This window comes from Phoenix dactylifera, unplaced genomic scaffold (genome assembly GCF_009389715.1).
Source record: "Phoenix dactylifera cultivar Barhee BC4 unplaced genomic scaffold, palm_55x_up_171113_PBpolish2nd_filt_p 001131F, whole genome shotgun sequence".
NCBI classification, from domain to species: domain Eukaryota; kingdom Viridiplantae; phylum Streptophyta; class Magnoliopsida; order Arecales; family Arecaceae; genus Phoenix; species Phoenix dactylifera.
In genome coordinates, this window is record NW_024068474.1 from 1,909 (window position 1) to 73,997 (window position 72,089).

General features: G+C 40.5%; 1 protein-coding gene across 1 annotated transcript; it reads left to right on the top strand.

Moving 5' to 3' along the window:
* The first annotated feature begins 11,613 nt into the window (after window positions 1-11,613).
* Window positions 11,614-20,998, top strand: LOC103696686 (probable serine/threonine-protein kinase PBL3). Its single transcript, XM_008778375.4, has 6 exons — window positions 11,614-12,134; window positions 18,081-18,424; window positions 18,539-18,674; window positions 19,006-19,142; window positions 19,232-19,355; window positions 20,275-20,998. Exons 1-6 carry the CDS (start codon window positions 12,074-12,076, stop codon window positions 20,616-20,618), a joined length of 1,146 nt encoding a protein of 381 aa, XP_008776597.1. The 5' UTR covers window positions 11,614-12,073; the 3' UTR covers window positions 20,619-20,998.
* Window positions 20,999-72,089: the final 51,091 nt, after the last annotated feature.

A 72,089-nucleotide genomic window follows, 5' to 3' on the forward strand; every position in this document is an offset into this window, starting at 1 on the left:
TAGTGTCGGGCAAGAACGAAGATAAGCTGACGCATTTTAGCGTCGGCCTAGTCTGACACAAACCCACGATTTTAAGCGTCGGTCCAGATTGGCCGACGCCTTTAAGCATCGGGTAACTCTCAGAAGAACGACGCTTTAAACCGTCGGCATACATCCTATTTTGGCCGGCGCTTTTTGGAAGCGTCGGCATAAACTATGCCCACTCCCACCTGCCCAACGTCTTACCCACGCTTTGGGGGGCGTTGGCAAGAAATGTACCGATGCTTAAAAGCGTCGGTAAAGACTAAAAAAAGCATCGGCATATATCCTTTCTTTTGTAGTGTCTGCAGGCGAGGACTCAGACAGAATGATCCTTCCCCACATTTATTCATTCTTGCCATTGATTCTCTTTATAGAATGCTTCACAATACGACACTACCGAAAATTTTTGTAGGATTAGGAAATTCATGGATATATGCTAGAACAAAAATTCTACAATATGAAGATGATACTCTTGTATTTGCAAGGGCTAAGAAGGAGTACATGGCCGCCTTGAAAATAATTTTATACTGTTTTGAGTTGATCATGGGGCTCTCAATAATTTATCAGAAGAGTTAAATTTCTTCCATTGGTTGTAGACCTTCTATGGAGGAAAATTGTGCTACATGGCTTAATTGCTCTTTGACCATATACAGAGGGTTGAGACTAAATTGGCTACTTGAAAAGGAAAATAGTTGTCTGTTGGGGGTAAATTTGTCTTAATCAATTCTGTACTCTCTTCTCTCCCCCTCTATTATATGTACATTTTCAAGCTCCTTGTGTGGGTAATTAAGAAGATTGATAAGGGCAGAAGGTTGTTCCTTTGGATTGGTTCCTCAAGATTCCATGGATTATAATGTAAGGTGAATTAGAAGACGGTAGGTCCTAGAAAAGATGAAGGAGAATTAAGAGTAAAAGATCTAAGTCAGCTTAACCCTTTTGTGAGACCCAATAGTTCCACATCGGAAAGACTTGTTCCAGAGCTTGGGCATATGAGGCGGGTGCCTCCTAATCCTGCAGACGCGTTTTGGGAGGAAAACAAAACCGGAGAGTGGTGAAGGACGCTTGCGTGAAGCCCCGGAACCGGACAATATCTGGCAGGGGAGCCCCGCGGTCCCTCCTCATGTGGCCCCCACGTGGGCACTAGGTGCCTCACGTGCCCCGCACAGGCGGGGGCGTGATATTTGGTATCAGAGCCGAGGACGGCTCTTGTCCGATGGTGGGAAGGGTGTGAGACCCAATAGTCCCACATCGGAAAGACTCGTTCCAGAGCCTGGGCATATGAGGCGGGTTTCTCCTAATCCTGCAGACGCGTTTTGGGAGGAAAACAAAACCGGAGAGGGGTGAAGGATGCTTGCGTGAAGCCCCGGAACCGGACAATATCTGGCAGGGGAGCCCCGCGGTCCCTCCTCATGTGGCCCCCACGTGGGCACTAGGTGCCTCACGTGCCCCGCACAGGCGGGGGCGTGACACCTTTCCTATTTACAAAATGAGGATTGAGGCTTCTTCTTAACAATGACATGGGTGTTTGGAGAAAGAAAGTGCAATTTGCTTATTTTGGAAAAATGAAGCTTTCAATGAGTTGGAAGCCCACGAGGAGATGATACAATCCTTGGCAAAATGTCATTAATGTCTTTCCTGCTTTTTGGAAAAGAATTCACTTCATGATAGGAAATGGTAAAAGAACTCTTTTTTGGAAGGACAGATGGAATTGTGATGTTCCACACTAGGGTCATTGTCTCTCTGCTATACAAGATTAATTACAGGAAATATGAAACAATTCCAGAATTTTTAATATGAGAGAAAGATCATGGAAAATCATATTGCCTCTACAGCACTCTAGAGAGACTCAGTTGCAATTCAATCAATTATCATCACTACTTGCGCTTGTCATGTTAAACCAAGAAGAAGACCGGCTGGTGTGGAACTTAAATGGAAATGGATGCTTTGCAACTGAATCACTCTACTAATTCTTAAATACTAGAGGAATTATGTGAGACCCTGAAAAGCCCAAGGATTTCGGCCTCACGTGCGGCGCACGTGAGGGCGTGTGATGAGGGGGGCAGCCATCCCGAAGAAGCGGGCTCCCCTATTTTTTTTAGGGCTTCCGCTGAAGCCATTTGAAGAGGAGCCCGCTGCCGGCCGAGAGAGAGGGAGAGAGAGAGGGAGAGAGGGAGAGAGGGAGAGAGAGAGAGAGAAAGGTGGGTCTTCTTCGGCACGGGTCTTCCTCTTCCTCCATTGCTGTCGGAGAGAAAGAAAGCCACCGGTCTTCGTCGGGGTTGGGGTAAGAGTCGCTCGCCTTCTTCTCCTCCTCTTTTGATGCTTAGCCACGGTGTAGGGTGGTTTGGAGCTGGCCAAGCGCCGGATTTGGGTCCAAAAGGGGGTTTCGGCCCGTAAGCTCGTCGCCACCGCGTGTTCGTCGCCGCCAGCCGCCGGGGGGTGGTCGGGCTTGCTCCGCCACCACCTGCCGCTATCAAGGCCGGCCACCGTGGCCGCCCTTGGGTTCGATCAAGAGGAAAGAGGAGGGGGCGGCAGGGGGTGACAGATCCCCTGTTTCGCCGAAGGAGAAGAAGGGAGTCGGGAGAGAAAAGAAGAAAGAAGAAAGAGAAAAGAAGAAGAAAAAGAAAAGAAAAGAAAAGAAAAGAAAGAAAAAAAAGAGAAAAGAAAGAGAGAAAGAAAAAAAATAATAAAATAAAAGGAGGGTGATTTACGGGTATGAATCCGGATCTGAGCTTGAACCCGGGGTGCTAGACACTTCGGCAGGGTCGGCCCTGGGAGAATGTTAAAACTTAAGTTTTATATATATTGTGATGAATTTTAAAAGAAAATATGATTTTTGGATATTAGGTTCTGCGAGAAATTTGTAAGATTCATTGGATTTGTTGTGGATCGCGTTCAATGTAAGTAATGAACTACCTTTTCTAGACTCTTCATTTATATAATATTATTTTTGCATCGAATAAATTGTTAAGTGAATTTATATGTGATTTATGAATTTTACGAGATGATGATTTGAATGAAAAATAGATATATGAATTGAAACAATATTTTTCGGACTATGTTATATTTACTGTTATTACATCATATATGCATATTTAGATCGGATTATGATATATCTATTTTGTTACAAAAAGAATTTTGATGTGCATTAGATTTGAAACTCTCAGCCTGACTATGTTCTGGACCCTGTCAATTGGGGGTTATGCATTGGCAATTCTGGCCCCACCACAGGGTATAAGTGTGGTATTCTGGCCCACTCCGTAGGATATAAGTGCGGTATTCTGGCCCACTCTGCAGGGTATAAGTGCGGTTCAGTTTCTGGCCTAGCCATAGGGTATAAGTGTGGTCGTAGCTAAAGGCTGATGAGATGAATGTGATTTGTTTCGAATCAGATTTATGATTATGTATATAGATATTTTGAAAAATACGAATTTTAATGAATTTGTGCTTGAAAAGGAATTGATTATGTTATTACGTTGATTCATCGTAATTTGTATTTATATTTTATGTTATTATATGAATTGACTAGTTAAGGTGTTTATTACTTACTGGGTTGTCTAGCTCATTATACAATTTCTTGTTGTTTTTACAGATTCCGAGAACTAGCCTATCGGGGATTTAAAATGGAAGAGCGACTAGAAGAACTGAAGCACAAGTTATCCTAGATTTAGCTTTATTTAAATTGATGTTTTATCTTTATTATTCCGTTGCATATTTAGAACTGTGAGACTATATAATTTGAGTTAGTCGATGAAATAAGATTGCATTTATTCAGTTAAATTATTTTAGACTTTTATAATTGAGATGTTTGGTTAAGATGCCTTGCATGCTCGTGGAGAGAGTTTCCTACGAGTGTGCGGCGGTTGGCGCGACCCCCGGCTTGCGATCTCGGATCGGGGGCGTGACAACTTTTATGGTATCAGAGCATAATTGGATAAATTATGAGATAAGAAAATCTGACATGACATGAGTGTAGGTGGGTAGACACTAAGGACATTAGGACGTTAGTTTATGATGATTGTAGCAACCATTCTATGTACTTGTAATGAATTGGTAAGCTTATTATTGGCATGCTGCTATCTGATAGACATAGGTCAGGATGCCTCCACGTCGGACGAGAAAGACTACTCGCAGAGCTACTAATAAGGCACCCAACCCGCAAAATGACATCACACCCCAACAAGTTGGTAACACCCCTCAGCAGGAGAGAGTCGTCAATCCTGCTAGTGATACTCAGACACGACAACAAGAACCGGGCCTAGGCCAGGTTATGCAGACCATAGTGGGCCTTATGCAGATGCAACAGCAGTTGCTCCAACAACAAGCGCAGTTGCCCCAGACAACCACAGCAAGGACGAGGGGAACAGTGTGAACAGCGTAGCAGTATAGCTGAATTTAAGAGGCTGGCTCCTCCAGCTTTCAAGGGGACTACAGAGCCATTAGAAGCAAACAATTGGCTTACAGAGATGGAAAAAGCATTTGCTGTCTTGAGATGTCAGGATGATGAAAAGATTTTGTTTGCGTCATACATGATGCAAGGTGAGGTATTTAACTGGTGGCGGATGTTGGAACATAAATATGAGCAGGATAGGAAGCCACTTACTTGGGAAAAATTTCAAGGAGCATTTTATGATAAGTATTTTCCTCGGAGTGTAAGGATGCAAAAAGAGCAAGAGTTTATTCATCTAAAGCAAAGGAATATGATCTGAGCTGGCGAAATTTGTTCCAAAGTTAGTCGAGGATGAGCTAGATCGAGCGCATAAATTTGAGATGGGACTAAAGATTGAAATTAGAAAATAAGTGGTACCTTATGAATTGACTATCTATGCAGCTGTGGTAAATAAGGCTTTGATAATTGAAAGGGAAGTTAATGATGAACGGTTGGAAAGGGAAAGAAATCAAAAGAAGAGGAACATGTCAAATGAATTTCAGGGACAGAGCAATGAAAACATCGAAAGTTCAAACAAGAAATCTACGAGTGACAATCCTAAGCAGATGAATAGCAATAAATGTTCCAGATGTGGTAAGGCTCATGCAGACAAGGATTGCCATTGGAACACCGGTGCCTATTTTAGATGTGGTAAGATAGGTCATAAAATTGCAAACTGCCCACAAAGAAACGAGATTAGACCTACTCAGACAATGGAAGGAAGCCAGGGGTCAAAGACTTAAGGAAGAAAGTGTTTGCACTTACACAGCAAGATGCACAGGCTTCTGATGTGTTGACGGCAGGTATTAATCTAGTCCCAATATTTATTTCTATTTATTATTTTGCCATGCCCACTGCTCTTTGTTAGACAACTCATTATGCTGCTAGAAAAGATTAAATAGTTACATAACATTTTTTTGATTTATTGTCAAAAGAAGAATATAAACTTTTAAATTTTGAAAGTGTTCACACGGATTAAGACATAATAAGAATGTACCAACAAGTAAGTAATTCTAGAAAAAAAAAATCTAGACTTGACACGGGTATGTTGAGGTTTAAATCAGAGTGTGTAGAGGAAGTGTGGTGAATGGAATTGTTATGACATTGATCAGACAAGACGACTTTAATTTGAAGAGTGTTATGACTTGATTTGAAAGAAATATTCTCTACTCTTGAACCTGCATGTATGAAAATTTCATGGACGAAATTTTTTTAAGGGAGGAAGAATGTGAGACCCTGAAACTGGGCCCGGTCCATAGACCGGCCCAGCCCAAGGATTTCAGCCTCACGTGCGGCGCACGTGAGGGCGTGTGATGAGGGGGGGAGCCATCCCGAAGAAGCGGGCTCCCTTGTTTTTTTAGGGCTTCCGCTGAAGCCATTTGAAGAGGAGCCGCTGCCGGCCGAGAGAGAGGGAGAGAGAGAGAAAGGTGGGTCTTCTTCGGCACGGGTCTTCCTCTTCCTCCATTGCCGCCGGAGAGAAAGAAAGCCACCGGTCTTCGTCGGGGTTGGGGTAAGAGTCGCTCGCCTTCTTCTCCTCCTCTTTTGATGCTAGCGACGGTGTAGGGTGGTTTGGAGCTGGCCAAGCGCCGGATTTGGGTCCAAAAGGGGGTTTCGGCCCGTAAGCTCGTCGCCACCGCGTGGTTTCGTCGCCACCAGCCGCCGGGGGGTGGTCGAGCTTGCTCCGCCACCACCTGTCGCTGTCAAGGCCGGCCGCTGCGGCCGCCCTTGGGTTCGATCGAGAGGAAAGAGGAGGGGGCGGCAGGGGGTGACGGATCCCCTGTTTCGCCGAAGGATAAGAAGGGAGTCGGGAGAGAAAAAAAGAAAGAAGAAAGAGAAAAGAAGAAAGAAGAAAGAAGAAAAAGAAAAGAAAAGAAAAGAAAAGAAAAAAAAGAGAAAAAAATAATAATAAAATAAAAGGAGGATGATTTACGGGTATGAACCCGGATCCGAACCTGAACCCGGGGTGCTAGACACTTCGGCAGGGTCGGCCCTGGGAAAATGTTAAAACTTAAGTTTTATATATATTGTGATGAATTTTAAAAGAAAATATGATTTTTGGATATTATGTTCTGCGAGAAATTTGTAAGATTCATTAGATTTGTTGTGGATCGCGTTCAATGTAAGTAATGAACTGCCTTTTCTAGACTCTTCATTTATATAATATTATTTTTGCATCGAATAAATTGTTAAGTGAATTTATATGTGATTTATGAATTTTACGAGATGATGATTTGAATGAAAAATAGATATGCGAATTGAAACAATATTTTTCGGATTATTGTTATATTTACTGTTATTACATCATATATGCATATTTAGATCGGATTATGATATATCTATTTTGTTACAAAAAGAATTTTGATGTGCATTAGATTTGAAACTCTCAGCCTGACTATGTTCTGGACCCTGCCAATTGGGGGTTATGCATTGGCAATTCTGGCCCCACCACAGGGTATAAGTGTGGTATTCTGGCCCACTCCGCAGGGTATAAGTGCGGTTCAGTTTCTGGCCCACTCCGCAGGGTATAAGTGCGGTTCAATTTCTAGCCTAGCCACAGGGTATAAGTGTGGTCGTAGCTAAAGGCTGATGAGATGAATGTATTTGTTTCGAATCAGATTTATGATTATGTATATAGATATTTTAAAAAATACGAATTTTAATGAATTTGTGCTTGAAAAGGAATTGATTATGTTATTACGTTGATTCATCGTAATTTGTATTTATATTTTATGTTATTATATGAATTGACTAGTTATGGTGTTTATTATTACTGGGCTGTCTAGCTCATTATATAATTTCTTATTGTTTTTACAGATTCCGAGAACTAACCTATCGGGGATTTAAAATGGGAGAGCGACTAGAAGAACTGAAGCACAAGTTATCCTAGATTAGGCTTTTTAAATTGATGTTTTATCTTTATTATTCCGCTGCATATTTAGAACTGTGAGACTATATAATTTGAGTTAGTTGATGGAATAAGATTGCATTTATTCAGTTAAATTATTTTAGACTTTTATAATTGAGATGTTTGGTTAAGATGCCTTGCATGCTCGTGGGGAGAGTTTCCTACGAGTGTGCGGCGGTTGGCGCGACCCCCGGCTCGCGATCTCAGGTCGGGGGCGTGACAAATTAAATGCAGTTTCACAAGCTCTTTATGGAAACTCAATGTACCATTGAAGAGTAAGTATTTTATATGGCTATGCTGGAAGACAAAACTTAATACATGAGATGTGCTTGAAAGGAAACTAGGAAAGAATATTTGTGGATGCCCTCTTTGCCAACAAGCCTTGGAGATGGTAGATCACCTTTCCTCAACTTGATCTCTCTTCTCTTCCATATGAAAAATGGTTTCCGCTTCTCTCAGAGTGCTTCATCCTCAGTCTAGTATTGAATTCCTTTGCCTTGAATGGAGAAGGAGAAATTTTCCAAAATCTCTTCAGCCAGTGGTGGTCATGTTGCTCGCAGCCTTGGCATGGGTATGTTGGTAAGAGAGAAATGCAAGAATATTTTTGAACAAGTACTCCTTATCTGCATCTGTGGCTTTCGAAGGCTTTGCAGCTTTTCAACGATTGGTCATCTCTCTGTGATCAGAAACTTCGTCCTCACATTAGGAAAATGTGGTTAAAAATTAAAAACACTCCATGCCTACTCTTAGGCCATTAATTTCCTCAGTTGCAAGGGTAGAATTTGAGTCTCCAAGATACTGTTTAGATGATCACTCCATCTTCTATTTTGTTCTTGTTAGTTTAGCTTCGGTTGATGTAGACGCATGAAGTACTTGAGCTGCTTCTACTGTCTCAATCCGCAATCGCTAGTTTCATTTAATTGGACTGGAATTCCCAAGCGAATTCACATCCTTCCTCTAGTCTCTAGTTTCATTCAGAGAGATCCACTATAATAAATGAGATATCGAGACCAAAAAATAAATCTTTTCTCCTCTATCACTCCAATTTCTCTCATCTTCTCCTTTTCTTCCTCTCTTTTCCTCTTTCTCTTCCTCCTCTTCCTCTCCTCTTCCTGTTCTCTTCCTCCTCTTCCTCTCTTCTTCTTGTTCTCTTCCTCCTCTCTCTCTTCCTCTCCTTCTCTTTTTCTTCCTCTCTTCTCTCGCACTGCTTAAAGGATGCTTATTGTGGCCCCATTTATAACTCGAGAGAACTCACTTATTCATAATAGAAGTTCAAGAGAGTACCACCTCTCTTTTCAATGTAGCCTGAAGGAATAAAGTCATAAGTAGGTTATGTTTCCTTTTTTCTTACTTGGCAAGAGAAGCTAAAAATCCAACACTCTCTATCTTGGCTTCAATTGCCACTACAATCACGAGATCCTGCAGAAGCCTTCTATCAACCATTTCTCAAACAACACCGCTCGAATCTGCTCATTCTGTCACTTAGAACACCACTCTCTGGGAAAGTCCTCAAGAAAGCTACATCTATCACTATGGTAAAAGCAATCTTGGATGATCATCTCTCTGCATCTGCATCATCCCAAGCATCATGTTTCTACCTTGCTATGCACACCAATGGAACTCCACCTACAATCATATGTTCAACAAGTCAATATATGCTACCACACTTGCCCTTCATCAGGACTATGATATCACATGCCACCTTCAAAATTCTACCTTGCATTGGACACCCATAGCCTCTAGAATCTAGTGCACCAAACGAATTCAATTTCTCACGCATCTTCAGGGCATACCACATCTTACTGAGAGAATACACTACTTCATCAAACATCTCGATCTTCACTGCCCCTATATCATTGATCTGACAAATTGAACCATTGGCCAACTGAACAGTGCCTTGCTTTGGCCCAAAGGAATCAAAATCTCTATTGGAACAAATATGGTAAAAAGTTACCAGAATCTAGAGTCCAAACACCATCAGAAATACCCTTATCTTCTTCGAAGATTGTAAGAATGTCTCTTAACATTATTGCTATTAATTAGTATGCTCATAAGTTACTGCTGCATCTGAAGACCCATCAACATTCTTTTGCTTCTGTGTACACTATGGACACACTCATCTAATGTGGCCATAGTTATCATAGTAATAATACTACACATTGCTCTTATCTCTAGACTTGGATCTTGAACATGCATTGCTAGATCCCTTTATTTTTTCAATGAGAAAATGCATGTCCTACATTGTTTCTCTAGTTGTCACACTCTTTAAATCCGGATTTCATATCGACCCAACTAGGAGGTTGGGCTGTTGCTGCAACTATTAGATAAATTGCTTGAGCTAGATTATTTTAGAACACATTTTAATATAAAATATAAAATATATAATATGAGAAAAATATGCATGAGTGTTCATACATTTTTAATTTATAACACTATTAAAATATATAAACCTATAATCTACCCTATTATTTATTTGCAAGATAAATAAAATATAATCAAAGGTCATCTAATTCCCTTAAAGTATCAACAAATTATATATATATTTCTTTCATATATAATACCAAATGATAAATGAATTATATTTCCCGTTTCATTCATTTTCTAACAAAAGAAAAAAGGATTTGTTTTTATATATCTAATAATGGAAATGCCATAATTTGGTTAAAATAATTGCATTTATAATATAACATATTAATTTAATTCAACAAGTTTTGTATTTCTACGGTTGTCTTTGTGGTTGAGTGCTTGTAAGCTATAACTATGGTGAACGTTTCAAACCCAATTTAAAGCAAAATTTCCTACCCATATTTTTTTAATATTTTTCTATTTTCCATCCAAAAAATATATGGGCCCCATTTGACTCGCATCTTTTTTTTTCATCTGACCCTGCCCTCGCATTGCATTCTACCTCGTTTCCATTCTAGGAGGTAGGTCTTTAATTCTCTTTTCTTGCTGGCATCACATCTCCATTATTACATGAGGTCTATTATGGCAGTTTTTCAAGGCACTAATTCCCCTCTGTATTTCAAGATTACCTCCCTAAATAAACCTTATTGTTTCCCTAATCGCAATTGTGTCATGATGATTATTTATTATTAATGAGGCCTAAAGAAATCGAGCCTTCAAAAGAAATTTAAGGTTGGTTTGGGCCGGTAGGTGAGGTAAAGTATGAAAACCTAAGTAGTCAAGGTACAATATTTAATATAAAGTAGTATGACCCTTTAAATATTTTCCTGGCTTTTGTCAATCAACATTGGAGAAACACAATGGGACTCATTTTGCATATCTAAGAACATTTATTTAAATTACCAATTGCCTATCATCCTAAATATAAATAAAATACCTCAATATATGATAAAATTTGGTTAAAATATAACCCACATATAACCGCAAATCACATAGTGTTGCCACAAAGACATTTTCTCGTATTTTCTTATCCTTATACATCTAAGCAGAAGCTATACTCCAGAATATTTTTGTCATTTCACACACTACCTTTATATTTTCCAGCATTTTTTTACCATTCAGTCGTTCTTAGATAGATTATTTATTTTAAAAAAATAAATTTGTCTTATTCTTTAATCTTTAGTTGTCTTAAATATTTTAAAATATCTTTTTGTGAAACGTTTATTTTAAAAGAGTTGTGGCCCTTCGAAAGAGAATGTTAGCTTTCGAAAAGATACAGTATTTTCGAAATATTAAACCACCGTATTTTTTCAGTCTTTTGATAGAGTCTATAACTAATCAAATCTCTTTCTCACTGGTACTATTTTCAAAGAATTTCTTCTATAGACAGAGTTTTTTTATTTTTCAACTTTCTACTTTTTATATTTTTTTATTTTTTCAGGTAACTGAAGGAGTCGAACGGGTCAAGCCTCTCCAACGATTGTACTCGTTAGAGGAGAATCGAACTGAGCCGGATTATTGTACCTTGAGAATAAGATCACTGCAAATCTGCACGTAGGGAGCGAATCAAGTTTTTAGGGCACTAGGGCAGTATATATTACATATCGGCAAGCTCTTTTCAATCTTCTAATTTATTTTAATAAATTATTTTTTATAAAATAAAGATATAATAGTTTTTAGGTAAAATAATTTCTCTAATACACGTCTGTGCTTCTGTCAACTTTTATGTTGATTTCACAAAGGTAGCGTGCCCCGAGTATGCTCCAGGCTAAAAGAGCACCAGCAAATTATCCAAAAAGATGCAGCCAGGCTGCCAAATTATAGTTTCCATCCTCGCGGTGTTCTCCAGTCCACCGCAGCTTTCCCTTTGGTCAACATTGCGGGGCAAAACAAAAGCCGCTGCCGCCATCCAAATCGCAACACCAGCTTCTTTTCCTTCTCAAATAAAAAACTTCACTTCTTCTACCTCAGCGGCCCCTCCCACCAAAATCCAAACGGTCTTTTTCACACGAAGAAAAATCCATCACCCTTGACTTAAATCTTAGATGAGCTAAAAAATTGGGGTGCATCAGCTAAATACGCGGTCTGTTTGAACGGGTCAGGAGCTCGGAAATTTCCTTCTGCGGGCCAGGATTTGATATCACCCGCACCCATCAAATTTTGAGAGTAGTGATGGATCAGGCTTGACCAGACTCTATTCTTTCTCGCTGCAGTCAAAGAAAGGCTTCTCTGTTTGGTATCTTTTCCCACCTTTCTTATACTTGCTTCTTTGGATTGATGGGTTTGAAGGGGTTTTGTGTGGTCTCTCCGCTCCCATGGGGAATTTCTGTGGGAGGCCTGCCAAATGTGCAAATGCTCCTTTTTCGGTTGGATCAAGTGAGGTCTTTTCTTTTTGTGTGTTTATGTTTATTTTTTGCGTTTGCTTGAATTGGTTTCTGCTTTCGTTTCTGTGTTTTTTTGTATGTACGGGTAGAGAAGATGGATAATTTGAGGTAGGCAGGTGTGTATATGATTTTAAGTCTAAGATATCACACTGAGGCTTGAGCGACTGCAAGTCCTTTTATTAGTTAGTTTTGCTCCTCCTCCATTCTGTGTTGCTTTTATTGTAATTCTCTGTTTAATTATTGCTGTTTTATACCGATTTTCTTTAAAAGAAAAAGGGTGAAATCTTTTTATTTTTGGTCATTTGGTTCTCGAGAAATAGGAGCTGCTCTTAATCTTTTATGCCATGAGGATATTGCTCGATTTGACAGTGGGAGAGCATCTAGATTTAGAGGAAATGGGCTACCTTTTCGTTTGTCTTGTGTGTGCTGTTCTCTTTTTATTTTTCCTTTTTTTGTAAACCAAAGTAGGCTTGCAAGAGCCTATATATAATCCTCAAAATCAAGATCAAAATCTTCCCATGATGATCTTTTAGAGAATTTGATTTGACTATGTAAGAGTCTTATAATTAAAGTCGCACTGCAATTCAAGTTATATTGCAAGCTGAGTTGCAGAACTTATAAGGAAGCTCATCTTTTGTGTTTTGGAGGAGAATTTAGAGAAGAAAGGGGCAAAATGGAAAAGATGGAGAGAAGATGGGGTGTGGACGTGGAAGGGAGGAGGTAGAGGCAGAGGGTTCCTAGCGGAGGTGTGAGAAGAGTGGTGTAGGAGGTTTTCTCTAGCACCAGTGAGAGATGGGGTCTGGTCTAAGTTCTGAGGATAGACACAAGGGGGGATCAGGTCGCCTCGGCAACCTAGTGCAACTTCACCGACCCGGACACGTCGATCATGCTCATCCACATTGTTGCCATCCACACACTCTCGCGCCAGCTGAAGCCTTCCGTCGGCCACCTCCAAACACCCCTCTCCATCACTGTCCGCTCCCTGCCCCTCCCTTTCCTCCTCTATGTCGCCTTCACCGGCGGCCAGAATGTCGCCGTCTGCTATTGCATCGAGTCCTCCTAGTCTATGCATGCGCCCACTCTATGGACATCATCGCCCACAATGTCCCTCCATAGCTTGATCAAGGTGGAGGAACGATCCTACTGCCCACACTTGGACCACCCCCATACATGAACGCTCTTACTCCAAGAAACCAACATTCACTGTTGTCCGCTCTCTGCCTCACTGCCATCATCGAGAAGGCCAAGTGGCATTACATCGAGCAGTTCCTCTAAAGCAACATCAAGAGGAGGAAGGTCATCGAGTGGATCTGTAAGTACCTCGATCGTGCCGTTGTAGCTCGAGTCGGTGAGATGTTGATGAGGGAGGCTGGTGAGAGGTCCAGCGAGGCACAACTAGGGAGATTTGGAGGGAGGTGAGGTCAAAATAGGGCACCGGAGAGGAGGGAGATGATGACATGGGGTGAGGTAACAAGGCTTTGATTGAGATGAAATAAAGAGGAAATTCTTTTTTTTTCAATTAAGATACTTATTCAAGTGGTCCTGCGGCCATTTTGGCCGCATGTCGACCTAATGCAAGATTGCCTCAAGTCCAAACAAGTGGGCTCGCTTACAACTTAAGCTGCATATGGCTCCATTTATAGAACACCAAATAGTCCATGAGAACCATTTTAATTAGTTGTCCATCCCATTTAAAATCTCATAATGAAACAAGACTTTTTTCTACATACCACTTCTCTCCAAGCTGACAGTCTAGTAGTCCTCGATCACCAAGTTCTGATCAATGATTATTGAACCTGTTTGTGAGCTTCTTGCATCTAAATTATTTTAGACCTCTTCTGCTGCTTTTGTATTGCCTTTTGATGAAAAACTCTAGCTTCTGTAATCAGCATAATGAAGTAAGAAACCACTGCTTTAGAGTGTCTTCTTAAAAGAATTCATCCCATGCACTAAGACAACCAATGGAGAGAATCTAGATTGTAGTTGCTTGTAACTAACCTGCCACTGTCTTTCCTGTTATATTTCTTCACATGTAGAAGGATATCTCAAAATCTGGAGCTCTTAATCTAGCTGTGCTGACATCATTTCATTGTTTCCCTATAAATAATTTTACAAGTATCCATATTCTGATAATTTACTGTATCCCAAACCATGAAAGCATACTTGGAAAATATCGTGTTGCCTTGCCATTCATAAGAACATAAGCAAAACACAAAATGCATTGGTTTTCATGAAATTTTACTCATGAGCCCTAGTCTATATAGTCATAGAAAACTAGGACAAAGTAACGTTTAAGAAAATGATAACAATAATAGATAACAAGTGTAATCTAACGTTAGGAAGGTGAACCATGATGGTTGTGGCTCATAACAATTAAAAGCATTTGAAGAGGCTTTGACTAAACAAATCTTATAGGACCTCTTTGAAACTTATATAGTACTAGTATTTTAAGGAAAGTATTTTTGTTAAATGTCATTTGTAGAAGATATAATGTCAATTGATAAGATTGATAACCTTGAACAATAAATTGGAACAGTCAAAGAAAGGCTAAGAAATTAAAAATCTGAAAATCAGTAAATATGAGTAGATGGAATTTTTTTGTTGTGGAATTACAAATGAAATGAGGCTCCCACTCAACATTGACGGTCATGAGATATTCCAATGTGATCAAATATAAGAATGGAGGGAAAAAAATCAATGGAGCTAAGATATGTGGGTGAAATACAGTGGTGTTTGTTTCTAGAGTTTTATATGATTGACAAATTCTTGCAAAGCTTAGACAATTGATAGGATAATATAACTTGGAAGCTTGTAAGATGCATTTCATTCATTTGAAATGAATAGTCTTCCTTGAAACAACCAAAAACAAAACCAGTTGTATCACGGTGTATGATTTGCTTTCCTTCATTGTTTCTATTTGATTTTTAGAAGAGAAAACAAGACATGTAAATTGGTGAATTTACACAAATCTGCAAGCCATTCTGAAAGTGGAAGGTAAAGGAGTAGTAATTGACCCGATGAAGGAAACTGCTTTTATTATATTCTTCATAATTTGAATTATTAATTCTATTTAAAACAAGGATCGCCGAACCGGTACCGGTAGGCGTACCGGTCGGCCACCGGACCAGTTCGGTAACGATTCGAACCGGACTGAACCAGTCCAAACCAGTCGCTGCGCGTGCCATGATATGGCAAATTTAGTCGGATTTGGTGCACCGAATCCTGGCCTTCGCTCTTGTACCAGCCCGTTCTGCCCCCTACGGGGCCGGAACTGTTTTTTATGCCCGAACCAACCTGGTTAGAGACCGGACCAGTTCGGTATGGGCTGAACCAGAATTATTTGTTTAATAGTTAAAAAATTCAAGTGAAAATATTTTTGTAAAGCTTGAAGAAGGAAAAAGCTTGGGAGTATTTCTCATAATTCAAAATCATACCTAGGCTGCAAGCATGTCAAGAGGGAATAGATTTTGGCATAATCTAAGCCTTGTGCATATTTGAATTGGATCAAAAAGTTAAATGCAATCTTGATCTTCTTCTGTTTGCCGATATACTCTCTTTTGTAATCAGTTTCACTACAGCACCTGCTGCTCTAGCTAATTGTTTGCCCTTTCCAAGTGTGATTTCTATGTTATGTATGGCCATGCCAAAGGGCATGTCGGTTGAAGTAGATTCTTCTTTTTTATCAATAAAAATTCCTTCTCAAACTTTACAAGCTTTTTTCAATGCATACGGCTTTCTAGATCAGATTTAAGATAAAATGTTTTTGTAAAGCTTGAAAGGGAAAAAAGCTTGGGACTTTTTCTCATAATATAAAATCATACCTATGCTACAAGCAAGTCAAGAGGGATAAAATTTTGGTATAACCTAAGCCTCGTGCATATTTGCATTGGATCAAAAGATTAAGTGCAATTTTTATATTCTTCTATTCGGGTTACGTTTGATCAGGTTTAAGATTTATGGTATTTATCCGTAAGGTTTTGCTAGTCAAACTATAACAATAATAACCCAAACATGGACCATGAAAAATATACAAACGGTGAGCTACTTTATTTTAACCTAAACAATTTATGCTAGGAAGCAACAGTTATAACATGTAACCATTAACAACCTGATTTCCATATCATTCATTGACAATCACATATATTTCTGTAAAGCTTTCCCATTGATAACAGAAGTGTTGATTATGATGAGCTTCTCCTACTTCAGGATTTCACATCCAACCAGCAAGTAGATATCCTTCAAAACAATGTTTGCATCATCTCTTGCAAACTTTTGGGTGTTGATCATAAAGAAAATGAAAAAATAAAAGATAATAACTGAGGCATACTAGATTGAAGGAATTTGTCTATGTTCTGATTTATATTTGGGTTCTTGTAATCAGTTTCAGTACCCTACTTTATTCTAGCAGTTTGATTTTCATAATACAATGGTAATATCCATACATATAACCATGGTACATCGTACAAGTCGATACCTGTGCATGTTGGATGTACTGTACTGTACCAATACCGAACCAATATGCATTATAGGGGGCGTATCAAGTATTGGTATGCTGAACTAAGTCCCATACCAGGCTCACTGATATTGTACTAACATTTTACAGTTAACCTTGCTCATAGCAGTTTCTTGTCCTGTTAGAAGCGGTAATATGCATATATTGCATATTGATAGCATATACAAGCAGCAGGGTTATCTGTCCTGCATCGGTCAATCAGCCTTTAGCTATCATATTTTGCAAATAGTACATAAGTTTAACTTTCATTTGAAAATCAGAATAAAGTACTGATTTCCACTGACACCAAGGGAATGTTATTTCTTCCGGATGAGAGGTGTCCAATAATAAAAGTTTCAACCTTGACATTTGAATGTTGGCATTGAATAGGATCATATGAGAGGCTTCGATGTATATATTAGAGTAAGAAAGAGGAGGGGATGGCCTAGGATCATAAGCATGGACGTTATCAGAAGATGCAATGGTAGGAGATGTAGCTTAAATAAGGAATGAGCAATAAGAATTTAAAATATGAAACCGAATAGTTAGAATGGAGCTTGTTGGTTATGGTGTTGTCACCACCATCTTTAGAAAGCAATAGAAACTAGATTTTCTGAATTGAAGTGTTCATTGTAGGGTTCATTAATGCTTACCTATTATAGATATTACATTTTATACCTAGACTACCAAACCATGCCATCTGACAACCCACCATTCTTTGAAATTTGGATCTTAACAGTTTGAATTTTTCTGGTTTATGATTATGCAAGATTAGAAGTTACTTTTTATAGGTAAAGAATTGTGATTACTGTAATAAATTCACTGCAATATAAATTTCAGAACTACTTAAATTAGAAATTAAATCTGGCGCTGTTTCAACTTTCATGCTCGCTATTGCAATATTCTTTCTGGATCTAAGATCAAGCAATGCACAGCCATACAAAGCTTTGAGAATCATCTGAGCAATCATTTCTAAAAGCTATCTCTTCAATCTTTTACCGCATAAAAGACATTCATAGACCTTGAGAACAGTTTGATTTCCCCTACCGCTCTATCTTCTTTCTTTTATTAATCCATTTTTGGAAAAAAAAACAATCTATCTCCTTGAAAATACATGAAACTAGATTTCATTTACAATGCAATTATAGGCTTCGAAATGTCATCCTATTCAAAGTTCGATGCTATTTGACTCATTTTTGCTCAAGTCACACTTTTTGCTGTTTATTTGTTCTTGTCATTTATGTATTATGCAAAACATATTATGAATTTTTGCTCATTTTTAAGCATGCCTCTGTTTCGAGTTCTTTGGTGTAAGTTTCTAGACGCTGCAGATAAACTTAATCTTTTTGTATTTTCATGGTACTATCCTCGTTCATAGCTTAATTTCTTTTTCAAATATGATTTAGAAAATAATAAACGAATTCTAAATTTGCATATTTTCTCCAGAGAATTCACTGCCTAGCACTGGTGCCTCTAGTTCAATAGATTCAAGTAAAACAACTTCTACTGGGGTGGATAATTCTCTTCCATCATGCAAAACTGAGGCATCACCTGCTGTTAGTTTGAAGTCCTCACTTGCAGTCAATCTGAAGTCCTTTACCCTGAATGATCTCAAGACTGCTACTAAAAATTTCAGCTCCAATTCTTATCTCGGTGAAGGAGGGTTTGGGTGTGTCTTCAAAGGATGGATTGATGAGAATACCTTTTTACCCACAAGACCAGGAGTTGGTATTGTTGTTGCCATCAAGAAACTCAAACGGGAAAGCTTTCAGGGACACAAGGAATGGCTTGTATGTAGCCCAAATACCTAATTTCTCACTTGGTTTTCTTGATATTACTTCTCATTTGACTGGCGAACTTCGTTTCTGAACTTCACCCTGACTAATGATTCATCACTTCTGCAGGCAGAAGTGACCTATTTGGGTCAGCTTCGACATGAAAATCTAGTGAAGCTCATAGGATACTGTTCAGAATCTGATAACAAACTTCTTGTCTATGAGTACATGCAGAGGGGCAGCTTGGAGAACCATTTGTTCAAAAGTATGTTAATACTTCGATCTTTTTTTCTCTCTTTTCCTTCAAATTAATATGTTGAGTATCCTGTGGAAATTTAGGGGTTGCAGGCATATCTACATCAAAAATAAATCATATTTCACTTCATGAGATCGCTTCCATTATATTCCTAAATTGAATCTCTGTTTCAGACATCCTGGTCTTAATTTTCTTCTGTCAATAATAAACATAGAGAAACATAAGCATCGTATTTTCATATTTTATGTAGTTATTATGGTGGCAATCACAGATTCTGTATGTGTATCTTCCTATATTTCTATTCATCTTTGATTGAGATTGTTGATTTTGTCGATCACAGGAGGAGTACAGACTATTTCCTGGGCGATGCGAGTCAACATTGCCATTGGGGTTGCTCGAGGACTATCATTCTTACACAGCTTAGAAACCCCAGTAATATACCGTGATTTAAAAGCTTCCAACGTTCTTCTCGACTCAGTATGATTCTTTAAGGCCAGCCAGCAGACCACTATCTTCCATCAATTTTTTTATGTACAAATGAAACCTAATTTGGATATCAATTACAGGACTTCCATGCAAAACTATCGGATTTTGGCTTAGCAAGAAATGGTCCTACTGGAGATAAAACTCATGTTTCAACTCGGGTGGTTGGAACTCGTGGTTATGCTGCTCCAGAATACATTGCTACAGGTTATATCAGATCCCTATTTGATTTGTTAGTGGACTTTACTAGAGACCTTAAAATGCCTTTTACAACTGTACCATACTATAAAACATAATTTGAGTCTCATTTGTCTTTCCCCACATAAGCATGTTAAGCTGACCCATCATGTAATATCACAAGTTCTTCTGTTGCCTTGGGATCTGCATATTTCTTTTCAATTTCAGGTTGTCCCATCAATTGATATTAAAATATTATTATTTGCAATTCAAATCCTAGGACTCAATTTCGTTCAACCAAACACAGACTAGTGCACATTTATAATAAATCCTAATTTGGCATTAAATCTTATACCTAATAGAATGTTTATTTGATATCTAGCAGTCAACGGTTGAGATTTTTTTTCCCTTTTCTGTAATAACAGGCTTGTATATATGTCTACTAGATTTAGTACTAATTGTCCTATTCATGGTATGCCATACTGGCTTGAACTAGGCGATACAGGGCGTACCTTACTATACCGGTTCGGTATCGATACTTGGTACAGGTGGCATACCGACACTCGGTATGCCAAAAAAAACCCGTACCGTACCATACCGTACTAATACTGTGCTAGTGTGGCACCGGTACAGGGTTCGGTACCCAGATGGTGAACCTTGATCCTATTAGTATCAATGTATTATTCTAAACAAACTATGAAATGAAAGTTGATGTTTCAATTCCAATAGAATCTGATTGAGTATTTTAATCTTTCATATATGTTTTTTTCTTTTCTTCCTGAACATTTTAAATGACTAGCGCAAACTTCTTAATTTTTTAATCAATAATAGATTGCAGAATTCATGAACCAGATTTATGATTCAATCCCTTCATATGTCCTTTTATATGTCCTTAAGTTTAAATTACAATGAATAGGATCATTTTACAAATTAAACTTTGTTGTGCCAGGTCACTTGAGTGTAAAGAACGACGTATACAGCTTTGGGGTTGTGTTGTTAGAACTTTTATCAGGGATGCGAGCACTAAATGAAGACAGATGTTCTGCAGAGGAGACTCTTGTAGATTGGGCAAAACCATTTTTGAATGAAAGAAGGAAAATATCGAGGATCATGGACACAAGGCTGGAGGGTCAGTATGCAAAGAAGGAAGCCCAGGCAATTGCTGCTCTTGCCTTGCAGTGTCTACACACAGATCCCAAAAACCGGCCTATCATGACAGAAGTTCTTGCCACACTAGAACAGCTCAGAGCATCAAAAGAGACAACGGTACCTCGAATCTACTCAAGGAAATAAAGTCAAACTAGGGCCTTGAGGCAATTAAATCTCTTCAATTTAAATGGGCTGTGTTTCATGACAAATACAAGAACAATATGCATGCCGCAATATTCAGGTAGTCCTGCAGGATCCATTGAAGAAACAACTGTCCGGAGTATATGGATGTATAAGCATGATTTCCAGGCAGAGTTTAGTAACAGCGCATTTTGAAACTGAAAAACCTCAGAATGTGGAAAGAGAAAAAAAACAAAAATTGCACATATCTGTAGCAAATGTGTTGAATATTTAAAATTATATTGATTTTTTTTTTCATGGTACATGTTCTTGTTGTATATTTAAAATTATATGATCATTTTTACATGTGTTGAATCTACTCCTGTAGCAAGTATGAGGTTTTATATATATTTGTTGGTTTCTTTATTTATTTTATTTTATTTTATTTATTTAAGTTTGAATGACAGAAAATTATGAAGAAAAGCAGCAGCTAGGCTCAATATTTCTTCAGCAGCTGAATCAAGTTTTCTGCTGAAAATTTAATGCAAAAATTAACAAATCAACAGTACTGAACATTAAGAGTCTATTATCTGTTAACAATCTTACCAGTTGGGATAAAGAATGCAAACTCTGTTTCTTTCAAAGGGGATTTGGTCTGTCTCTGAAGAACGGTAGTGATGGGATGATCCTTTGAGCTGGGAAAAACTCAGAACTTATGTGGGTGAACTCCAAGAAAGTTTATGATCCGTTATGTGAGGAAGTTTTGCCAGCCTCACTGGACCTACATCTGAGCTATTGTTTCTGCTTTGTCAGAGGAATTCCCCATAAAAGATCTTGGTGCATTACGCTATTTCTTGAGTCAATTCATGCACAAGCTGATATTCAATCACATGCCACCAGTGTGAAGAATATGTCACTATCTCAAAGGGACTGCCAATCATGCTTTGCGCTTCTCAAATCATCCTCCTCCGAATTTACTGGTTATGCAAATGCAGATTGTGGAGGCCGTCTGGATAACCGTCACTCAATAAGTGGATATTAGGTTTATGGAGGCTCCAATCTCATTTTATGGAGTGCAAAGGAACAACCCACTATGTCTTGCTCCAATGCTGTAGGAGGTTGAAACCTATTGGATTTGACAAACTTTTGCGATACATTGGCTTTTATTTGAAAATAATATGACTGTCTATTTGTTAGAATTTTTGGATCATTATGCTCAAAATTAAAACACCATAATAAAATAAATTTAATCACATACCGTTTAGTCCAGCCATTTCGATACAGTTTTGTTTTAAGAGCAGTCCTCACGTATAGGAGAAACTCTATGGCCAGCTCTTCCTCTCCCTCTCCTTTAGTTTATGTTGTCATTCAATAGGGCAGACAACCCTCTAACTCATATACATAGTATTAAGTTAGAGTAGGATTTTGGACGGGAGAGGGGACCGGGCCAAAATAAATAAAACAGTTATTGGGCCCTCACATTAAGGTACCCAATTAACTAAGAACCAGGCTCTACACCTCCATACCACATTCCCATATATATATTGTAACAACCCAGGACCTCACCCAAAATGGCTAGCCGGACGGTATTATTTGAGTTCCTTGATCCTGTATAAGTACCCAAGATCTACCCAGCGAATAACCGATGTGGGACTAAACACACGCCCGCACGGATCCTCACATACTCCCCCCGTTCAAGCCCCGACGTCCTCGTCAGGCTAAGAGTTCAAATCTATTCACAAACACTACAATTGGCTCGTGGTCAGCCCCAATGGATCCGTGCTGCAGTGTCCCCTAGTCCACATAGGTTATGGGCCGGGTCCGCTCTGATACCATTTGTAACAACCCAGGACCTCAACCAAAATGGCTAATCGGAAGGTATTATTTGGGTTCCTTGATCCTGTATAAGTACCCAAGATCTACCCAGCGAATAACCGATGTGGGATTAAACACACGCCCGCACGGGTCCTCACGTATATATATACTGAAAAAATACTGAGATGGACCATAGCCCAAAACTTTATGGATCACAACTTTATTTGGGCTTTACTAGTCAATCTATCTAAATCACTTTCAACTCGTTTTTTGCAAATAGTATAAAACAAGCAATCAATGGAAGCCCATATTTTAAATAAAATCTTACATTCTCCCACTTGGGCAACATTGATTGCTGGAGTTTTCTTAAAAAAGAGTGTTATACTTATTTTAGAAAAATGACCCTCGGGTTGAACAACTTTGTGGCCACATAAACATGATTCAGAAGAGAGCATCTCAGTACAAGACCCGGTCCAATGAAAATATCAATATAGAACTATGGCAGTAATTGTGTTATTCATCAACACAAGACCTTCCATAATTACAAATATCAATACTTCATCGACAAGGATCCCTGAATGTGGTAAAGTGTAGTGTGACATTTGTGCACAAGTGATCCACAAATACATAACATGCCAATTCCACATCTGGTCCACTTTATAGTCTCATAAAGACCCTATTGAATTTTCTTTCCTTTGATCTTCCTAAAGAAGACAACATGTCTCTAAATCGAAGCATTAGACTTTATGTATCCTTTATGCATCTAAATAGAAGCCTTTACACTTCTAAACCGAAGTGTGAAACTTTACATCTTGAGATTCAAAAAAAAAGAAAAAACCAATCCATCAATGTTTTAAATCAAACATATATTTTATATCAAGCAATGCCAGCTGTGCACACATATATAACTATAAATAACAAGTATTTAAAGAACAATCACTTCAAACTTCAATATTTCAAGTATAGAAAATAACAACATGGTCTTAAGCATATATATATATATATATATATATATATATATATATATATATATATATATATATATAACTTCCACTAATGAAACACATCAAATGACATCAGCAAGCTCATGTGCTCAACAAGTTTAGCAAAATCAATAGGTCTAAGCCCCTTGGGTAATGGATCAGCAAGCATATCTTCTATGGCAATATGCTCATAGTAAATGTCACCGTTATCAACCCATTCTCTAATTTTAAAATACTTGAGATCTATGTATTTAGCACCACCAAAGTTCTTAGTATTCTTCGTAAAAAATATTGCAGCCATGTTATCACAATAAATTGTTATAGGTCTTGAGATGGAATCAACAACCCTAAGCCTTGAGATAAAGTTTTTTAACCATATGGCATGAGCCCCCACTTCAAAACATGCAATTACTTTTGTTTGCATGGTGGAAGACGCAACAAGAGACTGTTTGAAACTCTTCCAAGATATAGCTCCTCCAGCAAGCATGACAATATATCCTATAGTAGACTTCATATCATCTGAGCAACCAGCAATATCTGCATTTGCATAACCACTGACTTTAAGGTCATCAACTCTTTTATAAACAAGCATATATCCCTTAGTTTTCTTCAAGTATCTCAACACCTTTTTAGCTCCTACCCAATGATCATGACCAAGATTAGAAGAATATCTACCAAACAGACTAGCTGCATAGGCGATGTCTGGTCTAGTGCACACCCCAGCATACATCAAGCTACTACAACACTAGAATATGGCACATTTTTCATAGATTCCTTTTCAACATCACTCTTTGGACATTGGGTTTTATTTAACTTGTCCCCTTTACAAACATGCACAAGACCAGGCTTGCAGTTTTCCATATTGAATCTACTAAGAGCACGGTCAATGTAGGCCTTTTGTGACAAACCTATAAGTTGCTTGGATCTATCTCTGTGTATCTTAATACCAAGCACATATGCTGTTTCTCTAAGATCTTTTATATCAAAATTCTTAGATAGCACCTTCTTGACATCATGCAATAATCCTAAGTCACTACTAGCAAATAAATATCATCAACATACAGAACCATGAAAATAAACTTGCTCCCACTGACCTTGAGATATATGCAAGAATCAACTGTATTCTCAATAAAACCAAGAGATAAAACAACCTGATGAAACTTTAGATACTATTATCTAGAGGCTTGCTTCAGACCATAAATAGACTTTTTCAACTTACAAACCAAATTCTCTCTCCCTGATTCTTCAAAACCTTCAGGTTGCACCATATAAACTTCTTTATAAAGATCTTCATTTAAAAAGGCTGTCTTAATATCTATTTGATGGAGCTCTAAATCAATATGTGCTGTCAAGGCCATGATAATTCTGAAAGAATCTTTTGCAGAAACAAGAGAAAATGTTTCAGTATAGTTTATATCCTCTCTTTGAGTGTACCGTTTTGCCACCAATCGAGCCTTAAATCTTTCAATATTTTTTTTTGAGTCTTTCTTGGTTTTAAACACCCATTTACAACCAATAGGTTTAAAACCTTCTGGAAGCTCAACAAGCTCCCATACTCCATTTCGTGCCATAGATTGCATCTCCTCCCTCATTGCATCCATCCACTTATCGGATTGTGAACTTGTAATAGCTTGACTGTATGTGTCTATATCAATCACTTCATCAATACCATGCTCTTGTTGCCCCAAAAAGATAACATAATCATAAGAAATTACCGGCCTTCTTTCTCTTTGTAAGCATCTAGGAGGTTGAACAGGTTGAGTAGGTTCAACTGGTTGAGGTGTAGGCAAAGGTTGATTTGGTGTTCCTTGTTCTTGTTCTATACATAATTCCACCCTTCAAATAGGTTGAGAAAAGAACCTATCTAATCCAACGGGTAGAGATACAGTAGTATAGTCACCTTCTGAAGCATCATGCTGTCTTGTAGCACACACATAATCACCAACACATGCTCTAAAAATCTTGCATTATTTGCCCCTACAATCCTTGTGCCATGACCAGGATAGTAAAACCTATAAGCCTTCTGGATAGCCTACAAAATATTAACGAGTGATTCTTCGCCCTAATTTGGTTTCCATTGGATTATAGATTTTTACTTCAGCCGGACAACCCCAAACCCGAAAATGGTTCAAACTAGGCCTTCTACCCATCCACAATTCAAAAGGTGTTTTGGAAAAAGATTTGCTGGGTATTGTATTTAGGATATACATGGCAGTCAAAAGTGCTTCACCCCAAAGAGACTTAGTTAATTTGGACTCATTCAACATGAATCTATCTATTTCTTTTAGTGTGCGATTACGACGCTCAGCCACACCATTTTGCTCAGCGGTCCCAGGCATTGTGTATTGTGTATTAATGGCACAACTTTGGAAAAATTCAGCAAAAGGCCCCATATATTGACCAACATCACCATGCTATAATATTTACCTCCACGGTCAAACCTAACAATTTTAATTACTTTGCCGGTTTGTTTTTCAACATTGGTCTTATAGATTTTGAATTTCTCAAGGGCTTGAGACTTGTTATGAATTCAATAAACAAAACTATAGCATGAGGGGTCATCTATAAATGTGACAAAATATTTGCTTCCGCACAAGGCAGGAGATAAGGGTCCACAAATGCCAGTGTGTATAATTTTCAAGAGATCTTTACTATGAGTGGCTCCATGTTTCTTTGTTTTGGTTATTTTTCCTCTTATACAATCCATACATGTATCATAGTCATTAAAATCAATGTTAGGGAGAATTTCATTTTTAATCAATCTTTCAATTCGTTCCCTAGAAATATGTGCGAGTCTTCTATGCCATAACATAGAAGATTTCTTCTTTATCAATGCTCTTTTGGTGCCACTTCCTTCAATATTCATGGAAAATTGTTTTGAGGACAGATTTAATTTATACAAACCATCACATAGAAAACCATTACCAATGAAAACAGAATTTTGGAACAATTCAAATTTTCGATTACCAAAACTAAAACAATATCTTGACCCATCAAGTCTTGACACAGATACCAAATTTCATCTCATGGACGGTACAAAAATAGTGTTTTCTAAAATGAGACAAAAACTAGACTTAAAAAACAACTTAACCGTTCCAACAAATTCAACAGAGACCATGACACCATTTCCTACATAGATGCTATCTTTCCCTTTACTTGGCCTGTGTTTGTTTATGAACTCCTACAAAGAATTGGAAACATGATTAGATGTTCCACTATCAAGCCACTAAGAATTTGGTGGCACATCTATTAAAGAGGATTCAAAACAAAAAAAGGCCAGTGAATTACCTCCTTTTTTATTCTTCCTTTCTATCTGTGCCTTGTATTTATAAACAATTCACTTTCTTGTGACCACTTATGTTGCAAAACCAGCAGCTTGAGTGTTTCTTAATGGCAGGCTTAGGGGCATTCAAATTGTTAGACTGACTCTATTTAACTTAATTATTTTGAGGTTGGTGAAATTTGTTGTTTTGCCGATGTGAGTTTTCTTTATTGCTTGGACCCTTAAAAAAATGTGGTTGATGCTCCATATTCACACTCTCCCCTCTTTCTTTTGTATGCCTTTTTTCTTCTTAGACATAAACAACAATAACTTCATTCACATTCCAAGTCTCCTTTTGGGCATTATAGGTGGTTTTTAGGTTATCAAAATGTGAAGGAGGAGAGTTAAGGGCTTGGTGAACAAGGAAGGTTTCAGCAATGGGTACTTTGAGGTTAGACAACTTATTAGCTATCTCTTACATTTTCATGATGTAGGCTCTAACACCACTCACTCCATCATATTTTATTGTGGACAAAGTCAATATAAGCTCACCAGTTTCGGCCTTTTCAGACTCTAGGTATTTCTATCCTATGGCATCAAGGAATGATTTAGCATTAGTCTCATTTGGCTGAGCACCCTGAAAACTCTTTGATATAGACTTCTTCATCATCATTATACTTAGTCTGTTAGCCTTTTTTCATCTTTGATAATAGGTCTTTTGCTCAATAGTACTATTCTCAGTAGGCTTTGGGGGCTCATCCATATATAGATCAATATCTAAGTCAGCCAAACCCAGGGCCAACTCTGTTGCCCAAGATAACAACCCAAGAAGGAGGGTGAATTGGATTTTCTAAAATTTTAGGACTTTAAACTTTATTTATAAATCAATAATTTGACCTAAGTGAAGTGTATAAGTGCAGTGGAAGCAAACTTAGTTAAGCTTTAGTTAAGCATGCTTAAATTATTTTTAAAGATCAAGCTAGAGCAATTATGCAATATAACAAAAGGAATAAGGCAAGATGCACAAAATGAGCACAATACAAACACAAGCAAGTATAGTGGTTCGGTGCACCCTAAGGCACCTACGTCCACTCCCATGCGTCTCCTTGAGAATTCACTATAACTCTATAATTGGTTTTATGGGATTACCAATTAAACCTAACCGTTAGTTTTATGGGCTCACCAACAACCTACACCGTTGGTTTTACGGGATCACCAACAAGCCTTATAAGAAATAAGAGATCAAAGATTTAAAGCTCCTAAATGAGCAAATAAAACAAGTGTGCACTCAAAGAAGAGATAAGAAAATAATTATCGCTTTATAGATGCTCTTCTCTTCTTTGCGAAAGTTACTTCACTCCTCAAAGGGTTGGTAGAGCTCTTGAAGTCACTTGAAATCTGCTCAACCACCTTCTTTTAGATTTTGGAGTGAAGCAATGAATAAAGCTCTCTTGAGTTTTCTTTTCTTCTTGAATAAACACTTGAATTTCACTAAAGATGTTTTTTCTGATGATTAGTGACTCTTAAATACTTCTCCAATCCCCAAAAATCAGTTTTTGGCCATCGGATTGAAGAAACTAGCTGTTTATAGCCGTTGGAGCCTTAAAATGTATGTCTGTAGAACTAGCCGTTATGCTTCAGTCATGCTCGGGTCGATTCGGATTCTTCTGAGGTCGACTCGAGCTACAGTGCCAGTGTCTGGGGTCGACTCGAGCTTCCTTGGGGTCAATGCTGATAGAAAATTCCAAAGAGTAGTGTTTTGTTGTTGCAAGCTAAGGTCGACTCGAATCTTTCTGAGGTTGACTCGAGCTTGGCTGGGGTCGACTCTGACAGGGAATCCAGAGAGCAATTTTTCTGATGTTTCAAGCTGGAGTCGACTCGAGCTTTGTTGGGGTCGACTTGGGTATGGATGGGGTCGACTCTGACAGAAAATTCAGAGAGCAATTTTTGATGATAACTTGTTGGGGTCGACTCGAGCTATAGTGCCATTTTCTGGGGTCGACCCGAACCTTGTGCCACGCATGCCACGATGTGCCAAATGTGCCAGAGTCGGCTCCAATCTTTCTAGGGTCGACTCTAGGTCTGTGCCAAGTGTGCCAAAGCATGCCAAGGTGTGCCAAAGCATGCCAAGGTGTGCCAAAGTGTGCCATATGTACCAGAGTCGACTCCAAACTTTCTGGGATCGACTCTAACCCTGATTTTCTACATCTTAAAATTAGTTTAGTACATAAAATCAATAAAAAAAATTTGCAAGTAATTTAGGATGCTTGGCACCTAAAAAGTTTCATCTCTTTGACTACCAAAAAGATAGAATTGCCCCTTAACAAGAAAACTTCACTCTTAACTTTGTCAAACTGAAATTTAGATTTTTCCTCAAGTTCTTCTATTAAATTTGTCCTTAGATCAGCTTGAGAGTTGTTTTAATCGTATATGAAGAGTGTATCGTGAATGTATCGCAAATGTAGAGCGTATCAAAAATGTATCGAGAATGTATCGCTTCTTTCTTCCTTAAGTGTTTATGTACTCGATCAATTGAGTTATTGGCATTAGTGCATCCATATAACTCAATGACTTTGTAAACATCAAAATAACACTAGGATCCTCAAACTCAATATCTCTCTTCCATCTTTTCAAATTATTTTCAGTCAAAGTCTCAATAGAGCAAATCTGATTATTCACAGCAATACTACTAGTAGCTGAAATAAAAATAAAATTCAACATAGAATTTAATTAGCTATGTTTGAGCATTAATAATAATTCCAAGAACATTCTGAAAAATAAACTTTAGCAATATTCTCAGTGGCTTAAAATGCATCACAATATAAACACCTTTATGCTGAATATATAGGACACATCTCAATACCTCTTATAAGTCAATTAGTAAGAATGACTCCTTAGAAAAAATTATTTCCTTTGGGTACATAGATTTATTTAGAGTCAATAAACTCCCTTACCAATAACTTACACTACCTTTAAAATTAATGCACACAATTAACCTCCTTTGGATAGGTAATGGCATGCTATAAAATTAAAGGAGCTTCCCAGAATCCTTATTGAAAGAATTCCAAAAATTGGAATGAATGAACCACTTTGATGGTGCCATCCATGCCAATTCCAAACTCGAATATGCATAATAATTGAAAGAATATATAAAACCTTTTAAAAATTATAAGAACCATACCAATACGTAAGACAAAGAGAGTGAAACAAAAAAAAAAAAAATCTCTTAGAGGTAACGTTCTCAGACCGAAGAAAATTTTCAGATCTGATTTTGGATGTTTGGAGTGTTAATTTGTGGAGAATATTGTAGATCTGTGGCTGATTTAAAATTTCTGCAATACCAACATTATAGATCTATCGATATTTGATTTTTCCACATATATATCTCTTAGATCTGGTGGTATTTGAAATTTCTGCAACCTATATCTTAGATCTGAGGAAGTTTCAAAACTTTTTGCAGTATTGGGATTATTTGGGTTGAGATCGGTGATGCAAATCTTATATCTATTGATGTTTAAACTTTTGAATAAACTCAGATCTATGGCTGTTTTCATAATTTCTGCGACAAGTTTTAGATTCAGTTTGGTGCTTGATTTAGAGGTTTGTAAGATCTAAAAATTTCAAAATGCAATTACTCTTATTATACAAATCAGATTTTGAAGATTCTTGATCCTATGAACTCGTATTGACTAGAAGAAAAAAACCCCTCAAGTTATTGTAACTCGAATTTGGTCTTAGTTGATCGATTTATAAGAACAAAATACACCTTTGTTAATTACGAATTTTTTTAAAGGGCTTTAATTCTAGTATTAATCTGGCTCTGATACCACATGTTAGAATTTCTGGATCATTATACTAGAAATTAACACACCATAATAAAATAAATTTAATCACATACTATTTAGTCCAGCTATTCTGATACAGTTTTTTTTCAAGAGCAGTCTTCACGTATTGGAGAAACTCTAGGGCCAGCTCTTCCTCTTCCTCTCCTTTAGTTTATGTTGTCATTCAATGGGGCAGACAACCCTCTAACTCATATATATAGTGTTGTGTTAGAGTAGGATTTTGGATGGAAGAGGGGACCGAGCCAAATAAATAAAACAGTTATTGGGCCCTCCCATTAAGGTACCCAAATAACCAAGAACTAGGCCCTACACCTCCATACCATATTCCCATATATATATGTATATATATACTGAAAAAATACTGAGATGGACTATAGCCCAAAACTTTATGGATCACAACTTTATTTGGGCTTTACTAGTCAATTTATCTGAATCACTTTCAACCCATTTTTTGCAAATAGTATAAAACACGCAATCAATGACAGCCCATATTTTAAATAAAATCTTACACTATTATCATAATGTCAGTGTAACATACATGGCAGCTAATCCAGCTTTTCATACTTGCACCAAATACATCGAGATTGGCTATCACTTTGTGAGGAAAAAAAAGTTGTGAGAAGGCAACTGTTGGTTTGATATGTTTCATCTTTAGATCAGCTTGCAGATATATTCACTAAGGCATTGTCTTTCCGTGTTCTCGAGTTCTATGTTCCAATCGCTCAGTTGGTCTACCATTCTATTATTTAGGGGGGCTATTGACATATAATTCAGACTCATTCTATTGCAGTCGTTATAGAGCATGGATTACCCATTCTATTGCAATCTCTGAGTTGGTCTACTAGGGGAATTAGTTGTGAATAATGATTATTGTGTATATCTCAGCTTACCTGTATTACTCTTGTTTTTTGTACATGCTAACTGTTTCATGGAGTATGGGCTCTTGTGGCATGCCGATTTTGGTATAAGGTGCTGAGTTACGCCCTATGCGATGCGATATTCGCAGCAAAATTTGCACGGAACGTCGTTCATCGCATGAACGCGCCTCGGATCGTAGAATTCAAATTTTTTTGGATCCAAATCTAGAAGATCTTTGAACTCATTAGGAAGAGGAGATTAGGATCTGAGGAGGGTTGATTAAGATTTATAAAACTAAAACAAAATCAGAAGTTATAGATTTGAAGATCTCATCTTCAAAAATTCTGCAGGTGTAGAACACCGCAGCCTGATGATCTTTCTAGATTCCTGGTTAAGCCGCACACGTGTCTTGCCTCTACAGGTATCCACATGAGGATCTGAGATAAGGTCTTACCGGAGTGCTAGCTCCTTGCAAAGACCTCCTATGACTATCAAATGGATTGGAAGATAAAAATCTGCAACATACCTCTTTGAAGAAGAATCCTTTCTTCTTCAACCTTGCTCGTTATGGAGGAAGATGAGGGATGTAGCTTTAACCGTGGATCTTCCTTTCCTTGCACCCGTGGAAGAAGAGGATGAAGAACACCCTTGCTGCCGTGGAGAAGGAGAAGAGGAAGAAGGGGCTGACGTGAGGAAGAACACCTTCTTCCTTAGCGTGATTTGATTTCTTCCTTTGCTTCTTCTTCTTCTTTTCTTTCCAACACTTGGAGGAAGAAGAACCCTTTCACCTTGCTGCCATGAGGAGAGAAGAGGGCCTCCTCTTGCTGCCATGGGAAAGGAAGAAGGAAAGAGGGTAGGAGGCGTGGAGAGGAAGAGGAGAACCAATCCCTATAACGCCTCCAGGGTCCTTTAAATAGATTTGGGTCTAGCGTTTTTTCCAAAGTCTATCATGAGTAGGAGACAAACTTCTCAAAATAACCCACCCTTGGATTATTGCCAAGTATCCAATCCATGTGCCTATGGTGCTATCAAATCAATGCATGACATGTGTCCACTTAATCAATTGATTAGAGCCTAATCCAATTAGGTTTAATCCCTATGGCACCATGATCAAGTCCTAATCCAATTAGGTCTTGATCAATTCCAATTACAAGCCCAATTCCTAATCTTATTAGGACTTTAGGCTAGCTAGGAGAGAGATGGTGTGGCGCCATGCATGATAGAGTGCCATGGGGACTTTAGAGTCCGCATGGTGTGAACACGACTTAAGTCATTTGATCCTACGACGATATGTGGACTTTAAAATCCGTGCAAACCCTAGTTTAATCCAATTGACCCAATCATGAAACCAAATCAATTTGGGTCAAACCCAATTTAATTTGGCTCATCTAAACAGCCCAACTGCAATCCAATTGCAATCAATTCCACTTAATTTTTCTTCCATTAACTCACTAACACTTAATGGATTAATTCAATCACCAATCATATTGATGATTGTCTTCTATTATGATTCCAAATCACAATTATAACAGTCTGACTAATTAAATCCTCTATGTGCGTGATCCCGTAGATTCTATTCTGACTGGTAGTGAGACATATTGAGATCTCCATCTCAATATCACTAAAACTCCTTTCAGTGGATTGAAACAATTTCAGTTCTACTCTTAGGGTTCACTGATCACTAAGTGAATGCCTTCCAGTCTCACAATCCACTAGTAACACCTAGCAGTATGTGGTGGCAACCTAGCAGAATGGAATATATGAATCTTTCGGTGCAGTTAGCGTATGATACAGTTCCTCTATCATAGATTCTGACGTGACGGAGGTTATGGATATCTTGTCAAACCCCATTGTCCATCATATGTCAAATTTATTCGACTTCCAGTTCGAGATATAGAAAACTCTTTTTCCAAAATACCTGGCCAGGAATTTATCAAACTTAGTCTCATAAATCACATAGGATCACTCCTAATCTATCAAGATCGATAGATCCCATCTAGACATATGGACTTTAAAATCCGTGCAAACCCTAGTTTAATCCAATTGACCCAATCATGAAACCAAATCAATTTGGGTCAAATCCAATTTAATTTGGCTCATTTAAACAGCCCAACTGCAATCCAATTGCAATCAATTCCACTTAATTTTTCTTCCATTAACTCACTAACACTTAGTGGATTAATTCAATCACCAATCATATTGATGATTATCTTCTATTGTGATTCCAAATCACAATTATGATAGTTTGACTAATTAAATCCTCTATGTGCATGACCCCATAGGTTCTATTCTGACTGGTAGTGAGATATATTGAGATCTCCATCTCAATATCACTGAAACTTCTTTCAGTGGATTGAAACAATTTCAGTTCTACTCTTAGGGTTCACTGGTTACTAAGTGAATGCCTTCCAGTCTCATAATTCACTAGTAACACCTAGCAGTATGTGGTGGCAACCCAGCAGAATAGAATATCTAAATCCTTCGGTGCAGTTAGCGTATGATATAGTCCCTCTATCATAGATTCTGACGAGATGGAGGTTATGGATATCTTGTCAAAACCCATTGTCCGTCATATGTCAAATTTATTCGACTTCGAGTTCGAGATATGTAAAATTCTTTTTCCAAAATACCTGGCCAGAAATTTATCAAACTCAGTCTCATAAATCACATAGGATCACTTCTAATCTATCAAGGTCGATAGATCCTATCTAGATGCAACCCTACTCCAAAATAAACCTACTGCAGCCAATCCGCACTATAAGGATCTGAATGGCTAGGGCCCAAGTTCTCATGCTCGTCAAACTATAGCAACTTCACAGTGAATAGCTGAGGCATCGTAGGTCAAAGGACCAGTCATACAACTACAGCATAAGTAGTCACTGATGAGTGGATAGACATCCTGTGACTACTTTCTTTGGTCACGCTCAGTTGTTAGAAGTATGCCCTAGAAGCCAACGTGGCAGACGCATATTTATAATCTAGGGCATAAATTTGTAATTTGACACTTATTAATAAATAAGATTGGGCAATTTATTTTTCATTCATGTTTGTATGTGTCCACGAATCATCCAAAAAATTAATAGATGATGGCACATATTCTCAAAGGAGTTGAGAATTTGAGGCATGTGTCATTAGGAATTAATTTTTAAATGCTCTTGATCAATGGATCCATCACGAGGGACGGTGATCGATCCGTTGAAATTAGTGCACAGATCACTTAGTCAGATGAACGAGTCTCGAGTCTACGGTGTAGAGACACTGGAGTGATTATGCAAGTACTTGTTAGAGAACAAGGTACTGAGCGTGACCAAAGATAGTAGTCACATGGATGTCTATCCACTCGTCAGTGACTACTTATGCTGCAGTTGTATGACTGGTCCTTTGACCTGCGATGCCTCAGCTATTCACTATAAGGTTGCTGTAGTTTGACGAGCATGTGAACTTGGGCCCTAGCCATTCGGATCCTTGTAGTGCAGATTAGCTACAGTAGGTTCATTTTGGAATAGGATTGCATCTAAATGGAATCTATCGACCTTGATAGATTAGGAGTGATCCTATATGATTTATGAGACTGAGTTTGATAAATTTCTGGCTAGGTATTTTGGAAAAAAAGTTTTCCATATCTCGAACTAGAAGTCGTATAAATTTAACATATGACGGACGATGTGGTTTGACGAGATATCCATAACCTCCGTCACATCGAGATTCATGATAAAGGGACTGTATCATATGCTAACTGCACCTAGAGGTTCAAATATTTCATTTTGCTCGGTTGCCACCATATACTGCTAGGTGTCACTAGTGGATTGTGAGACTCGAAGGCATTCACTTGGTGATCAGTGAACTCTGAGAGTAGAACTGAAATCGTTTCAGTCCACTGAAAGAAGTTTCAGTGATATTGAGATGGAGATCTCAATATGTCTCACTACCAGTCAGAATAGAACCTACGGGGTCACACACATAGAGGATTTAATTAGTCAGACTATCATAATTGTGATTTAGAATCTTTTCTCTTCCCTTCTTCCTTTCCCACGGCAGCAAGAGGAGGTTCTCTTCTCTCCTCACGGTAGCAAGGTGAAAGGGTTCTTCTTTCTCCAAGCGTTGGAAAGAAAAGAAGAAGAAGAATCAAAGGAAGAGATCAAAACATGCTAAGGAAGAAGGTGTTCTTCCTCACGTCAGCCCCTTCTTCCTCTTCTCCTTCTCCACGACAGCAAGGGGTGTTCTTCATCCTCTTCTTCCACGGTTGCAAGGCGAGGAAGATCCACGAGCAAAGCTACCTCCATCTCTCCCTTAATTGCGAGCAAGATTGAAGAAGAAAGCATTCTTCTTCAAAAAGGTATGCTGCAGATTTTTATCTTCTCATATTATGATAGTCATGAGAGGTCTTTGTAAGGAGCTAGCACTCCAGTAAGACCTTATCTCAGATGATTAAATCCTCGTGTGGATACCTGTAGAGGCCAGACATGTGTGCGGCTTAACCAGGAACCTAGAAAGATCATCAGGCTGCGGTGTTCTACACCTGCAGAATTTTTGAAGATGAGATCTTCAAATTAATAACTTCTTATTTTGTTTCAGTTTTATGAATCTTAATCAAGCCTCCTCAGATCCTAATCTCCCTCCCTCTTGAGTTCAAGGATCTTCTGGATTTAGATTTAGAAAATTTTTGAACTCTCCGATTCGAGACGCGTTCATACGATGAACGAAGTTCCGTTCGAATTCCGCTGCAAATGTCGCATCGAACGGGGTGTATCTCAGCAGTGGTATCAGAGCCAAAGTTCTAGGGAGCATGATTAGGACTTAAAGATTGATTACCACATTTTTAATCTGATTTTTAAAGAAATTATGCTTGCTGGATTTTCTGCATGCGGAAAATTTCAGTAACCTAAAATTTCAGCATGCAGATTTTTATTTGCTATGATCTTGAAAATTGTTTTAGAATAGCAATTAGATTACAATGTTTTAAATCAAGTAATGCATGATCTGAAATCCAGAGAATAGCATAATAGATTTAAAGTTTCAGATCTGAAAATATACAGAAGATACATGTGGTAATCATAATGTTCATACTTGTTTAAGGTTATGTTTAAAACAATGTATGCATGAGATGTATGTATTAGTTAAAAAAAATTTATTTGCATGAGATGTAAATAAAATTCTTAAACAATAGGACATTTACATAAGATGTAAACTGAAACAATTATGTCATTTACATAAGATGTAATCACATAATATATGAAAGGGTTTCATATAGGATGTAAACTTGAACCAATATGACAATTACATAAGATGTAAATCGAATGACATATGGTATGGGGTAGATTGTTACATTAGATGTAAATCCCAAGAGACCTAAAACCTTCCTAAATCAATCGAAAGTGAACGATACATTGAGCTAGCCATATTTGATTAATTGATCTAATTGGTGTCTAGGAAAGCTCAAAGGTGGTTACTTAATTAGGACCTTACTCTCTGAGTAAGGGGAGCCTCCCACCTGCTTACCTGGCCAATTGATCGATTATCTCCTATGGAAAGCTTAAAGTTGGAATCACTAAGATCTGATTACCCAATATTAAGTCGATTGGTCTTCCACCGTAGTAGAGTTGCTAAGATCTTTTCGGCGTTGATTAGTCTCGGCTGGATATAGTGGGCTAGTTGCATCGGAGGATTGGACGTCTCTATTAACATGAGATGTTGTGGGATAAAGGTGGGGTTGGGCTCCAATAACTATTAGGTGAGGACCCAATCATAGCTTTATTTTCGCGGGATATACGGTGAGTCTGACTTAACCAAGAAACGAGTCCAATAACTATTAGGTGGGGTCCCTACGACTTGGAGACCAGGTTAGCTCAATATGCTTACGAAGCATTATACAAAAGTTGTACACTCATCGTCTATGTGTCTCCAATAACTATTAGGTGAGGTGACATGTAGATTGGTGGGACCGCAGTACCCCACTCGAAACCCTAAGTTGCAGATTTCCGTATCTTTACCAGGGGAGTGTGAGAGATCCAAGAAATAGTGGGAGGATTTGATCCAATTTTGTTATGAAAGTTTCTAAAACAAATTAATGTCAGATACAAATTTCTAATTAGAATCTTTACTCTTTGCAGATATCAATTGCTTTCAACCCGATAGTTTGAATTCTAGATAACAATAGGTTGACCGGACCAAACTATAAAGATTGGCTCCGCAACTTGAAGATTGTCTTGAGTTGCGAAAAGATAGCTTATGTTCTTGACCATGAACTCTCAGTGTTACCAACCCGTGCAACCAATGAGCAGCGTGAGACGCATGCAAAATGGTTGGATGATGACAATAAGGTTAGGTACTACATTTTGGCATCCATGTCCAACGAATTGCAATGTCAGCATGAGAGCATGAAGACTGCTAAGGACATATTTGATCACCTACAAGAGTTGTATGGTGAACAGAGTCGCGCAGAGTGTCCAAACGGCTCTTCAAAGCCAAGATGCGCGATGGGCAGTCCGTCCATGAACATGGTTTGACCATGATCAAGGATCTTGAGGAGCTTGAGAAGCTTGACATGACCATGTACAAGGATTTGCAAACGGATTTGATCCTACAATCGTTGCCATCTTCATATGGGCAGTTTATTGTAAACTACCATATGAATAAAATTGAATGCACCAAGCTTGAATTGTTAAATATGTTGGTGACAACTGAGGGAGCCTTGAAAGGTTCAAAGGGCACAGTTCTTGCTGCTGAGCTAGCTTCTACTTTCAAGAGAAAGTCTACGGGGAAGAAGAAGAAGCCTGCGAAAAAGTAGAAGACCGAGAAAAAGCCGAAGAAGGAAGTTCCAGAGAAGAAGGCCGAACCCAAAGAAAAATATTTCCATTGCAATGAAGATGGCCATTGGAAGAGTAACTATCCTATCTACATGGAAAACATAAAGAGCAATAAGGATGACACGCCTTCTGAAGGTATGTCTAATATGGTCATTATTGAAACTAATCTAACGGTTTCTTCTATTTCCAGTTAGGTTATAGACCCTGGTTCTAGTGTTCACTTGTGCACTACCATGCAGGATCTAAAGAAAAGTAGAAGGCTTACGGAAGGTGCGGTAATCCTACGGGTTGGCAATGGAGCAAGAATTGCTGCTGTTGCTGTGGGCACATTCCCTTTGCATTTACCGTCAGGATTTAGTTTGATACTTAGAGATTGTTATTTTGTACCTAGTGCTAGCAGAATCTGATTTCTATATCTTGTCTAGCACAGGAACATTATGAATTCAATTTTAATAAAAACTATGTTTCCATTTATTTGCGAAATAAACTATTTGGATGTGGTTTTATTATTGACGGTCTCTATCACCTACATATGGATGTATCTGTGAACGTATCTGAGCATACAGTGAGTACTATAGGATCTAAAAGATCTAGAGATGAGATAAATCAAAAGTATTTATGGCACCTCAGACTTGGTCATATAGGAGAAGACAGAATTAACAAATTGGAGAAACATGGGCTTTTGAGTTTATTGACTTCTGAGTCATATCCGATTTGTAAATCATACCTTTAAGAAAAAATGGCCAAATTACCCTTTGTAGGACACGGGGAGAGGTCCATTGAAATACTTGCCCTAGTACACACTGATGTGTGTGGCCCATTCGATGTGCTGCTAGAGGTCAATTTTTCTACTTTTACTTTTACCGATGATTTCTCACGGTATGGTTATGTATATCTTATGAGACATAAATCTGAAGCATTTGAAAGGTTCAAAGAATTCAGATTTAAAGTAGAAAAACAGACAGGAAAACTCATTACGGTTCTTCGATCAGATCGAGAAGGAGAATACCTTAGTGGAGATGATAGAGACGCAACCAATGATAGAGACGCAACCAGCCCATTGAAAGATCCTTTGCATGGAATTGAAGGTCCTATGACTAGGGCCAAGACTAAGAGGATGAAACAAGCTTTGGAAAGCCTGATCATAAAAATCAAAGGAAAAGAAGACCAACGTGAGATAGAGGCTGCACCTAATTGGGTCACTTTCATACAATTGGGTGAAGATGCTTTGAGTCCAACCTGAAGACAACACTTTGGAAAGTCCAAATCACATGACAAGAAGCATTCATGGGAAGGCCAACTTTCCTATTGTATTTGGATTTTCGTGCATACTTTTGGGGTGATATTTCAGATGATGTTTTGTATTCCCCAAGTCACATTCAGACTTTCTTGTAGTTCCCAAAGTCACTATAATTACTTTGGGATCTTTTTCCTAAGTTCTGGTTACTTTTCTAGGAGTAGGTGTAACATGCATCTTTTCCAAGCCTTGGTAAATGCAGCCTTGGAAAATGCATGACAAGTAGTGCTATGTAATTTCCTAGGAGTTGCTCCTCTTTGAAGCAATTTCAGCCTTAAAATAGCACCTGATTGTACTTGAGAGGGAGAGAATGCATGAATGAAATTTGAGAGTTTCTCTTATGTGAGAGCTTCACCTTTGTTCTTGGATTAGAACTTGATAGTGTTGGTTCTACCGGCAGGTCGCGGTTAGGGTCATGCTTCTTTTGATAACTTTGGTTCTACCGGCAGGTCGCGGTTAGGGTCAAGTTCCTCTTTCTCTACCTGTTTCCAGGACGGTCCAAAGTGTGCTCTTATCATTTGGTATCAGAGCCCTTGAACCCTTTGTTGGTTCCAATTAAATTGTTCCTTGCGAGTTCTTGTTCCCTAAGGTTATCATCGACTCCTTACTGTTTCCTGTTGTGTAGAAACATCCAAAAGGTTCTTATTTAAGAGCTCATAAGGTGAAGCTAAGTGGTAAAAGGCAAGAGGGTGAGATCATCATCAAGAAAAAGCCATAAAAGAGTGTCCACCAGAGAGAGGAGTGTGTGAGGACCTATTCTGTTTATACTAATCTTTTGATTGCAGCATACAAAGATGAGTAGTGAAGGTAGTAAACAACCAGATGTTGATATGAAGTTATGGATGAAAGCCATTGCTGATCAACTTACTAAGCTTGGTGCACGAATGAATGATTTGGAATCACCAAGTAGACTCAAACCTTTGAGGGGGCGGATGTTTGAAGAAGAAGAAGAAGAGGAGTATTCGGATGGAAGAAGTAATGGAAGGAGGCAAAGAGATGAATCAAGAAAAGACAGTCATTTGGGAAGTATTAAGATGACAATCCCTGCATTCCAAGGTAAAAATGATCCTGAATTATATTTAGAGTGGGAGAGAAAGGTTGAACATGTGTTTGAATGTCATAATTATTCCGAGGAGAAGAGGGTTAAACTAGCCATTGTTGAGTTCCATGATTATGCTAGTATTTGGTGGGATCAAATGGTGACTAGTAGACGTAGAAATGGGGAGAGGCCTATTGGTACATGGGATGAGATGAAGGCTGTCATGAGAAAAAGGTTTGTACCCAGCCACTACTATAGAGATTTGCACAGGAAATTGCAAAGTCTAACTCAAGGCTCCATGAGTGTGGAAGATTACTATAAGGAGATGGAAATAGCCATGATTAGAGCCAATGTTGAAGAAGACCGAGAGGCAACTATGGCTAGATTCATTGGAGGTTTAAAGAAGGAGATAGCTGATGTGGTAGAATTGCAACATTATATAGAGATGGAGGATTTGCTGCACAAAGCTATTCTAGTGGAAAGGCAATTGAAAGCTAAGAGTACTTCCAAATTTACTACTAGTTCCTCATGGAAATCGAATTGGCAAAATAACAAATCTGTGTCAAAGCCAAAAGAAGATGCAAAGGCCAAAAATTCGATTGCTGCACCTAAAGGTAAAATGGAAACTAATTCATCCTCTAGATCTCGTGATATCAAATGTTTCAGGTGTCAAGGAGTTGGACATATTGCTTCTCAATGTCCAAACAAAAGAGCCATGATACTGCTGGATAATGGAGACATAGAGAGTGTGAGCTCAAGTGATGATGACATGCCACCATTGGAGGATTGTAGTGATGTTGAAGTTGCTGAACCTGTTGTTGGAGATGTGCTTGTTACTAGGCGTGCTCTCAACATGCAACCTAAGGCGGGTGGTAATGAGGAGCAACGTGAGCATATATTTCATACAAGATGCCATATAAACGACAAGGTATGCAGCTTAATCATTGATAGTGGGAGTTGCACTAATGTTGCTAGCACCTTGTTGGTTGAAAAATTGAGTTTGCCCACATTAAAGCACCCTAATCCATATAGACTTCAGTGGCTGAATGATTGTGGAGACATAAGGGTGACTAAGCAAGTGATGATTTCATTTTCCATCGGTAAATACAAGGATGAAGTTCTTTGTGATGTGGCACCTATGCATGCTGGACATCTACTTCTTGGGCGTCCGTGGCAATTTGATAGAAGGGTTATTCATGATGGGTACAAAAATAGATACACTCTTGTTATGAACAATCACACTATTGTTTTAACACTTCTCCAACCAACCGAGGCCTATGCTGATCAAATCAGAATTACAAGAGAGTGTAAGTTGAGAGAGGAGCAATTGAGCATTCAAGAAAAAGAGAGGAAAGATAAGAAAAATGAGAGTGAGCAGACGAAAGAAAAGAATAAATCAGAATCCAAAGAAGAGAAAAAAAAGAGAGTGAGTGCATTTGCAAGCAAAAGAGAGGTTGAGAGTGCCTTGTTAGCAAAAGAGCAGCTACTTGTGCTCATACACAAGGATGTTTATTTCACTAACGAACTCAATTCTTCTTTGCCTAGTATGGTTGCTTCTTTGTTACAGGAATTTGGTGATATTTTTCCAGAAGAAATTCCCCATGGATTACCTCCTACAAGAGGTATTGAGCATCAGATTGACTTAATTCCAGGTTCTTCAATCCCAAATAGACTAGCCTACAGAACAAGTCCAGAGGAAGCAAAAGAAATTCAAAGGCAAGTAGATGAGTTGCTGCAAAAAGGATTTGTGAGGGAGAGTCTTAGCCCGTGTTCTGCTCCTGTGATCTTGGTTCCGAAGAAAGATGGGACGTGGCGCATGTGTACGGACTGCCGAGCCATAAATAAAATCACTGTAAAGTATCGATATCCTATCCCTAGATTGGATGATATGCTTGATGAATTGCATGGTTCGTGTGTGTTTTCTAAAATAGATTTGAAGAGTGGATACTATCAAATTCGCATGAACGAAGGTGATGAATGGAAAACAGCTTTTAAAACAAAATATGGTTTATATGAGTGGATGGTGATGCCATTTGGCTTATCTAATGCACCCAGCACCTTCATGAGGTTAATGAACCATGTTTTGCGTTCTTTCATTAGGAAATTTGTTGTAGTGTATTCTGATGATATTTTGATTTATAGCAAAACCTTAGATGAACATGTTAATCATTTGCATGTTGTTCTTAATGTTTTGAGAGAAAACAAATTATATGCTAATCTTAAAAAGTGTTCATTTTGCCATGAATCTGTTGTGTTTTTGGGTTTTGTTGTAAGCTCGAAAGGAATAAGTGTGGATGAGGAGAAGGTAAGGGCAATTAGAGAATGGCCTACACCTAAGAATGCAAATGAGGTAAGAAGTTTTCATGGTTTAGCAAGTTTTTATAGAAGGTTTGTAAAGAACTTTAGTTCTATTGCTGCACCTTTGAATGAACTTGTTAAAAAGAATGTTGTGTTTAAGTGGAATGAAGTGCATGAGGAAGCTTTTAATTCATTAAAAGAAAAATTGACCAATGCACCTTTGCTTTGTTTGCCTAATTTTGATAAAGCTTTTGAAATTGAATGTGATGCATCTGGTGTTGGCATAGGGGCCGTACTAATGCAGGACTCTAAACCAATTGCTTACTTTAGTGAAAAGCTTAATGGGGCATCATTGAATTATTCCACGTATGACAAAGAGTTGTACGCTTTGGTGAGAGCTTTGCAAACTTGGCAACACTACTTGTGGTTAAGGAAATTCATAATTCATTCTGACCATCAAAGCTTGAAGTTTCTAAGATCTCAAGGTAAGCTTCAAAAAAGACATGCCAAGTGGTTGGAATTCATTGAGATGTTTCTTTATGTAATCAAGTACAAGAATGGTAAGGAAAACAAAGTGGCTGACGCATTGTCCAGAAGGTATGCATTGCTTACTTCTTTGCAAACTAAATTACTTGGTTTTGAGTTTATAAAGGACTTATATGCTAATGATTCTGACTTTGGCCAAGTATGGGATTCTTGTTCTAAACATGCTTTTGGGGACTATTATAGGCATGATGGTTTCTTGTTTAAGAAAAATAAGTTGTGTGTGCCTGTTTGTTCCTTGCGTGAAATGCTAGTTAGAGAAAGTCATGGTGGTGGATTGATGGGACATTTTGGGATAAAAAGGACCTTAGAAATATTGCATGAGCATTTTTATTGGTCTAACATGAAGCATGATGTGCAATCGGTCTGTGACAAGTGCATAGCATGTAAACAAGCTAAATCTAAAGTCATGCCCCATGGCTTCTATACACCTTTGCCTGTGTCTAATCAACCCTGGACTGATATTTCAATGGATTTCGTGTTAGGATTACCTCGATCTCAAGGTGGCAAAGATAGTATATTTGTCGTTGTTGATAGGTTTAGTAAAATAGCACATTTCATTGCATGCTCTAAAACCAATGATGCAACACATATTGCTGATCTGTTCTTTAAAGAGATAATGCGCTTGCATGGATTGCCTAGAACAATAGTAAGTGATAGGGATGTAAAGTTCCTAAGTCATTTTTGGAAAACTTTGTGGAATAAACTAGGAACAAAACTCTTATTTTCTACTGTTGCACATCCTCAAACGGATGGACAAACTGAAGTAGTAAATAGAACACTTACTACCTTGTTGCGTGCTATCATTCAAAAGAATTTGAAAAATTGGGAGAAATGCTTGCCACATGTTGAGTTTGCTTATAATAGAACTGTTCATTCTACTACTTCTTATTCTCCTTTTGAAGTTGTGTATGGCTTTAATCCTTTGACTCCTTTAGACATCTTACCTTTGCCTACTAATGAGTGTACCAATTTGGATGGTAAGAAAAAGGCGGATACTATTAGGGAGTTGCATGCAAAAGTTCGAGCCAACATTGAGAGGAAGAATGAGCAATATGCAAAGCAAGCAAATAAGGGGCGTATTAAAGTTATTTTTGAACCAGGAGATTGGGTTTGGGTTCATATGAGGAAGGAGAGGTTTCCCACTCAAAGAAAATCTAAGCTGCAAACAAGAGGAGATGGACCCTTCCAAGTTCTAGAGAAGATCAATGACAATGCCTACAAGTTGGACTTGCCAAGTGAATATGGTAATATAAGTGCTACCTTTAATGTGGCTGATCTATCTTTGTTTGATGTAGGTGATGAATCTGATTCGAGGACGAATCCTTTTGAAGAGGGAGGGAATGATAGAGACGCAACCAATGATAGAGACGCAACCAGCCCATCTAAAGATCCTTTGCATGGAATTGAAGGTCCTATGACTAGGGCCAAGACTAAGAGGATGAAACAAGCTTTGGAAAGCCTGATCATAAAAATCAAAGGAAAAGAAGACCAACGTGAGATAGAGGCTGCACCTAATTGGGTCACTTTCATACAATTGGGTGAAGATGCTTTGAGTCCAACCTGAAGACAACACTTTGGAAAGTCCAAATCACATGACAAGAAGCATTCATGGGAAGGCCAACTTTCCTATTGTATTTGGATTTTCGTGCATACTTTTGGGGTGATATTTTAGATGATGTTTTGTATTCCCCAAGTCACATTCAGACTTTCTTGTAGTTCCCAAAGTCACTATAATTACTTTGGGATCTTTTTCCTAAGTTCTGGTTACTTTTCTAGGAGTAGGTGTAACATGCATCTTTTCCAAGCCTTGGTAAATGCAGCCTTGGAAAATGCATGACAAGTAGTGCTATGTAATTTCCTAGGAGTTGCTTCTCTTTGAAGCCATTTCAGCCTTAAAATAGCACCTGATTGTACTTGAGAGGGAGAGAATGCATGAATGAAATTTGAGAGTTTCTCTTATGTGAGAGCTTCACCTTTGTTCTTGGATTAGAACTTGATAGTGTTGGTTCTACCGGCAGGTCGCGGTTAGGGTCACGCTTCTTTTGATAACTTTGGTTCTACCGGCAGGTCGCGGTTAGGGTCAAGTTCCTCTTTCTCTACCTGTTTCCAGGACGGTCCAAAGTGTGCTCTTATCAGGAGAGTTTCGCGATTATCTCAAACAAAATGGTATAGTTTCACAATGGACACCTCTTGGAACACCTTAACTCAACGGAGTATCAGAAAGAAGGAATCGGATCCTATTAGATATGGTCAGGTCCATGATGAGCTTCACTGACTTACCTTTATTCTTGTGGGAAAATGCCCTACTTACAGCTATCTACATATTGAATAGAGTTCTCTTTAAGTCCGTTCCTACCACACCGTATGAGATATGGCATGGTAAGAAACCAAGTCTTGGTTATCTCAAGATTTGGGGATGTTCGGCCTAAGTCAAACGACAACAGGCAGACAAGTTAGAGGCCAGGACAATTGGTGCTCGTTTCATTGGATATCCTAAAGAGTCATTAGGATATAATTTTTACATCCCAGAAGACCACAAAGTGTTTGTGAGCCGACATACCATCTTCTTGGAAAAACAGTTTATCCTTGATAGAGGCAGTGGGAGGAAAATTGAGCTCGAAGAAAAAGTCTCTCAAGAGCAACGAGCAATTGAGCCTAGTGAACCTATTCACATTGAGCCAATACATGAAGAACCTCGTCCACTTCGTAGATCCAGTAGGATCTCCCATCCTCCTAAAAGATACTTAGGTATGCTTACAGAGGACGTAGAGGAAGAGTTCCTCATGGGAGAAAGAGATCATAGTAATGATCCCAAGACCTACAACGAAGCGATATTAGACATCGACTCTGAGAAATGGATGGATGCAATGAAGTCAAAGATAGACTCCATGCATTCCAACCAAGCATGGACCTTAGTAGATCCACCTGAAGGTATTGTACCTATTGGGTGTAAATGGATCTACAAAAGAAAATTGGGTTCGGATGGCAAGGTAGAGATGTATAAGGCAATGTTGGTGGCAAAATGTTATAGTCAGCGCGAAGACATTGACTATCAGGATACCTTTTCACCGGTAGCCATGCTGAAGTCCATTCGAACGTTGCTTGCCATTGCAGCTTATCATGATTATGAGATATGGCAGATGGATGTGAAAACTACATTCCTTAATGGATATCTTGAGGAAGATATCTATATGAAACAGCCTCAGGGTTTCACTTCCAGTGATGGTGATCACAAGGTCTACAAGCTGCAAAGATCCATTTATGGACTAAAGCAAGCATCTCGGAGTTGGAACACTCTTTTCGATGATCTGATCAAATCGTTTGATTTTATCAAAAACGAAGAGGAACCATGTGTATACAAAAAGGTCAGTAGGAGGGCTATAGTATTCCTCGTATTGTACGTGGATGATATACTACTGATTGGGAATGATATTCCTATGCTCACATCGGTCAAGTTATGGTTGTCTAAGAAGTTCTCCATGAAAGACCTAGGTGAAGCATCTTATATTTTGGAGATTAAGGTCTATAGAGATAGATCGAAGAGGATGCTTGGTCTATCACAGAAAATGTACATAGAAGAAGTGCTGAAGAGGTTCAGCATGGAAAACTCTAAAAGGGGATTGTTACCCCTAAGTCATGGGATAAATCTCTCCAAGAAGATGTGTCCTAAAACATTTGAAGAGATTCAGCGCATGAGTAGGATGCTGAGTTACACCCCGTTTGATGCGACGTTCGCAGCGGAATTCGAACAGAACGTCGTTCATCGTATGAATGCGCCTCGGATCGTAGAATTCAAAAAAATTTTTGGATCCAAATCTAGAAGATCTTTGAACTCATTAGGGAGGGGAGATTAGGATCTGAGGAGGATTGATTAAGATTTATAAAACTAAAACAAAAATCAGAAGTTTTAGATTTGAAGATCTCATCTTCAAAAATTCTGCAGGTGTAGAATACCGCAGCCTGATGATCTATTCTAGGTTCCTGTTTGAGCCGCATAATTGTCCGGCCTCTACAGATATCCACACGAGGATTTAATCATCTGAGATAAGGTCTTACCGGAGTGCTAGCTCCTTGCAAAGACCTCTCATGACTATCAAAAGAGATGGAAAAAATTCTGCAACATACCTCTTTGAAGAAGAACCCTTTCTTCTTTGATCTTACTCGCAACGGAGGAAGAGGAAGGAGGAACCTTTGCGCGTGGATCTTCCTTGCCTTGATGCCGTGGAATAAGAGGATGCAGAGGACCCCCTTGCTGCCGTGGAGGAGGAAGAATGGGCTTGGGCATGGAGGAAAGAACTCCTTCTTTCCTTGGGTGAATTGATCTCTTCCTAGGTTCTTCTTTCTTTCTTTCCAACACTTGGAAGAAGATGAACTTGATCTCCCTTGCTACCCTGGGAAGAAGAAGGGAAGCCTCTTGCTGCCGTGGGAAGGGAGAAGAAAAGAGAAAGGGAGGCGTGGAGAGGAAGAGGAGAGAATTAATTCATAATGTCTCCCTTGCTACCCTTTTATAGATTGGGTTTAGGGCTTCTCCTAATCTTATTAGGAGTATGGGACTATAACCCATCCTTGGATTAATGCCAAGTGTCTAATCCTTGTGCTCATAGATGCATGACATTGTTGAATATTATGTCCTAAATCCAATCAATTGTTGATTGTAAATGTATTTGAATCAATTATAAATAACATGGTACTTATTCATCACCAGAACATCTTCACAAACTCCGATGTGATGAAGTCCTTGGGACTGCTTTGTATAATGAAATATGATTTTGTCACACAGGTCCTTAAATGTTCATAACCGTATGATATACTATTAATAGGACGATAATATTATCGGGCGTAGGTCATTGTATATCATAATTGTTGGTTGTCTTCCAAACCAAAGAGTATAGAGATACTAGTATGGTATACAGGTAAATGGTAGTGTAAATTCACTAAACGTGACCAATTGATGGACTCTCTTTTGTCAAGAGTTGTTCCGAGTAGATATGGGTATATGTATCCTTTAGACCTGAGATTGCAACCGGTGGCTTCCAAGCAACTCACTGTACTTTAGTGCCGGACTACCTGGATTTCTAATCCAGCGACGAAAGGTTTCTGAGTCCAGTCAAGTACTTGTGGTAGTTAGTTGCAGATCAAGATGGGATTGACCTCCCTTAGGAATAAGGGTGAATGCGTTGTGTTTTCAATTAAGTAGTACCCTAGCCAGGAAAAGTCAAATCTCGATCACTTGACTTATTGAATTGAAACATATTTCTGGATGGATCGTTTCAGGGTAAACAGACTCTGAACCCACCCTGGGCATTTTCTGGTCAAGAGGATGAATTATGCGGTAACCACAGTCCAAAAGGTTCTGGAATGTTGCTTTACATCTATTCGGCCTATCCGGTCGTCGGGTTCTATTGCTAGATGGTTACTTCGATTAGAGTAGGAAGTGTTCCTATACTATCGGCTCAGGTTCGAACCTGTGCGGTCACACGCTTAGAAGTTTCTGGATTGATCAAATGGCTGATTGACGATTGAGAATTGTCTAGAGGTAAAATAGTCAATGTGATTGACTGATTGTCCTAAGCAATTGTTGCTTGGAGAAGATAATTGATAATTGGATCACTGATTAGACTCAATTTGATTGAGTAATAGAGATTGGGCTTGATACTGAAAGTGTGCGTGTAGAGGGATAAGCATGAATTTCAGAAAATTTTATGCGGAAAGAACGGGTTAAACATTTTAACTGAAAACATGCTTGATATTTTAGATATTTTAACTCTGGTACCAGTCGAAGACAGTCTTCAACTGCATATTATATGTGGCGGGCTCAGTCCTAATACATAGGGTGACACCCGCGCGTGCCTATCAAAGCACTCATCACATAAGCCCCCGGGAGGAGAGCCACGCTTCGTCACATGATCACGCGTGAGAATTTTCGGAAATCGGATAGTCTCCACTAATCCTTTGCTTTGACACCAAAAATCACAAAGCCCTCAGATTCCGAGGATTGTGTGATTCAAATAAATATGCATAAATTACAACTTCTTGTGATTTGAAGATTGAGATCATATCTCAACCGTAAAAGAGATCAGATCTCTTACCTTTAGAAAGGGGTTCCTTCAAGGATGCTTCGCAGCCGCACAAGCGTCCGGCCTCGATGACTCATTCACACGAGGCTCCGAAATGATCAGCTTTCCGAGGAATACTAGCTCGCGGGGAAGTAGAAGGATGGCTGAAAGGGAGAAAAAGGAAGAAGATGGACCTTCACAGCTCAAGAACTCCTTCTTGGGCTTTCACCTTCAGAGCTACTCTCTCCTCTCACTCTCTTTCTCTTGTGCTCTTGATATCAAGAAGAAGGAAGAGGGGTGGCCTATTTATAGGCCAAGAAGAGGGTGAGGTGTCCCTATGAGGTGTCCGATGAGGTGTCCTGCCAGGACACATATCACACATGCAAGAAAAAGAGGTGTCCTGCTCTGCTACGTGTCACGCATGCAAAGGGAAAGAGGTGTCCTGCTCCGCTACGTGTCACGCATGCAAAGGGGTGAGGTGGCCTGGAGGGCGATGTCGTGGATGACCTTATGAGGTAGATGAGGTCATGGATGACATCAGAAGGAGTGTGAGGTGTCCAGGCCAGCCATGGATGACATCAGCAGGAGTGTGAGGTGTCCAGGCCCGCCACTTGTCACACATGCAAGCAAGAATATGCTTAAGAGCAGGCAGTCAGGATGTGGGTCCCACATACAGTATGTGGGTCCCATAAATGCAGGATGTGGGTCCCACATATGCAGTACTGTGGGTCCCACAAATGCAGGATGTGGGTCCCACATAAAGTATGTGGGTTCCACAAATGCAGGATGTGGGTCCCACATACAGTATGTGGGTCCCACAAAGAGAAGGAATTCCTAGTCATACTAGGATCATAATTGATTTCAATCCAATTTGACTCAAGCCAAATCTGATTTGGTTGGGGCAAATTAGACATTTTCACCAAACCAATTTTGGTGTCAATTACGGTTTACCAATTTCAAATCATATTTGAATTTGGTCAAGCCCAATCTCTATTACTCAATCAAACTGAGTCTAATCAGTGATCCAATCACCAATTATCTTCTCCAAGCACCAATTATCTGCTTAGGGCAATCAGTCAATCATATTGATTATTTTACCTCTAGACGATTCTCAATCGTCAATCAGCCATTTGATCAATCCAGAAACTTCTAAGCATGTGACCTCACAGGTTCGAACCTAAGTCGGTAGTACAAGAATACTTCCTGCACTAATCGAAGTAACCATCTAGCAATGGAATCCGACGACCGGATAGGCCGAATAGATGCAAAGCAACATTCTAGAACCTTTTGGACTATGGTTACCGCATAATTCATCCTCTTGACCAGAAAATGCCCAAGGTGGGTTCAGAGTCTGTCTACCCTGAAATGATCCATCCAAAAATATGTTTCAATTCAATAAGTCAAGTAATAGAGATTTGACTTTTCCTGGCCAGGGTACTACTTAATTGAAAACACAAGGCATTCACCCTTATTCCTAAGGAAGGTCAATCCCGTCTTGATCTACAATTGACTACCACAAGTACTTGACTGGACTCAGAAATCTTTCGTCGCTGGATTAGAAATCCAGGTAGTCCGACACCAAAGTACAATGAGTTGCTTGCAAGCCACCGGTTGCAATCTCAGGTCTAAAGAATACATATACCCATATCCACTCGGAACAACTCTTGATAAGAGAGAGTCCGTCAATTGGACACATTCAGTGAATGTACACTACCATTCATCTGTATACCATACTAGTGTCTCTATACTTTTTGGTTTGGAAGACAACCAATAATTATGATACACAATGACCTACGTCCGATAATACTATCGTCCTATTAATAGTATATCATACGGTCATGAACATTTAAGGACCTGTGTGACAAAATCATATTTCATTACACAAAGCAGTCCTAAGGACTTCATCACATCGAAGTTTGTGAAGATGTTCTGGTGATGAATAAATACTATGTTATTTATAATTGATTCAAATACATTTACAATCAACAATTGATTGGATTTAGGACATAATTTCCAACAACTCCCGCTTGACCTAAAGCCAATCAGTATAGTATCGTATACCCATCTTCAAGTAATGTTGGTCAAACTCCTTTACACTAAGGGCCTTAGTGAAGGGGTCGGCTAAGTTATCCTTCCTATCAATCTTTTGAAGATCAACGTCATCTCATTCTACTATCTCACGAACAAGGTGATACCAGCGCAGAATGTGCTTGGTGCGCTGGTGTGCCTTTGGTTCCTTAGCTTGAGCAATGGCCCCAGTGCTATCACAGTATAGTGGGACTGGTCCATCAGCGGAAGGTGTAACTCCTAGCTCAGCAATGAACTTTCGTAACCAGACAGCTTCTTTGGCGGCATCAGATGCAACAATGTATTCAGCCTCGCATACAGAGTCTGCCACAGTATGCTGCTTGGAACTTTTCCAGCACACGACCCCACCTAACAGGGTAAAACACATAACCAGACACAGACTTGCTATCATCACGGTCTGATTGAAAACTTAAATCGGTATAACCGACAAGTCTCAACTCAGTATCTCCATAAACAAGCCACTTATCCTTAGTATTTCTCAAATACTTGAGGATAGTCTTACAACTTTCCAATGGCTCTCTCCTGGGTCAGATTGGTACCTACTCACTACTCCTAGTGAATACACCACATCTGGTCTAGTAAATGTCATAGCATACATAATAGATCCCACAGCATAGGCATATGGAATTCTACTCATATGCTCTCTTTCTTAGGGAGTTGTCGGGCAATCTCCTTTAGAAAGAGTGATTCCATGACCTATCGGAAGATAGCCTTTCTTGGAATTTTTCATGTTGAATCGTTTCAGCACAGTATTTATGTACGTGGACTGGGATAACCCAAGCAACCTTTTAGACCTATCTTTATAGATCTTCATCCCTAGGATGTAGGATGCATCTCCCAGATCTTTCATGGAGAACTGTGATGACAGCCAGATCTTTATTCCCTGTAGTGCAGGAATGTCATTTCCTATTAAAAGAATACCATCCACATATAGTACAAGAAACATCACTATTGAACTATTTACCCACTAATATATGCAATGTTCCTCTACGTTCCTAACGAAGCCATACGTCTTGATCACCGTATCAAAGCGTATGTTTCAATTCCGAGAAGCCTACTTCAGTCCGTATAAGGACTTCTGAAGCTTGCATACCTTAGATTCATTTGCAGAAATAAAACCTTCAGGCTGTATCATATACACCTGCTCCTCTAAATCTCCATTCAGAAAAGCGGTTTTAACATCCATCTGCCAAATCTCTAAGTTCAGATGTGCAGCTATTGCAAGCATGATCTGAATAGATTTTAGCATTGCCACAGGAGAAAACGTCTCATCATAGTCTATGCCATAACGTTGGTGAAATTTCTTGGCAACCAGACGGGCTTTATAGTTTCCACATTTCCGTCTGCGCCTCTCTTCCTCTTGAAGATCCATTTACACCCAATGGGTTTGATTCCTTCAGGTGGGTCAACCAATGTCCATACATCATTGACCTCAATAGACTCCATTTCGGATTTCATGGCATTAAACTATTTCTCAGAATCAGACCTTTGCATAGCATCCATGTAGGTGATGGGATCCTCTGTGTTCTCATCGAGACCAACAGGTTCGCCGTCCTGGACCAGAAAATCATAGTATCTGTCCGGCTGATGCGGTACTCTACCGGATCGCCTCACGGATGTCTCTATAATGGGTTCTGGATCTGATCTAATCAAATCCAGTTCTTTAGTCTGTACTGGTTCTTCTATACGTTTGTCACGGCTCCTCGAATCGGGGCTGGACCGGACGCGGATCAAGGTATAAACCAGATCAGGTCGCTGGACGGGTTCGAGGTCTGACGGTGCTCTCTAGAGATTTGGGCAACTTGGAGACCAAATCTGGACCCTAGGATCACCTAGGAAAACGTGTGCAAGATGTAGGTGGAATACCCAAGAGCATGGGGCCGTGGACACGTGCTCCAAGGCGTGTATTGTTGAGAATACATGCTGGTTCATCATTAGGAGGAAAGCTGCTGCAACGAGACTGATTCAGCGTTGTGGGCTTATCTCGAAGCATGGACTGAATCCGGGAAATTGGGATGCATGGAAATGTGTGCCACTGATGGAGAAACGTGGCATAAGTCTCCAGAAGGCAAGGGACACGTTTTAACACGTTTTTATAACTGAAAACGTGTATGGTTAGAAGACGTGGCTGAAACGCTGTTTCCACGCGCTTTCACTTTGAGGGGCATTTTGGGAACTCTACAGAAGTCCGTTCAAAGTGAAAAAGGTGCCATCTGGAAGGATTCTTCGTCCTGAATCCAACGAATCTAGTTTCATGGTAATCGGAGTTCGTTTGAGGCACGAACTTGGCTGTTTTATCTGATTGCGCAGAATCCTGCGGGAATCGGGGTTTTCCTATCTTATCTAGAATTCATCCTTATCTTGTGCATGGGAAGTTGAGTTCGTGAGGGACTTGTAACTAGAGGTTGTTCCTCTATAAGAGGACCCTCAAAGGGGAGGGATTGGTATCCGGTAGAGCTGGAGAGGCCAAGAGAGCTTATTGTAATCAGTTGAGTGGTTATTCAATAAAGTTCTCTTCCCCTACATTTCTTCTTCTCCTTCGTGGTATTTTCTGGTGTTGTGTTTCGCTGCATTATTGTTGTTAGGCGTGACCTAAGTCATGGAGACTAGGTACCCACGCCAGGAAGGCTGATCGGTTATCTTCGATAGACCGAGCCGCACGTTGTTGGGATTCGCTTTGTAATCCCTTCGTTCGTGTCACTTGGTATCAGAGCCATACCAGAAATGAAGGAGACGACCTCTACGGTAACTTCCAAGGTGGGAATGGCGGACGCATCATCCTCGACCATGGATCCCAATCCAGCCTCAGGAGGAGGCACGGCGATGGGTGGAGCGCATCCAGTTGATGATTCTCTGTATGGGTTACGTATTGCATCTCCGGTTATCTCCGCCGACAATCGATTACGGAGGTGCGAGGCCCAAATAGCTGAGGTTGAAGGACGGATGGAGGACCTTGAGGGTAGGGACGCAACCCTCCGAGGTGAGATCGCCGCTCAGCTGAACCAGATTTCCTTCGATATGGAGCGGCGCTATAAGGAAGTGCTGCGGCGTAACGAAGAGTTGGAGATCATGGTGAAGGCTCTCCAAAATCAGGTGGTTGACCTTTTAAAGGAGAGTACCACCACAGGCGTATCCTCTTCTCCATTGACAATGGAGGTCGCAAGAGAGGCTACGCGCCCCCTGCATAAGCTTGATGTTCCCAAGCCACAAGAGTTCTGCGGACGACGGTCCGCGAAGGAGGTGGATAACTTTCTTTTCGCCGTGGAGCAATACTTGCAGGTTACCGGCGTGAGGGAAGAAGCCATGAAGGTGAGCACGGCGGCCATGTTCTTGAGGGATGTGGCGATGCTTTGGTGGCGACGTCGGGCCGACAATGTGAAGCGAGGGGCTGTTCCAATCACCACTTGGGTACAGTTCCAAACTGAACTTCGAAAGCAATTCTTCCCCGCGTTCGCTAAGGATGATGCTCGAGCACGACTACGGCGACTCACGCAAAAGGGCGATGTGCGTGAGTATGTGCGAGAGTTCAGCGAATTGTTGTTGGAGGTACCAGACCTCAGCAACGAGGACTCTCTCTTCACTTTCCTTGACGGGCTCAAACCGTGGGCAAAGATGGAATTGCAGCGAAGAGGAGTCCAGAGTTTGAACGAGGCGATAGCTCAAGCGGAGGCTCTCATCGAGTTCAAGACTCAATCCACAGCTCCCAAAGCCCAAGCATCGAAATAGGGCAAAGGTGGGGGAGCGAAATCAGGTCACAAAGGAGGTACAAAAGGCTCGAATCTGAGCTCCTCGAGTGGAGGGGCTTCCCAAGCGAAGGGCAAAGGGGTGGCGCAAGGTACCAGCACCATCTCATGCTATATTTGCAATGGACCGCACAAGGTGAAGGACTGTCCATTGAGGGGCAAGATAGCATCTATGGCGGTGGAGGAGAAGCAAGAGACCGACCAAAGGATGGGCTCACTCAGTCTCAATGCCCTGAAGGCCAAGGGGCCACGAGGTCTGCTCTATGCACCTATCTGCATTGGTGGTCACATCTTCCAGGCACTCATTGATACGGGTGCCACTGACTTCTTCGTGGACCTAGCTACGGCAAAGAGGTTAAATCTGAAGATTGAACATGATGAACACACGTTCAAGGCGGTCAACTCCACAGAAGTGGCTACCAGTGGAACGTCGAAGGATGTTGAGATCCAATTCGGCGCATGGACCGGACGGGTGACAGCGGTGGTCGCCCCGATCGACGACTACGAGGTGGTCATCGGCATGTCTTTGCTTACCCAGCTACAAGCCATGATAAAGCCGGATTCAGATGTGGTGGTGGTCCTGAATCCGAGTGGAGCTTGCGTAGTTCCAGGGAAGCGAGTTAAAGGGACTCCGCAGCGAGTCCTATCGGCGATGCAACTTGCTAAGGGGCTGAGAAGGGGACTTCCAACATATATTGCGTCCCTTCAGGAGGAAGAACTACTGGAAGGAGAGGAGATTCCAGCGCCCATCGAGGGTGTTCTCACTGAATTCGGGGATGTGATGCCCCCCGAGTTACCCAAGCAATTGCCGCCAGAAAGAGAAATCGATCATCGGATTGATTTGGTGCATGGAGCACGTCCACCAGCTCAAGCACCATATAGGATGGCCCCACCTGAACTCCAGGAGCTGAGGAGGCAGCTAACGGAGTTGGTGGACAGCGGGTTCATTCGACCTTCGAAGAGTCCGTATGGAGCACCGGTACTTTTTCAGAAGAAGCACGATGGTTCGTTGAGACTCTGCATCGACTACAGGGCCCTCAACAAGCTCACGGTGAAGAACAAGTACCCCATTCCTCGGATTGATGATTTGTTCGATCAACTTGGCAAGGCACGATGGATTTCCAAGTTGGATCTTCGCAGCGGGTACTATCAGGTTCGCGTGGCGGAGAAGGACATTGAGAAGACTGCATGTGTGACAAGGTACGGGAGCTTCGAGTACCTTGTCATGCCTTTCGGCCTCACCAACGCACCAGCAACTTTCTGTGCTTTGATGCAGCGTGTACTCCACGATTTCATCGATAAATTCGTGGTAGTATACTTGGATGACATTGTTGTATACAGCCGGGCATTGGATGAGCATGTGGCACACCTGAGGCAAGTCTTCTCTACCCTACGGCAGCACCAACTCTTTGTGAAGAAGGAGAAGTGTGTGTTTGCGCAGCAGAGGGTGCCGTTCCTCGGGCACATCATTGGGGATGGAAGGCTCATGATGGATCCCTCAAAAATTTCAGCCATAGCCGAGTGGGAGGTACCTACACGTGTTACACACTTACGCTCTTTTCTTGGCTTGGCAAATTACTATAGGAGGTTCATCACCGGATATTCGAAGTTATGCGCCCCACTGACGGATTTGTTAAAGAAGGATCGTCCATGGCGGTGGTCAAACCAATGTCAGGAGGCATTTGATCGTCTCAAGCAGGCGGTCACGGCGGAGCCGGTCCTCGTGCTACCGGACTTTTCTATTTCTTTTGAAGTCCACACCGACGCATCAGATTTTGCCATTGGAGGGGTGCTCATGCAGGAAGGGCACCCAGTGGCCTACGAGGGTCGGAAGTTGAATGACACCGAGCGCAGGTATACGGTTCATGAAAAGGAAATGACTGCAATTGTGCACTGTCTTCGAACCTGGCGTCATTACCTCCTCGGATCTAAGTTTGTGGTGCGCACGGATAACGTGGCCACAAGCTACTTTCAGACCCAACCAAAACTCACCCCCAAGCAGGCGAGATGGCAGCAGTTTCTGGCTGAATTTGATTTCGACATCGAGTACAAGCCGGGCCGAACAAATTCAGTCCCTGATGCTTTGAGTAGAAAGGCACAGCTGGCTGCAGTCTCTTCCTTTTCCGGACCAGCAAGTAACCTAATGGAGAGGGTCAAGACCGAGATGGAGAAGGATCAATGGGCCACTTCCATGGGTGAACTCATCAAAGACGGCAAGGCGCGCCGTTTCTGGACCGAAGGAGGGCTGATTTTGACACGAGGGCGACGTGTCTATGTGCCTTCAGGTGGAGGGCTGAGGCGCGAGGTGTTGCGAGAACACCATGATTCTATGTGGGCGGGACACCAGGGGGTGCATCGGACCCAAGCTCTCATAGAACATAACTACTATTGGCCGAAGATGCGGGATGACATCGAGGAGTATGTTCGCACTTGTCTACTATGCCAACAAGACAAGATTGAACATCGACGGCCTGCGGGGTTGTTGGAGCCATTACCTATACCAGAGCGTCCGTGGGAGAGTGTCTCCATGGACTTTATCATCGGGCTACCTTTGGCGGATGGGAACAGCTCTATCATGGTAGTGGTGGATCGCTTCTCGAAGTACAGAGTCTTCATTGCAGCACCTACTACTTGCCATGCAGAGGACGTGGCGCGGTTGTTCTTTACATATGTGGTGAAATATTGGGGAATACCGCGGAGTATCGTTTCTGATCGCGATGCTCGCTTCACGGGGAGGTTCTGGACGGAGTTATTTCGGATGCTCGGAACGGAGTTGAAGATGTCCACGGCCTTCCACCCTCAGACCGATGGCCAAACAGAGCGAACCAATGCATTATTGGAGATGTATTTGAGGCACTATGTGAGTGCCAACCAGCGGGATTGGGTGCGACTCTTGGACCAAGCCCAATTCAGCTACAACTTACAGCGATCGGAGTCGACAGGTAAATCACCATTCGAGGTGATTACAGGGCTGCAACCAGACACTCCGGGAAGTATCGCAGCAGACTACATGGGACGTAGTCCGCCGCCTACAGGTTCGTGAGGGATCTGAAGGAGGATACAGATTTGGTTCAGGTCTCCTTGTGGAAGGCGACCAAACGAATGAAGAAGTGGGCTGACATAAAGCGGCGGGCAGCTGAATTTCAGGTTGGTGATCGGGTATTGGTGAAGCTTTATCATCACATGAAATTGAAGTCGGGCTACCACAAAGTACTTGTGAGGAGGTATGAAGGTCCCTTCATCATCACACATCGAATTGGAGAGACAGCATACCGATTGTCGCTGCCTTCCAAGCTGAAAGTGCACCCGGTGTTCCACGTGTCCTTGTTGAAACCATTCAAAGAGGACACAACTGACCCTTCTCGGGCTCGAAGCGGGCGAGCTCCAGTGGCCGTACGAGTTCATTACACCAAGAAGGTTTCTGAAATCAAGGCGGACAGAAAAAAGGGTAACCGTGTGCAATACTTAGTCCGATGGAAAGGACTATCAGATTCAGAAGCAAGCTGGGAATATGGTGACGAACTATGGCAGTTCGAAGACATCATCAACGAGTACCGCCTAGCCTCGTTGGGGGCGACTTCGGCTTAGGTGGGGGAGGGTGTCACGGCTCCTCGAATCGGGGCTGGACCGGACGCGGATCAAGGTATAAACCAGATCAGGTCGCTGGACGGGTTCGAGGTCTGACGGTGCTCTCTAGAGATTTGGGCAACTTGGAGACCAAATCTGGACCCTAGGATCACCTAGGGAAACGTGTGCAAGATGTAGGTGGAATACCCAAGAGCATGGGGCCGTGGGCACGTGCTCCAAGGCGTGTATTGTTGAGAATACATGCTGGTTCATCATTAGGAGGAAAGCTGCTGCAACGAGACTGATTCAGCGTTGTGGGCTTATCTCGAAGCATGGACTGAATCCGGGAAATTGGGATGCATGGAAATGTGTGCCACTGATGGAGGAACGTGGCATAAGTCTCCAGAAGGCAAGGGACACGTTTTAACACGTCTTTATAACTGAAAACGTGTATGGTTAGAAGACGTGGCTGAAACGCTGTTTCCACGCGCTTTCACTTTGAGGGGCATTTTGGGAACTCTACAGAAGTCCGTTCAAAGTGGAAAAGATGCCATCTGGAAGGATTCTTCGTCCTGAATCCAACGAATCTAGTTTCATGGTAATCGGAGTTCGTTTGAGGCACGAACTTGGCTGTTTTATCTGATTGCGCAGAATCCTGCGGGAATCGGGGTTTTCCTATCTTATCTAGAATTCATCCTTATCTTGTGCATGGGAAGTTGAGTTCGTGAGGGACTTGTAACTAGAGGTTGTTCCTCTATAAGAGGACCCTCAAAGGGGAGGGATTGGTATCCGGTAGAGCTGGAGAGGCCAAGAGAGCTTATTGTAATCAGTTGAGTGGTTATTCAATAAAGTTCTCTTCCCCTACATTTCTTCTTCTCCTTCGTGGTATTTTTTGGTGTTGTGTTTCGCTGCATTATTGTTGTTAGGCGTGACCTAAGTCATAGAGACTAGGTACCCACGCCAGGAAGGCTGATCGGTTATCTTCGATAGACCGAGCCGCACGTTGTTGGGATTCGCTTTGTAATCCCTTCGTTCGTGTCACGTTGAACTTAAGTGTAACATCAGAGCTGTTCGCTCCTTCATCAAGGAACTCCTCAAGAAAAACAGCCCTATTACAGACAAACAACTTTTGCGTATCAGTATTATAGAAGTAATACCCTAAGATTTCTTTTGGATATCCGACGAAGAAACAATTATCAGACTTGGATTCCAGCTTATCTGCTTTCAAACGCTTGACATAGGCCTTACACCCCCAAACTCTTAGGTGAGTGATCACTGGCTTACACCCGGTCCACATCTCATGTGGTGTTTTAATTACAGATTTACTAGGAACCTTGTTTAAGATATAGCAGGCAGATTCTAGAGCATATCCCCAAAAGGATAAAGGCAGGCTAGCGAAACCCATCATGGACCGGACCATGTCTAACAGAGTCCTGTTCCTCCTTTCGGATACACCGTTATGTTGATGTGTTCCAGGAGGGGTCCACTGAGACAGAATCCCATTCTCTTTCAGATAAGTCAAGAAATCATTGGAGAGATATTCCCCTACTCGATCAGATCGAAGAATTTTAAAATACTTTCCAGTTTGTTTCTCTACTTCATTACGGTATAATTTGAACATTTCAAAAGACTCGGATTTATGCCTCATAAGAAACACATGCCCGTACCTAGACAGGTCGTCTATAAACGTAATAAAATAGCTGTACCCTCCTCTGGCACTTGTACTCATATGTCCACATATATCCGTATGGACGAGTCCTAGAATATCTATGGCTCTCTCATCTTTTCCAGTAAAGGGTGATTTGGTCATTTTACCAAGAAGACAAGACTCACAAGTTGGAAAGGATTCAAGATCATTAATATTCATAATACCCAACTTGGCCAACTTATTGATCCTGTTCTTGTTAATATGTCCTAGCCGGCAATGCCATAGGTAGGTATCAGAGACATTATCTATCCTGGGTCGCTTACTTGATGTGTACATTACACTAACAGGATGTGATATTGTGTAAATGCCATTTATTAATTGTCCATCAACCATAATAACACCATTCACAATGATATTACAAGAACAATTCTTTATTGATATTTCATAACCGTTTTGGACTAAAAGTCCTACAAAAATGACGTTCATTAAGAACGACGGACAAAAGTGACAGTCACTTAATGCGATTACATGAGAATTGAAAACTAATTTAAGATCTCCCAATGCTAGAACTAGAACAGTCCTTCCATCTCCAACATTCAGGAACCTCTCATTATCCTCAAATCTCTTATTGACATGCAGTTCCTGTAATGAATTGCAAATATTATAAGAACTTCCGGTATCCAATACCCAGGTCAATTTATCACATATGGAGAAATTACAATGAGTTATCATATAAGTACCTTGCCCAGCAACTGTTTGCTCATTTCTCCTGAGCCTGTTTGGATCAAGAGTGGCTATATACAGAGGACAATTCCTTTTCCAGTGTTCTGATTTTTGACAGTGGTAGCACACCGCCTTTCTAGGGTCAGCCCGCTTTCTTATCATCTGATAAGATGTCCCGACACTTAGCACCTTTCTCTTCCTTTTAATTTTATTTTTAATTTTATTTTTGTTTTTCCCTTTCCCAAAGGGACGACGTCCTGCCCCACCACCAACCACATTAACCGGCCCTTTCCTGAGCTGGTTATCCTTCTCAAAGTTCTGCAATAACCCCAAAAGACCATGGAAGTTGAGTCCAGGCTTTGTCATTCTATAATGAGTAAGGAATGGTTGGTAGGAATCAGGTAGGGAATTCAAAATCACATCCTTTCCCGATTATTCATGCAGGGAAAAGCCGAGTTTGCTCAGGCGCTCTATCAACTCAATCATGTACAGTACATGGTCCGTAACAGAGGCCCCTTCCCTGAGTTTGGCGTTGAAGATACAACAACTGGTACTATACCTTTTATCGTCATCAGGGACGCCAAACGATTCATTCAACACTTGCATGATCTCGTTCGGCTGAGCACTCTTGAATCTCCGCGAGAATTCGTCGCTCATTGCCGCTAGCATAATGCACCGGACAGTGATCCGATCACTCGTCCATTTCTGTTAAGCGTCACGGACTGCTACCCGTGCATTAGCAGGAGGCAATTCAGGTGCCGGATCAGTAATTATATACATGGTCCTCTCGTGTTCCAGGATGATCTTAAGCTTTCTAAGCCAGATTGAAAAATTGGGACCGGTCAACTTATCATTATCTAATAATGACCTAAGTGACAATTGAGTGGCCATTTCTGCAAAAAATGATAACACAACCTAATCAGTAAATGAATCAATATAATCAAGAAATTTGGATTTTAGTCCAAAGATCCTTCCACCATTTTGTACGAATCAATAGCCTCTACTTTAATCCGAAGAATTACTCCTAATTCTTCAGTGGGTACCAGAATCCAGATAAACTAAAGATGGGCCCGAGTGTGTCTCGGCTAACCCATCTGTTTCTAAGGAAAGGTTCATAACCAATTGTTTCACCAAACAACTTTCAGTAATATCCTTTTGCCACAGGCCGCTCAGCAGGTGTGTGTCACCTCCACTAAAAAACCTGGTCAGGTCCAACCATCAACTTGCTGCAATAAGTTCATCACATCAGTAGATGACCAAGCCCGAGTGTGGCTCGGCTCACCTGACCACCTATTTAATGGATGCAACTGATTCAACATTAATTGAGTGACAATCCCAATAGCCGATGAGCACCAAGCATGTACCTCCTCCAATGATCATAAACATATTGGACTCATTATCATTTCAACGCAATGGGAGGCTATGACATGGTCATCTTCCATTAACCGCACCATTTTTAAGAACCTGATAATTTAGAGGATTTTTATGAAACAGGAAAAGCTGACAAACCTTGATCCTCCCACTGACTTCTTCAATTCAGAGGTTAATAAGAACAGGTTTGAGTTAGTGCACCTAAATCGGTCCGACCGATTTTCTTATTTGGCATGGGTCAACAAGAGTTAATCAGAGATCTGATCAAAAGAGATTCACCTAGATGGACAGGTAAGTAAAATCAGCGGAAGGGTATGCCATTAACTTGACTGGACCAAAATTCAGCAAGTAGCTTCCAATTAAAAACCTACTGATAACAGTTGCCTTAGGCACCAACTGATTCATCAATTTCAATTCGATCAATATCAAAACTCAGTGCTCAACCGTGGAGCCCAAATCAACATCCATTTGGTCTTATCAAGAGACATGGACTTGATCAACTACAACTATTACAAAGATCAAGAGTTACCTTGATCGAATCCAAAGTAAACATTTTAAATTTGATTTGACCATTGGGTCTAACCCAACCAGATTTGATTAGATAACCCATTACCCCCATGATTTATGCAATGTCTTAGATGTTTAAGTCACATTTAAAATCTAGGATCTACATCAATACTTAATTCACAATTAAGTGTATTGCATTATTCATATCTTATCTTGATTTTGCATGCATTACAACTTTGAATCATTAAAACCCTTTTTAATGTTCAAGTTAAATAGTTTCCACATGCATACAAACATGTCTATTCATCATATGAATAACATCATAAAATAATATAATCAGTTTACATCATATGTAAAAGATCACATCTTGCATAGATATTTGATATCACAAAGGACCTAGACGGGCTCTGATACCACTGAAAGTGTGCGTGCAGAGGGCTAAGCATGAATTTCAGACATGTATTCACTTAATCAATTGATTAATTTCCTAATCACATTAGGATTTCTAATCTCATTAGGAGAATTAATTGATTTGGGAGCATGCATCCTATGCATTCTATGATTTGGGAGAATTACTTTAAAGTCCGTATAGTGTGAACACGACTTAAGTCCTATTCATCCTACGATGACATGTGGTTTTTAAAATCCGCACAATCCTTGGTTTAATCAATTGACCCAATCATGAACCCAAATCAATTTGGGTCGAACCCAATTTGATTTGGCTCATTAAATCAGCCCAATTGCAATCTAATTGCAATCAATTCCACTTAATTCTTCTTTCATTAACTCACTAACACTTAGTCGATTAATTCAATCACCAATCATATTGATGATTGATTTCTATTAAGATTCCAAATCACAATTATGATAGTCTGACTAATTAAATTTTCTATGTGTGTAATCCCGTAGGTTCTATTCTGACTGGTAGTGAGACATATTGAGATCTCCATCTCAATATCACTGAAACTCCTTTCAGTGGACTGAAATGATTTCAGTTCTACTCTCAGGATTCACTGATTACTAAGTGAATACCTTCGAGTCTCACAATACACTAGTGACACCTAGCAGTATGTGGTGGCAACCCAGCAGAATGGAATGTCTGAACCTTTAGGTGCAGTTAGCATATGATACAGTCCCTCTATCATGCATCCCGACGTGACGGAGGTTATGGATATCTCGTCAAACCCTATCGTTCGTCATATGTCAAATTTATATGACTTCCAGTTCGAGATATGGAAAACTCTTTTTTCAAAATACCTGGTCAGAAATTTATCGAACTCAGTCTCATAAATCACATAGGATCACTCTTAATCTATTAAGGTCGATAGATCCTATCTAGATGCAACCCTATTTCAAAATGAACCTACTGTAGCCAACCGCACTACAAGGATCCGAATAGCTAGGGCCCAAGTTCACATGCTCGTCAAACTACAACAACCTCATAGTGAATAGTTGAGGCATCGCAGGTCAAAGGACCAGTTATACAACTGCAGCATAAGTAGTCATGATGAGTGAATAGACATCCATGTGACTACTATCTTTGGTCACGCTCAGTACCCTGTTCTCTAATAAGTACTCGCATAATCACTCCAGTGTCTCTACACCGTGGACTCGAGACTCGTCCATCTGACTAAGTGATCTGTGCACTAATCTCAGCAAATCGATCACCGTCCCTCGTGATGGATTCATCGGTCAGGAGCATTTAGAAATTAATCCCTAATGACACATGCCTTAAATTCTCAACTTCTTGAGAATATGTGTCATCATCTATTAATTTCTTGGACGATTCATGGACATATACAAACATGAATGAAAAACAAATTGCCCAATCTTATTTATTAATAAGTGTCAAATTACAAATTTGTACCCCAGATTACAAATATGCGTCAGCTACATTGGTTTCTAGGGCATACTTCTAACAATCTCCCACTTGCACTAAAGCCAATCAGACATGTATTTAAGTCCCATTTTCTCAATATGGACTTCTAATTTCTTCTGACTCAGCTACTTAGTAAATAGGTCCGCTACGTTATTAGTGGAGTCTACTCTCTGCACCTCTACATATTTTTTTTTGAGGTAGTCGCGAATTAGATGAAATCGCCGCTCTATGTGCTTGGACTTCTGGTGAGACCTCGGCTTCTTAGCAAGTGCTATGGCACCGTTGTTGTCGCAGAAAAAGGTTATGGCATCTGATGACATGACTCCTAGCTCTTCGACAAACATCTTGTACCAGAATGCTTCCTTCGCAGCATCCGATGCAGTAATGTACTCTGCTTTCATGGTAGAATCTGCAATAATCGGTTGCTTGCAACTCTTCCAATTTACCGATCCTCCATTGCATAAGAATACATATCCTGATGTAGACTTTCTATCATCAGGGTCAGTCATGAAGTCTGAATCAATATATCCTTCTATCTTTAATTCTGTGCCTCCCCCAAAGACCAAAAATATATCCTTAGTCCTTCTCAAGTACTTAAGGATATTTTTCACAGCTATCCAATGCTTCTCGCATGAATTTGACAGATATCTGCTCGTGACACTCATAGCATGTGCTATATCAGGTCGAATCATAGCATGGCATACATGAGGCTTCCTATTGCCGATGCATAAGGAATCCTACTCATGCGCTGAATCTCTTCAGATATTTTGGGGCACATCTTTTTGGAGAGATTTATCCATGCCTTAGGGTAACAATCCCCTCTTAGAGTTTTCCATGCTGAACCTCTTCAGCACTTCCTCTATGTACATTTTCTGTGATAGGCCAAGCATCCTCTTAGATCTATCTCTATAGACCTTAATCCCCAAAATATAAGATGCTTCACCTAGGTCTTTCATGGAGAACTTCTTAGACAACCATAACTTGACCGATGTGAGCATGGGAATATCATTCCCAATCAGGAGTATATCATCCATGTACAATACGAGGAATACTATAGCCCTCCCACTGACCTTTTTGTATACACATGGTTCCTCTTCATTCTTGATGATATCAAACAATTTGATCACATCATCGAAACGAGTGTTCCAACTCCGAGATGCTTGCTTTAGTCCATAAATGGATCTTTGCAGCTTGCAGACCTTGTGATCACCATCACTGGAAGTGAAACCCTGAGGCTGTTCGATATAGATATCTTTCTTAAGATATCCATTAAGAAATACAGTTTTTACATCCATCTGTCATATCTCATAATCATGATAAGCTGCAATGGCAAGCAATGTTCGAATGAACTTCAGCATGGCTACCGGTGAAAAGGTATCCTGATAGTCAATGCCTTCGCGCTGACTATAATCTTTTGCTACCAACCTTGCCTTATACGTCTCTACCTTGCCATCCGAACCCATTTTTCTTTTGTAGATCCATTTACACCCGATAGGTACTATCCCTTCAGGCGGATCTACTAAGTCCATATTTGGATGGAATGCATGGAGTCTATTTCTGACTTTATCGCATCCATCCATTTTTCGGAGTCGATGTCTAACATCGCTTCGTTGTAGGTCTTGGAACCATTACTATGATCTCTTTCTCCCATGAGGAGCTCTTCCTCTATTTCCTCTGTAAGCATACCTAAGTATCTTTCAGGAGGATGTGAGATCCTACTGGATCTACAAAATGGACGAGGTTTTTCATTGATAGTATGCGTGCAGAGGGCTAAGCATGAATTTCAGAAAATTTTTATGCGGAAAGAACGGGTTAAGCATTTTAACCCATAACATGCTTGATATTTTAGATATTTTAACACCGATACCAGTCGAAGACAGTCTTCAACTACACATCACATGTGGCGCAGGCTCAGTCCTAATACATAGGGTGACACCCGCGCGTGCCTATCAAAGCACTCATCATATGAGCCCCCGGGTGGAGAGCCATGCTTCGTCACACGATCACGCGTGAGAGTTTCCGGAAATCGGATAGTCTTCACTAATCCTTTGCTTTGATACCAAATTTCACAAAGCCCTCAGATCCCGAGAATTGTGTGATTCAAATAAATATGCATAAATCACAACTTCTTGTGATATGAAGATTGAGATCATATCTCAACCATAAAAGAGATCAGGTCTCTTACCTTTAGAAGGGGGTTCCTTCAAGGATGCTTCGCAGCCACACAAGCGTCCGGCCTCGATGACTCATCCACGCGAAGCTCCGGAATGATCAGCTTCCCGGGGAGTGCTAGCTCGCAGGGAGGCAGAAGGTTGGCTGAAAGGGAGAAGGAAGAAGATGGACCTTCACAGCTCAAGAACTCCTTCTTGGGCTTTCACCTTCAGAGCTACTCTCTCCTCTCACTCTCTTTCTCTTGTGCCCTTTTTGTGTAGAGAAGAAGGAAGAGGGGTGGCCTATTTATAGGCCAAGAAGAAGGTGAGGTGTCCCTATGAGGTGTCCTGTGAGGTGTCCTGCCAGGACACATATCACACATGCAAGAAAAAGAGGTATCCTGCTCCGCCACGTGTCATGCATGCAAAGGGTGAGGTGGCCTGGAGGGCGATGTCATGGATGACATCAGGAGGAGTGTGAGGTGTCCAGGCCCGCCACATGTCACACATGCAAGCAAAAGAGGTGTCCTGCTCCGCCACATGTCACGCATGCAAGCAAAAGAGGTGTCCTGCTCCGCCACGTGTCACTCATGCAAAAGGATGACGTGGCTTGGAGGGCGATCGGAATGTGGGTCCCACATACAGTATGTGCGTCCCACCTAAGCAGGACGTGGGTCCCACATACAGTATGTGGGTCCCACATAGGCAGGACGTGGGTCCCACATGGGCAAGAAGTCCAAGTCCAATTTGACTCAAGCCAAATCTAATTTGGTAGGGGGCAAATTGAGTCTAATCAGTGATCCAATGACCAATTAACTTTTCAAGCAACAATTGCTTAGGGCAATCAGTCAATCACATTGACAATTTTACCTCTAGACGATTCTCAATCGTCAATCAGCCATTTGATCAATCCAGAAACTTCTAAGCGTGTGACCTCACAGGTTTGAGCATAAGCCGGTAGTACAAGAACACTTCCTGCACTAATCAATGTAACCATCTAGCAATGGGATCCGACGACCGGATAGGCCGAATAGATGCAAAGCAACATTCTAGAACCTATGGGCTATGGTTACCGCATAATTCATCCTCTTGATCAGAAAATGCCCAGGGTGGGTTCAGAGTCTGTCTACCCTGAAACGATCCATCCGAAAATATGTTTCAATTCAATAAGTCAAGTGATAGAGATTTGACTTTCCCTGGCCAGGGTACTACTTAATTGAAAACACAAGGCATTCATCCTTATTTCTAAGGAGGTCAATCCCATCTTGATCTGCAACTGACTACCACAAGTACTTGACTGGACCCAGAAACCTTCCGTCGCTGGATTAGAAATCCAGATAGTCCGGCACCAAAGTACAGTGAGTTGCTTGCAAGCCACCGGTTGCAATCTCAGGTCTAAAGGATACATATACCCATATCCACTCGGAACAACTCTTGACAAGAGAGAGTCCGTCAATTGGTCACGTTCAGTGAACGTACATTCACCTGTATACCATACTAGTATCTCTATACTCTTTGGTTTGGAAGACAACCAACAATTATGATACACAATGACCTACGCCCGATAATAGTCCTATTAATAGTATATCATACGGTCATGAACATTTAAGGACCTGTGTGACAAAATCATATTTCATTACACAATGCAGTCCTAAGGACTTCATCACATCGGAGTTTGTGAAGATGTTCTGGTGATGAATGAATACCATATTATTTATAATTGATTCAAATATATTTACAATCAACAATTGATTGGATTTAGGACATAATTCCCAACAACTCCCACTTGACCTAAAGCCAATCAGTACAGTATCGTATACCCATCTTCAAGTAATGATGGTCAAACTCCTTTACACTGAGGGCCTTAGTGAAGGGGTCGGCTAAGTTATCCTTCCCGTTAATCTTTTGAAGATCAACATCACCTCGTTCTACTATCTCACGAACAAGGTGATACCGGCGCAGAATGTGCTTGGTGCGCTGGTGTGCCTTTGGTTCCTTAGCTTGAACGATGGCCCCAGTGCTCTCACAGTATAGTCGGACTGGTCCATCAGCGGAGGGTGTAACTCCTAGCTCAGCAATGAACTTTCGTAACCAGACAGCTTCTTTGGCGGCATCAGATGCAGCAATGTATTCAGCCTTGCATACAGAGTCTGCCACGGTATGCTGCTTGGAACTTTTCCAGCACACGGCCCCACCTAACAGGGTAAACACATAACCAGACACAGACTTGCTATCATCACGGTCTGATTGAAAACTTGAATCGGTATAACCGACAAGTCTCAACTCAGTATCTCCATAAACAAGCCACTTATCCTTAGTATTTCTCAAATATTTGAGAATAGTCTTTACAACTTTCCAGTGGCTCTCTCCTGGGTCAGATTGGTACCTACTCACTACTCCTAGTGAATACGCCACATCTGGTCTAGTACATATCATAGCATACATAATAGATCCCACAGCTGAGGCATATGAAATTCTACTCATACGCTCTCTTTCTTGGGGAGTTGTCGGGCAATCTTCTTTAGAAAGAGTGATTCCATGACCTATCGGAAGATAGCCTTTCTTGGAATTTTCCATACTAAATCATTTCAGCACAGTATTTATGTACGTGGACTGGGATAACCCAAGCAACCTTTTAGACCTATCCCTATAGATCTTCATCCCTAGGATGTAGAATGCATCTCCTAGATCTTTCATGGAGAACTGTGATGACAGCCAGATCTTTATTTCCTGTAGTGCAGGAATGTCATTCCCTATTAAAAGAATAGCATCCACATACAGTACAAGAAACATCACTACTGAACTATTTACCCACTTATATATGCAAGGTTCCTCTCCGTTCCTAACGAAGCCATACGTCTTGATCACCGTATCAAAGCGTATGTTCTAATTCCGAGAAGCCTGCTTCAGTCCGTATAAGGACTTCTGAAGCTTGCATACCTTAGATTCATCTGCAGAAATAAAACCCTCAGGTTGTATCGTATACACCTGCTCCTCTAAATCTCCATTCAGAAAAGCGGTTTTAACATCCATCTGCCAAATCTCTAAGTCCAGATGTGCAGCTATCGCAAGTATGATCCGATTGGATTTCAGCATTGCCACGGGAGAAAACGTCTCGTCATAGTCTATGCCATAACGTTGGCGAAATCCCTTGGCAACTAGACGGGCTTTGTAGGTTTCCACATTTCCGTCTGCACCTCTCTTCCTCTTGAAGATCCATTTACACCCAATGGGTTTGATTCCTTCAGGTGGGTCAACCAATGTCCATACATCATTGACCTCAATGGACTTCATTTCGGATTTCATGGCATTAAACCATTTCTCAGAATCAGACCTTTGCATAGCATCCATGTAGGTGACGGGATCCTCTGTGTTCTCATCGAGACCAACAGGTTCACCGTCCCAGACCAGAAAACCATAGTATCTGTCCGGCTGATGCGGTACTCTACCGGATCGTCTCACGGATGTCTCTGTAATGGGTTCTGGATCTGATCTAATCAAATCCGGTTCTTTAGTCTGTACTGGTTCTTCTATACGTTGAACTTCCTTAAGTGCAACATCAGAGCTGTTAGCTCCTTCACCAAGGAACTCCTTCTCAAGAAAAACAGCCCTATTACAGACAAACAACTTTTGCGTATTAGTATTATAGAAGTAATACCCTAAGGTTTCTTTTGGATATCCGACGAAGAAACAATTATCAGACTTGGATTCTAGCTTATCTGCTTTCAAACGCTTGACATAGGCCTTACACCCCCAAACTCTTAGGTGAGTGATCACTGGCTTACGCCCAGTCCACATCTCATGTGGAGTTTTAATTACAGATTTACTAGGAACCTTAATTAAGATATAGCAGGCAGATTCTAGAGCATATCCCCAAAAGGATAAAGGCAGGCTAGCGAAACCCATCATGGACCGGACCATGTCTAACAGAGTCCTGTTCCTCCTTTCAGATACACCGTTATGTTGAGGTGTTCTGTCCACTGAGACAGAATCCCATTCTCTTCCAGATAAGTCAAGAAATCAATGGAGAGATATTCCTCTCCTCGATCAGATCGAAGAATTTTAATATACTGACACGAACGAAGGGATTACAAAGCGAATCCCAACAACGTGCGGCTCAGTCTATCAAAGATAACCGATCAGCCTTCCTGGCGTGGGTACCTAGTCTCTATGACTTAGGTCACGCCTAACAACAATAATGCAGCGAAACACAACACCAGAAAACACCACGAAGGAGAAGAAGAAATGTAGGGGAAGAGAACTTTATTGAATAACCACTCAACTGATTACAATAAGCTCTCTTGGCCTCTCCAGCTCTACCGGATACCAATCCCTCCCCTTTGAGGGTCCTCTTATAGAGGAACAACCTCCAGTTACAAGTCCCTCACGAACTCAACTTCCCATGCACAAGATAAGGATGAATTCTAGATAAGATAGGAAAACCCCGATCCCGCAGGATTCTGCGCAATCAGATAAAACAGCCAAGTTCGTGCCTCAAACGAACTCCGATTACCATGAAACTAGATTCGTTGGATTCAGGACGAAGAATCCTTCCAGATGGCACCTTTTCCACTTTGAACGGACTTCTGTAGAGTTCCCAAAATGCCTCTCAAAGTGAAAGCGCGTGGAAACAGCGTTTCAGCCACGTCTTCTAACCATACACGTTTTCAGTTATAAAAACGTGTTAAAACGTGTCCCTTGCCTTCTGGAGACTTATGCCACGTTCCTCCATCAGTGGCACACATTTCCATGCATCCCAATTTCCCGGATTCAGTCCATGCTTCGAGATAAGCCCACAACGCTGAATCAGTCTCGTTGCAGCAGCTTTCCTCCTAATGATGAACCAGCATGTATTCTCAACAATACACGCCTTGGAGCACGTGCCCACGGCCCCATGCTCTTGGGTATTCCACCTACATCTTGCACACGTTTCCCTAGGTGATCCTAGGGCCCAGATTTGGTCTCCAAGTTGCCCAAATCTCTAGAGAGCACCGTCAGACCTCGAACCCGTCCA

Coding starts and splice junctions, on each gene's coding strand:
- LOC103696686 (XM_008778375.4), top strand. CDS start 12,074: ATGGGGAATTTCTGTGGGAGGCCTGCCAAATGTGCAAATGCTCCTTTT. Junction 12,135..18,080: donor TCCTTTTTCGGTTGGATCAA/GTGAGGTCTTTT, acceptor TATTTTCTCCAG/AGAATTCACTGCCTAGCACT. Junction 19,143..19,231: donor CCAACGTTCTTCTCGACTCA/GTATGATTCTTT, acceptor TATCAATTACAG/GACTTCCATGCAAAACTATC.